The sequence below is a fragment of the Somniosus microcephalus genome, chromosome 3, assembly GCF_052327205.1.
Source record: "Somniosus microcephalus isolate GS21.2 chromosome 3, FLI_Smic_1.0, whole genome shotgun sequence".
NCBI lineage: Eukaryota > Metazoa > Chordata > Chondrichthyes > Squaliformes > Somniosidae > Somniosus > Somniosus microcephalus.
The window spans coordinates 79502740-79574828 of record NC_140989.1 but is presented as its reverse complement, the minus strand read 5'-3'; the positions used below and the strand labels follow the sequence as shown (position 1 = coordinate 79574828).

The 72089-nt window shown below is 43.7% G+C and overlaps 1 protein-coding gene across 2 annotated transcripts; it reads right to left on the bottom strand.

Annotated features, from left to right (window-relative positions):
* Window positions 1-22150: 22150 nt before the first annotated feature.
* pacc1 (proton activated chloride channel 1) lies at window positions 22151-64305 on the bottom strand. 2 transcript variants are annotated; one of them, XM_085981263.1, is made up of 8 exons: window positions 63966-64305; window positions 49826-49922; window positions 45125-45331; window positions 33296-33450; window positions 27406-27548; window positions 25611-25755; window positions 23479-23586; window positions 22151-22992 (listed from the first exon to the last, which is right to left on the bottom strand). In XM_085981263.1, the coding sequence occupies exons 1-8, from the start codon at window positions 64011-64013 to the stop codon at window positions 22831-22833; spliced, it is 1065 nt and encodes a 354-aa protein (XP_085837389.1). In that variant the 5' UTR covers window positions 64014-64305; the 3' UTR covers window positions 22151-22830. The 2 variants fall into 2 exon arrangements, with proteins under 2 accessions (XP_085837389.1, XP_085837390.1); XM_085981264.1 differs by lacking the exon at window positions 45125-45331.
* Window positions 64306-72089: the final 7784 nt, after the last annotated feature.

Sequence of the window (72089 nt, the reverse complement as noted above, 5' to 3'; positions counted from 1 at the left end):
TTTTTTTACAAACCTGCCAAGGCTTGTTTATGTTTTAGTTCTGATGACTGATCTAATCTGCCGTTTCTCTTTGTAGATGCTGATAGACTTGTGGTTTTTTTCAGCATTTTCTATCTTTAATTTCAGATTTCCATTTTTTTCTTAGGTGCACTATCATCTCTCTTCCAGTAAAACCAGCCTTGAAATCCTCTTTGTCATGATTTTCTTGTCTCTTTCTTCCTGTTCATCATTGTTAAGCCTTTCGCTTCTTGTTTGTGACTGTTTGTTTATTTGCCAAGACCTACTTTCACAGCTGTCTCTCTTTCCTCAGCACCTGCTTCCACCGCCAACTCATTCTGCAAGGATTCCAGCTGAGGGTCTCGTCTTTTTTCCGATCCACCACTCTTCCAACTACTGTTCTGTGTTTCATGCAATCCACCCTCTCTATGCACCACCACATACATAGGCTCTCTTCAGCAATATCGGCTCAATCTATATTGTAGCTGTCCCAGTCCTCAATTCCACATCATATTTCATCTCATCTGTCACTTGAACAAAGTTCCTTTCAGGTAACAAAGATGAAAAGCGCAAACTCTTGGATTCCAGCTAATACCCTAATCCATATTCCTTTCACTTTCTTTGCTCTGTCTATTTCTAACTCCTCTCCTTACTGGGTTTTCACAATTCCCTTTTGACCCTGAGCAATCTGTCCTCAGCAAGGACCTTAGCTTTACCCTATGCTCGCTCTTCAAATTTATAGTTCAATGTGGTGATCAGCTCTGTTTCCATATGGTGAGGAACCTTCCTCTCGTGAATCTCATGCCTCTTGTCTCCAACCTTCTTAATCCTTTGGGACTCCATCCTCTGGCCTCTTTTATCCTTTTTCAATCTTTTCATTGAGAATTACCCCCATGGTATCAGTTCAGTGTCTACTCCCTATACTCGCTATAATTTATCTTCTTTTGAACTTGTAGTTCTCTGTTCTCTCACTTCCAACCTCATCATCATCATTAGACTTGTTGACAAAGGTGGTGCTGTTGTCATGGCAGAAAAATCTCTACTTGACTGAAGTGGAATGCTAACTTTCTGACTCCTGATCCTATCTCCCTGTGGACCACGAACCTAATATGGAACACTAAACCATGATATCCAAGACTGAGACCGATATCTCTTACGGAGATCCTTTCCCTCTTCACCCCCTCCCCCAATGCCTTCCCAAAGTCCCCGGCCTATTTCTACCTTCTCCCCAAGATACACAGCAGGACAGCCCCAGTAGACTGAGTGTTTCACCTGTTCCTGTTTCATCAAACAAGTTTCCTCTTGATTCACTTCTTCCTTGTCCACTCTCTATTCATCTACATCTGTGATATTTTCATGATTTTAGATTCTGTAGCCCCAATCGTTTCCATTTCACCATGGAAATACAGTCACTGTACACCACCATCCTTCACCAGAACCGTCTCTGGTTCCCCTGCTTCTTCCTTGAAAAGTAGCCCAACCAGTTCCCATCCACCATCTCCCTCTGCCTGGCTGAACTTGTACTCACCTGGAACAACTCTTAAAGCTCTACCCACTTTTTCCAGGTAAGCGGTGTCACTATGGAACCCGCATGCCTGTCTTTTTGTCAGCTATGTGGAACTCTCTTGTTCTAGTCCTATTCAGGCCTCCTCCCTTACCATGCCTTCTGTTGCATTGACAGCTGTCTGGCTGTTGCTTCCTGCTCTTACTCTGATCTTGAGAATTTCAACAATTATACATTCAATTAATACCAATCTCACCTTTTATGTGGCATATCTCAGAATCTTCTTTCCCTTCTTGAACATCTTTCTCTGCATCTCTGGCAATAGGCTTTTCATACACTTGTATTTCAAGCCCACAACTACCTGGTTTATGCTTCTCCTAACTCTGTTTCCTGTTTTTAAAAAAAAAACTATCCCTCTCCTGCTTGTATCTATCATAGCTGCTCTGCAACTCCATTTTCTGAAATGTTGTTTTCCTCAACCGAGGTTTCACCTCCACAGTAGTTGCAGAATAGGATTCTTGACTGTGTCTGTCCCATTTCTTGTGTCTCTGCTCTTACCTCTTCCTCTTACTACAAATGCAGCAGCTTCCTCACATTCCATCTCACCAGCCTCCACATTTGCCAGATCACCTTCTAGCATCTGTAATATGATCCCACACCAAGTAAATTTCAGTTTCCTCTCCCTGCTCTGCTGTCCAGAGGACTAGTTACCTTTGTTCAAATTTCCCCCACTCCAACTTCCAGCTGCCCTTTCCCTAGTACTTTGCTGTGCAATTGCAGCAGATACATTCATCCCCTACCATATGGGCCCCAAACTCCTTCCAAAAAATGCAGCAATTCACATGTACTTTCTACAATCTAGTATACTGTGCCAATTCGTGTGGTCCGCTCTACATTGGGGAGACCAAACCCACTTTGCCGAAGTCCTACATTCTGTTTGCAAGTGTCACCCCTCCCATTCCAATGCTGACCTCTCCATTTTTGGCCTGCAGTGCTCCAACACAGGCTTTAGGAACAGTAACTCTTATTTCTCCTGGGCACTCTGGAGCCCTTTGATCGGAACATTAATTTGGGTAACATCAGACCGTAGCTACATCCTGTATTTTGTTTATAGATTTTCAGCATTTGCAGTGTTTTCCTTTTTTATTCGTTCATGGGATGTGGGCGTCGCTGGCAATGTCAGTATTCCCCATTCCTAGTTGCCCTTGAGAAGGTGGTGGTGAGCCACTGCCTTGAACCGCTACAGTCCATGTGGTGAAGATACTCCGACAGTGCTGTTTGGGAGGGAGTTCCAGGATTTTGACTCGGCGACGATGAAGGAACAGCGATATACTTCCAAGTCAGGATAGTGTGTGACATGGAGGGGAGCTTGAAGATGGTGATGTTCCCATGTGCCTGCTGCCCTTGTCCTTCTAGGTGGCAGAGGTCGCGGGTTTGGGAGGTGCTGCCAAAGAAGCCTTGGCGAGTTGCTGCAGTGCATCTTGTAGATGGTACACAATACAACCATGGTACGCCGGTGGTGGAGGGAGTGAATGTTTAAGGTGGTGAATGGGGTGCCAATCAAGCCGACTGCTTTGTCTTGGATGGTGTCAAGCTTTTTGGGTGTTGTTGGAGCTGCACTCATCCAGGCAAGTGGAGAGTATTCCATCACGCTCCTGACTTGTGCTTTGTAGATGGTGGAAAGGCTTTGGGGAGCCAGGAGGTGAGACACTCGCTGCAGAATACCCAGCCTCTGACCTGCTCTTGTTGCCACAGTATTTATGTGGCTGGTCCAGTTAAGTTTCTGGTCAATGGTGACCCCCCAGGATATTGATGGTGGGGGATTCGGCGATGGTAATGCCATTGAATGTCAAGGGGCAGTGGTTAGACGCTCGCTTGTTGGAGATACTCATTGGCAGATAACATTCACACCATACAAGAACCAGGCACTTATCAGCCCAAGCCTGAATGTTGTCCAGGACTTACATGCGGGCATGGACTGCTTCATTTTCTGACGAGTTGCAAATTGGGACTGAACACTGCAGCCATCCCCACTTCTGACCTTATGATGGAGGGAAGGTCATTGATGAAGCAGCTGAAGATGGTTGGGCCTAGGGCACAGCCCTATGAAACTCCTGCGGCGATGTCCTGGGGCTGTGATGATTGACCTCCAACCACAACAACCATCTTCCTTTGTGCTAGGTATGACTCCAGCCAGTGGAGAGTTCCCCCCCCCCCCTGATTCCCAGTGACTTCAGTTTTACTAGGGCTCCTTGATGCCACACTCTTGTCAAATAATGCCTTGATGTCAAGGGCAGTCACCTCACCTCTGGAATTCAGCTCTTTTGTCCATGTTTGGACCAAGGCTGTAATGAGGTCTGGAGCCGAGTGGTCCTGACTGAACCCAAACTAGGCATCAGTGAGCAGGTTATTGGTAGGTAAGTGCTGCTTGATAGCACTGTCGACGACACCTTCCATCACTTTGCTGATGATTGAGAGTAGTGATGGGGCAGTAATTGGCCGGATTGGATTTGTCCTGCTTTTTGTGGACAGAACATACCTGGGCAATTTTCTACATTTTCAGATAAATGCCAGTGTTATAGCTGTACTGGAACAGCTTGGCTAGAGGCACGGCTAGTTCTGGAGCACAAGTCTTCAGCACAACAGCCGGGATGTTGTTGAGGCCCATAGACTTTGCTGTATCTTATGCACTCAGCCGTTTCTTGCCATCACATGGAGTAAATCGAATTGGCTGATGACTGGCTCCTGTGATGGTGGGGACCTCAGGAGGAGGCCGATATGGATCATCCACCCGGCACATTTGGCTGAAGGTGGTTGCAAACACTTCTTTGTCTTTTGCACTCACGTGCTGGGCGACACCATTATTGAGGATGGGGATATTCATGGGGCCTCCTCCTCCTGTTAGTTGTTTAGTGGTCCACCACCATTCACGATTGGATGTGGCAGGACTGCAGAGCTTTGATCTGATTCATTGATTGTGGGATCGCTTAGCTCTGTCTATAGCATGCTGCTTCTGCTTTTTAACATGCATGTAGTCCTGTGCTGCAGCTTCCTCAGGTTGGTACCTCATTTTTAGGTACGCCTGGTGCTGCTCCTGGCATGCTCTTCTACACTCCTTATTGAACCAGGATTGGTCCCCTGGTAGTGAGGGATATGCCGTGCCATGAGGTTACAGATTGTGGTGGAATACAATTCTGCTGCTGCACCTCGTGGATGCCCAGTTTTGAGCTGCTAGATCTGTTCTGAATCTATCCCATTTAGCACAGTGGTAGTGCTACACAACACGATGGAGGGTGTCCTCAGTGTGAAGACGGGACTTCGTCTCCACAGTGACTGTGCGGTGGTCACTGCTACCAATGCTGTTATGGACTGATGCATCAGCGACAGGCAGATTGGCGAGGACGAGGTCAAGTAGGTTTTTCCCTCGTGTTGGTTTTCTCGCCACTTGTTGCAGGCCCAGATTGGCAGCTATGTCTTTCAGGACTCTGCCAGCTCGGTCAGTAGTGTTGTCTTGGTGATGGACATTGAAGTCCCCCACCCAGAGTACATTCTGTGCCCTTGCTACTCTCAGTGCTTCTTCCAAGTGGTGTTCAACATGGAGGAGTACTGATTCATCAGCTGAGGGAGGGTGGTGGGCGGTAATCAGCAGGAGGTTTCCTTGCCCATGCCTGGCTTGAAGCCATGAGACTTCATGGGGTCCAGAGTCAATGTTGAGGACTCCCAGGGCCACTCCTTCCCAACTGTATAACACTGTGCTGCCACCCCTTTTGGGTCTGACCTGCCTTTTTATTAATGATGCACAATATGTTATAGAATAACGCATAGGGTGGAGTGTATTTACATATATAGTGGTTCAGATGACGTTGTTCAAGCTGTCTATGAAATGAAGCCCTGAGATACATCAGTCATGTAACACAATCCAGCTTGTGTACTTTTTTATATTAAAAATAGGTAGAGTTAGTAGGTACACTGGGACAAATTTTTGTTTGCTGTCAGTGGGATGAACAGCCTCTTGTTATTGGGTAATGATTTTTAATTGCAGTAATATTTTATTTCCTTATATTAAACAGAATAGTTCATCCTTTATTGCACCCTTTGCTCAGATACTGTACCTCTCCCTTTCAAAACCACCTCTTCAGAAACACCACTCTCGACCCATCCGTCTTCTCCAACTACCACCCCATTTCTCTAATTTCTTTCGTCTGAGTCCCTTGAATGTGTCATCACCTCCCAATTATATTCTCATCTTTCCTAAATTTCCTTATTTGAAGCCCTTCAGTCTAGCTTCTAATCTGCTCACTGCACTGAAACTGCCCTGGCCGAAATCACAAATGATAGCGTCTGTGACTAATTCTGGTATATTATCCCTACTCAACCTCTTTGTGGAATCTGATACGGTGGACCACACCATGCTTCTCCATTGTCTAACTAAATGGGATTGCTCTTACAGGTTTCAATTTCTGCATGTCTGACCCCAGTCAGAACATCTTCAGCAATGTTTTTTCCCCCTGTCCCTGCACAGTCACTTCTGGATTCCTTGAAGGCTCTATCCTTGGCCCTCTCCTCTTTCATGCTGTCCCTTGGTGGCATCATCTGCAGGCATGGTGCACAATTCTACCTCCGCACTTTTTCTCCTGACCCATGATAACTTCTATGATGTCGGACATTAAGTGACAGATGCGTCAAAGTTTTTTCCGTCACAAAGATTAAGGCCATCATTTTCAATAGCCGCCATGAACTCTTATTTTTCCCACTAACTCCATCTCCCTTCCTGGTTACTAGCTCAGGCTAAACCAGACTGTGCAAAACCCAGAACTGAGCTTCAAACCCCAGATTCTATCTACCACCCAGACAACTATCTTCCACCTTCGCAACTTCACCCACTTCCATCCCTACTTCTTCCCCATCACCGGTGAAACCCTTATTCATGCTTTTGTCATCTCTAGACTTGGAGTATAAATTTATCAGCGCTGCACAGACGACATGCACCCACCCATGATTTGAACTCTGAATTCTTCACTATTTCATGTTAGTTTATTGAAGCTAGTTAACATTTCTGGCTTGTACGCAAACTTAAATTTATATAATTTATATTATGTAAAAATGTTGATAATCAATTAGCTGTATGCAAACAAAGGTATTTTTGATGGTTGAAAGCACAACAAATCTTTTGAATTGTGAAATGAATAAAGCAAACACAGCTCAGTGATGTGCTTTAATCTAGAGAGGTTGTAATCAGTTAAGCTCCATGAAGGCAAGGCTTTAATTATTGTCAAAATAGGGTGACTGATTCAAACACACGGGGCTGAATTTTTACCTTAGAGTCACGATATGTGCGGGGGGGAGGGGGGGTCGTGGACCACATCGGGAACCTGGAAGTTGGAGAGGCACACTTTGCAGTGGCTTGAATCAGTCTTCCGGGTTTCCCGACCAATTAACTCAACTTCAGCAGAGCTATTTAAAGACAAAATGCACAGATGTCACTTGAAGGCTGGTGGAGGTGGAAGCCAGATTGTGACAGAGGAGAATTGTTTGCGCTATAATAATTTGACAATACTAAATCCTTAATTATGCAGAGTCAAAGGCTGAAAGCAGCTCCCAGATTTAGTGATGCCTCCTTAGAGATATTACTCCAAGGATTCAGGGCCTGCAGGAAAGTCCTCTATCCTGCTGATGGGAGGAAGAGGCCAGTGGCACTGACAAAAAAACGTTTTAACGACCTCATGAGATCAGGAAAGGTGAGTGCAATGCCACATTGCCCTACATCCTGATGTGTGTATCATCCCAACCCACTCACTCTGCCTTTCCAATCCTACTGCACATCACTCCTCACACCAGCCTACCTGGCAGGTGCACCCATCCCTCACTGTCTATACACTTACATCCCCAACTGACCATCTACTACTGACACCCTCATCTTAATGTTATGTTACACCTCTCCCTCATAGTCACTCTTAACAGATGTTGCCTATCCATCCTTTACACTCATTCCATCACTCTCACTCAAAGGTCTCTTGTTTCCATCCTTGCAGCAGAAGAGAGTGCAGAACACCCGGGAGAGGCAGTGAACTGGTAGTGGCCCTCCAATCACCACACCGCTGAGGAGGCGGGTGGCCCTGGAAATGAGCCATGTTGTGGAGCTGCTGGTGGTGGAAGATGGAAAGAGGGGAACCTCCCAGCTACCTGGTGATAGAATTAAATATTATGCAGCCACATGGCACACAACAGTCACTCATGTTGACTTAATGTCAGCAGCCAGTGAAATATGATCATGTGCATAATTGTAACTTAAAACATTCTTAACGTAATAATTCTAATTCATGTCTTTACTCTCCCATAGGTCCATCAAGTGTCCACCCCTCTTTCTCCTTCCCCCCCCCCCCCCCCAAACTATCCAGCTAGATGAGGAAGACAACTCCTCAGAGGAGGTCGCGGACTCGAGGGTGCACCATCACACGACCCATGCACACCCAGCACCAGTGCAGATACGTACACGTCGCTGGGTCTAGTGTGAGAGAAAGTAATGTTGTCACCTGGTGACTCACAGATCATGTGACAAGAGCAGATGGTGGAGACAGAGACAGCAGTGGAGAGTCCTCATCAGAGGGCGCAGGATGCTTCCAGCATACTCAGCTGGACGCAGATGCTGAACCTCGGGGGGCCGTCGACAAAGAGGATGATTCTTGAGCAACAAAAAATGCGGGAGGCTCTGGCAGTTTTTCCAGCTGCAATGTGCTCAATTGTAGGGAGAATGGAGGAGTCCATCTCCAGAAATACGAGAAAACCAAGGGTGTGGCGAGAATGAGGAACTTAAAGAAATTACTATTAGTGAAAAAACAGTACTTGCAAAATTAATGGGACTAAAAGTCAATAAATCCCAAGGACCGGATGACCTACATCCTAGGGTTTTGAAAGAGATGGCCATTGGAATAGTGGACGCATTGGTTGTCATCTTCCAAGATTTTATAGATTCTGGAACGGTTCCTGCAGATTGGAGGATAGCAAATGTAACCCCACTATTTAAGAAAGGAGGGAGAGAGAAAATGGGGAACTACAGACCTGTTAGCCTCACATCAGTAGTTGGGGAAATGCTGGAATCTATTATAAAGGATGCAATAACTGGGCACTTAGAAACTAATAGTAAGATTGGGCAGAGTCAACATGGATTTATGAAAGGGAAATCCTGTTTGACAAACCTATTGGAGTTCTTTGAGGATGCAACTAGTGGAGTAGACAAAAGGGGAACCGGTAGATGTGGCGTATCTGGATTTTCAGAAGGCCTTTGATAAGGTCCCACACAAGAGGTTGGTGAACAAAGTTAGGGTACATGGAATTGGGGGTAATATACTAGCATGTATTGAGAATTGGTTAACAGACAGAAAACAAAGAGTAGGGATAAATGATTCTTTTTCAGGATGGCAGGCTGTGACTAGTGGGGTACCACAAGTATCGGTGCTTAGGCCCCAGCTATTCACAATCTATAGTAATGATTTGGATGAGGGGACTAAATGTAACATTTCCAAATTTACTGATGATACAAAGCTAGGTGGCAGTGACAGTTGTGAAGAGGATGTGAAGAGGCTTCAAGGGGATCTCGACAGGCTCAGTGAGTGGGCGAGAACATGGCAGCTGGAATATAATGTGGATAAATGTGAAGTTATCCACTTTGGTAGAAAAAACAAAGGCAGAGTATTTCCTAAATGGTGAAAGATTGGGGAATGCAGATGCTCAAAGGGACCTGGGTGTCCTTGTACATGAGTCACTGAAAGTGAATGTGCAGGTGCAGCAAGCCATGAGGAAGGCAAATGGTATGCTGGCCTTCATTACAAGAGGATTTGAGTACAGGAGTAAAGAAGTCTTACTCCAATTATATAGGGCCTTGGTGAGACCACATCTGGAGTACTGAGTACAATTTTGGTCTCCTTACCTAAGGAAGGATATACTTGCCATAGAGGGAGTGCAATGAAGGTTCACGAGATTGATTCCTGGGATGGCGGGACTGTCGTATGAGAAGAGATTGAGTAAACTAGGCCTGTATTCTCTTGAATTCAGAAGAATGAAAGGGGTCCTCATTGAAGCATACAAAATTATTACAGGGCTTGATAGGGTGGATGCTGGGAAAATGTTTCCCTTGGCTGGGGTGTCTAGAACCAGGGGCCACAGCCTCAGGATAAAAGGTAGACCATTCAGGACTGATATGAGAAGAAATTTCTTCACAGAGGGTGGTGAATCTTTGGAATTCTCTATCTCAGAGGGCGGTGGAGGCTCAGTCATTGGGTATATTCAAAACAGAAGTTGATAGATTTCTGACTAGTAAGAGCATCAAGGGATATGGCGATAGGGCCGGTGAATAGAGTTGAGGCAGAAGATCAGCCATGATCTCATTGAATGGTGGAGCAGGCTCAAAGGGCCAAATGGCCTACTCCTGCTTCTATTTCTTATGTCGCAAGCCATGGCTATGATGTGTTCGTCCGTGGAAAGGGTGGCCACCTGCATGGAGCATCAAATGCGCCAGTCAAATGAGTGTATGCTTGCTGTGAACAACAGCTTGCAGACTCTGATTGCAGCCATATCCAGGATGGATAGAAACCTAGAATTGGCCATTAATCGCCTCACTGATGTGCAGCAAAGTGCGCACCAGCTCCTTGCTATCAGGGAAGTGCAGGTGGGCCATGAGAGGGATGATGGTGAGGGGACATAGAAATGGGAACTCTGCTCAAAGCGCTCCCACTTCTCCCCCATTGCCCCCACCCATCAGTCAGAGCCCCACATGCTGCCTTGTATCCCAATGGCAGAGTCTGCCCCTGCACAGGTGCAGGAGGAGCAGTCTTTGGCGGAGCCCTCACAGGCTCCAAAACCCAGAGGATGTCCGCCAAGAGTGTCTAAGCAGTCAGAGCAGGGAAGTGAGCAGCCTGCCTCTACCTCTGCCGAAGCCACAGGGGTTGCACAGCGTAGGTGTTATAGAAAGAGAAAGAAGACACAATTGTATATGCACATGGGTGTGTTATAAAATGTTAGATGGTTAAGGTTCTGTTGAAGTTATGAGCCACATAAAATTATTTATTTGTACCACTTTCCTGTCTTGTCCATTTTTGCCTGCTGCCTGGCAGGTGTTCCTGTCAGAATGAATGGTAAGACATTACTTAACCTCGAGCAATGGGTGTGTGCCACAGGAATGGTTTGGCCATTTTAGGACTGCTTTCTTGTGGTGGGGGGGGCGTGGGCAGAAGTAGGTTCAGTATCTGGGTGTCATATGGGGTACACTTGTGAAACTTAACTAAATTGTGCCATTATGAGGCAATCTTGGGCCTCCCATGCAACAATGTGCGCCACTGCTGGTGCCATGTCCACTTCAGGTTCCTCCTCCTTCACCGAAGAGGCCCTACGCCTTGCTCCTCTTGCAGCTCCAATCCTCGCTGCTGCGCTGTGTTGTGCAAAGTGCAGCATACCAGGATCATTCTGGAGACCCTGGCTAGTACGTATTGAAGGGCTCCTCCAGATCTGTCCAGACATCTGACACGCATCTTCAGCATCCTGATTGCTTGCTCTGTTACACATTTCATTGTCATCTGGCTTTGATTGTAGCTCTCTTCGGCCTCATTGCTTGGCCTTCTCTAGAATGTCATCAACTATGTCTCCAAGCAGCCAGCTGTTAAGTCTGGTCGGAGATGCGAAGAACTGAGGGAGGGTGGACTGGCACAGGATGAATGAATCATGACAGCTCCCTGGGAATCTGGCACACACATCCATGATGATCTTTTTGTGGTTGTAGATGAGCTGCGCATTCATGGAGTGGAAGCCCTTCCGGTTCACAAACACTCCTGGGTGATCTGGGAGTGCCTTGATGGGTACATGTCAATGATGCCCTGCACCTATGGGAAGCCAGTCAGAGCCACAAAGCCGAGTGCCCGCTCAGTAACACTGGCATCATCAGTGGCAAAGTGTACATAAGTGCCTGACTTGTCAAACATGGCATCGATCACCTGCGTGATGCACTTGTGGGCGGCCGACTGCGAGATCCTGCAAATATCCCCTGCAGATCCTTGGAAGGAGCCTGAGGAGAGGAAGGTGGTGACTTTGACTGGTAACACTTGTCCACTAGGTCTTCTTCCAGCAAGCTACAAATGTCTACCACGACCTGACACGATAGCCTGAGCCTCCTGAGGCACTGTTGTTTAGTCATGTCCAGGAAGCTGATCTTCTGCCTGTATACCCTGTGTTGGGGGTATCGCCTCCTGCGAGGTGTACCCCTGTGCTCATCCCATCCTGTGGAGCAGTAGGTCACAGTGAGGAGAAGGCTGCTGCTGCTCCTGCTAGTATTGTTGCTGCTGAGGCTCAGCTTGGTCCAAATCTGAGGTCCAAGGTGAAGCAGCATAAGCAGCACCCATGCTGATCTGATATACGCCAGGTAGAGATCAGAGGTTCAAAACTCCAATGTAATGAGTGACTTCCGAAGTTGTAGAAATCACCTGCAAACTCCTGAAAACTAACTCTCAGCACAAATGGTGTCAGCAAGAGCCTTTCCCTTAGGCAAGAAAGCAGGTGTGGTGTGAGTATTTGTGATTTTTTATTTTAACTGTCAATTGTTCTACTCCCAAAATGGCCACTCTGCTCTCGCCTTGCTTTCATTGGCAAGGTTCAGCTAGCCTGGAAATCCCGTGGACAGCCAGTAAAAGCTGCAACATCAGGTAAAAAAGGCTGTCAATAACCTCTTAACGAGCTCTAAACTGCTTTAATTAGGTCACCTGCCTCTCCCGAGTTGGTCTCTGGCGCACTGACTAACCCGCCCGAGTTAAAGGCGGAAGCTGGCAGGTTGAAGCTGGTTTCCCAACGCACTGTCAATTTCAGCGCTTTTAACCTGCATTCTCTTCAATGTAAAAATTCAGCCCATGGGGAGTTATGAATAGAGTCCTGTCTAATTGCTCGGTTTGACTGACCAGCCTGCTCCCAATTGCCATTTAGATTTCTAAAGCTGTTCGTAAAAACTCTTGATGGGCAATTATTCCCGTGAGTTTTTTGGTTTTTTAAATATTTTCAGAAGCTTTAATTGGAAAATTGTAAAATCATTTTGAACAAGCAGTAGGCATCATATTTATTTAATTATTAGCCAAACATAATATATTTTTACCTTTTCTTAATCGGATGAATTGATCTTCACCATAAACCCCAGACCTTTGTCTGTGATTGTTTCATGGCACAACTGAATCTCATTAAAGAGAACTGGGAGCTTTGACAATCATCTCCCTTCTATTGAAGTGATAAATTATCTACATCAGAGATTCAATATGTTGATTTTTTTTTCTCAACATGCAATGCTAATAGTGCAATGTATTAGATGAAAACCTTTCATGTGAAATGAGGTCTTTGTAAATAGCTGAATAAGTTAGGGCAGTTATAAGAAACCTTATTATTTATCTTCTTCAGAAGCCCATGTCACATCTTACAGTAATTTAGATGTTTGTTAGTTTGTACTTGGAGTCATAGAATCTTACAGCACAGGAGGATGCCATTCGGCCCATCATGTCTGTGCCGGCTCTTTGAAACAGCTATCCAATTAGTCCCACTCCCCTGCTCCTTCCCCATACCCTTGCAAATTTCTTCTTTTCAAGTATTTATCCAAATCCCTTTTGAAAGTTACTATTTAATCTGGTTCCACCACCCTTTCAGGTAGTGCAATACAGATCGTAACAACTTGCTGCATAAAAAAATTCTCCTAATTCCCCTGTTGGATTTTTTTTAGCAATTATCTTAAATCTATGTCCTTTGGCTACTGATTCTCCTGTCAGTGGAATCAGTTTCTCTCAATCTACAGTATCAACAGCCCTCATAATTTTCAACACCTCTGTTAAATCTCCCCTTAACTTTATTTGCTGTAAGGAGAACAATCCCAGCTTCTCTAGTCTCTCCACATAACTGAAATCCTTTAGGTTTTGACCTTTGCTTTGGAAAGATCAGAGATGTACCATTCTCGTAAATCTTCTCTGCACCCTCTCCAAGGCCTTTACATCCTTCCTAGAGTGTGGTGCCTACAATTGAACTCAATATTCTAGCTGAGGCCTAACCAGTGATTTATAAAGGTGTACCATAAATTCCTTGCTTTTGTACTCTGCCTCCATTATAAAGCCAAGGATCCCGTCTGCTTTTTTTAACAGCTTTATCAACATGTCCTGCTACCTTCAAAGATTTGTGCATGTGAACCCCCAGGTCTCTGTTCCTGCACCCCCTTTAAAATTGTACCATTTAATTTATATTGCCTCTTGTCATTTTTCCTTCTAAAATTGAATCACTCATATGTATCTGCATTAAATTTCATCTGCCATGTCTCTGCCCATTTCACTAGTCTGTCTATATCCTCCTGAAGTCTGGGTTTATCCTCCTCACTGTTTATTACATTTCCAAGTTTTGTGTCCTCTGCAAACTTTGAAATTATGCTTTGTATACCCAAGTCTAGGTTATTAATATACATCAAAAAGAGCAGGGGTCCTAATACCGATCCCTGGGAGACACCACTGTATACTTTCCTCTGGTTATTAAAACAAATGTTCACCACTACTCCCTGCTTTCTGTCTCTTAGCCAATTTTGTAGTTATGCTGCCACTGCCCCTTTTATCCCATGGGCTTCAATTTTGCTAACAAGCCTTTAAGTAGCATTTTATCAAACATCTTCTAAAAGTCCATATACACAACATTAACTACATTATCTTAATCAACCCTCTCTGTTATTTAATTGAAGAACTCAATCAAGTTTGTCAGACAGGATTTACTTTTAACAGATCCATGTTGGCTGTCATTCTTGTTCTGCCAAGTGACAATTTATTTTGTCCCAGATTATGGTCTGTAGAAGTTTCTACACCACCGACATTAGCCTGACTGGTTATTATAACTTTTAACCAGTAGCAAGAACTTGCATTTATAGGCAGTAAATATATGTTTTATTTTTGGAAAAAATGCTTTTTATTGCATTAGTATTGAAAATATTTGTCCTCTCAATGTGGGCAACACTGCTAAGGCCACAATTATTGCCATCTCTAGTTGCCGAGAAGGTGGGGGTAGGCTGCCTTGAAATGCTGTAGTCCTTGTGATCATGGTAATCCCACACGGATGTCCTTCTCACTGGTAGAGGTCCCAGAGAAAGGAGATGCTGTCAAATTAATATAAATTGTAATGTTGTTACAAAAATTACTGTATTTTATGAATACTTAGCTGCAGTGCATTATTGGACATACTTTTACACTTAAAGTTGGAATTAGATGTTTTTAACCAAGCAATGCAAATCTTTCACCCAGGATTCAGCTACAGCTTGACCAAAGCCAAGGTATAATTTTAATTTTCATTGAAGTCCTGACATGAAATTTCATTTGGAAGCTTAAAAGATCTAAATACTTTAGGGTAAAAATCATCGGCAGTACAAAGGAAGTTACTCCTCAGTCTTAAGTTTCACCAGTTTGAGCTTAGGTTTCCAGACCTCAGATCTAGTACAATGCTAGGTTCTTGGAAGTCCTCAGATAAAGAGAATAGCACTCTTGAAATCCTTTAGGTTTTGACCTTTGCTTTGGAAGGATCAGCAGAGATGTAATTATTAGCATTTGATGGCTCACATACATACATCTGATTCAGTCTGCTTAGAGATCACGGGTCTCAGTGACAATTAACCTTTTAGGCTTACTCGTTCAGCAAGGAAAAGGAGAGTAGGCCTATAATCAACATTACTTAATGAGGCTATAGTCACACTAATCTCACCAATTTTCAACTGTCAAATATCATTAGATATATTGGTCTTGAATTTCAGTTATGGTAAATTGGGTTTAACTCCTGCAGAATTTACAGGCCATTATCTGCTATCTCTGAAGTTTCAGACCAGTTAGAATTACCTTGTGACAATATAGGGAAATTCTGTCTTTAGTTTGTGCAGTTTCTAAGTAGCTAGAGTTGACGAAAGGTCATCGACCTGAAAGGTTAACACTGTTTCTCTCTTCACAGATGCTGCCTGACCTGCTGAGTGTCTCCAGCATTTTCTGTTTTTATTAGCTAGAGTTGAAATGGAAGCTGCCTTCCCTTAGCAAATTTCAAAAAAGAGAGGAAATGAATTGTCCATTACAGGTAGCACCAGGCCAGGCTGATTGACCTTCAAATTAATCAGAATACAGGCTTTCTAGGTGGAAATTGAATTGTCCATGGTCAAGGCATCAAGGGTTACTTGGAGTTCAGACAACACATGAGCACCTGCTTATTAGCACTGTATGCAATAATTCCTCCTATTGTGTCTCTATTTTTGGATGATTGACAGTGGAGGTCTGTCCATGGAATAAGTACTGGAGCATTCTCCCATAACCTTTAGTTCTGGCAGGAGCTCTGAGTGAATGAAGATGTTGATTATGAATGTATATAATTTACATCTGAAAGGGGTAAATTGGTTTCATCCAAAAATAGTCCCTTATCAGACACTAAGAAAAACATTCTAAAAATTAGTATTTTAACCCCTTAAGGAAGTGATTCTAATGTCATTGTTTTCAATAATTGTGCTGATTGTGTTATGCTGCATCAGTTAACTTCTGTATATTAATCTGTAAAGAGATCTGAGTTTTAGGCGGTATGCATTGATCGCATGGTGTAGCATTTTCCTCCTATCGTAAATGATAGGAGAATGTGGTGGGTATCTTGTGTTCTTCAGTGGACAATATACTATACGTGCAGGTACAGCAAGCAATTAAGAAGGCAAATGGTATGTTAGCCTTTTATTGCAAGGGGGTTGGAGTATAAGAATAAGGAAGTTTTGCTTCAATTATATAGGGCTTTGGTGAGACCACTGTAGTACTGTGTACAATTTTGGTCTCCTTACCCAAGGAAGGAAGGATATACTTGCCTTAGAGGCGGTGCAATGAAGGTTCACTAGATTGATTCCTGGGATGAGAGGGCTGCCCTAGGAGGAGAGATTGAGTAGAATGTACCTATATTCTCTGGAGTTTAGAAGAATGAGAGGTGATCTCATTGAAATGTATAACATTCTTAAAGGGCTTGACAGGGTAGATACTGAGAGGCTGTTTCCCCTGCCTGGAGAGTCTAGAACGGTGGGTCATAGTCTCAAAATGAGTCGGCCATTTAGGACTGGAGTGGGGTTGATTTAGAAGTTCAGCTGTGATCTTACTGAGTGGTGGAGTAGGCTCAATGGGTCATATGGCCCACTCCTGCTCCTATTTATGTTCTTGAGTTAATCAAATTAGAGCAAGATAACCCATGCACAGCCTGTACAGGGGGACAAGTTTCAATGCACAAGATATTTTCTGCTTTTAGAAACTATTTTCATGTGAACACAAATGCATTAGGGGAAAAGCCCAAACTATAACATACCTATCCTTACAGCATTACTGGATTTCCCCTTCCACTGCTTCTATAATCTTCAGTTCAGTTTGTTTAAAAAATTCATTCAAAGGATGTGGATTTATTGCCCATCCCCAATTGCCCTCGAGGTGGTGGTGGTGAGCCGCCCTCTTGAGTACAACTGAGTGGCTAGGCCATTTCAGAGGGCAGTTAAGAGTCAACCACATTGCTGTGGGGCTGGAGTCACATAGGCCAGGACAGCAGATTTCCTTCCCTGAAGGTCATTAGTGAACCAGATGGATTTTTACAATAATCTGGTAGTTTCATGGTTACCATTTCTGATTCTAGCTTTTTATTCCAGATTTATATTAATTGAATTTAAATTCCCCAGCTGCCATGGTGGGATTTGACTCCTGATTCCAGATCATTAGTCCAGGCCTCCGGATTACTAGTCCAGTAACAACCACTGCAAGGGTAAACCGGGAGAGCTTCTTCTCCCCGCGATAGACCCTCTGATATAAAGGGTCGACATCCGCCTTGTTCCCAATCAATCACTCGGAGGCCGAAGGTTCGTTCAGTAATGCAACTTTATTTACAAGCCGACAGGGGAGACACATGCTGGAATGAATGCTCTCCCATCGCCAAGATCCTCTGCCTTATATACAGTTTTTTTGTTCTAAGTCGTGGCTTACATCATGCAGTTGATTTCGGGTGCAAATTCTTGCGACCTGTGTGCACATTTTGACCGTTATAGTCCTGTGACCCCATGTTATCTTTACCACATTCCTCAATTGGTAGCTAATAGTTTGGGCACATTATTTAGGTAGCAGCTGACAGTTTGACCATTTGGCCACATTCCACCATACGTCCCTATGGGACATGTACATTGGATATATGCTCGGTTCCTAAATTCCCCCATTTTAGCCCTTTTAACTCTTTCAACCACTCTGTAACGTACCCGTCTGTTTGGAAGAACCAGAGTTAAATTTTCTCAAGCTAAAGTATACACATTTTAGAGATCAAATGGATTTCTTAGTGATAAAATCATGTAGAAATCACATATGGGAAAACACCGTATAAAACACGAATCCTGGACCACTTGAGTCCAAGAAAAGTATAGTTCCAAGGCACTCTACAAATAAAGATGGCTAACCAGCAGACACGGTGGATACTAGTCATCTACCTGTAAATTCCATTTGGTGGGCAAAATCCATAAAAGAATTGACATTTCTACTGCTGAATAAATAATATTCACACTATGAAACTACTTAGAGATGCTGGTAAGGTGCAAGTACAGTTTATTTTCCCATTTTGTAGGCACACCTGATTAAGCTTCTTGAGCAGATGAATCTTGTGAGTTCTTTTGAATGGGGAAAAAATTGTAATTGTCAGAAATGCCTCAAGGGCCAGTCACCTTATTAACAGGTCATAAACCTTAAAAGGCAAAATACATTTTCTTTTGATTTAGCTTCTTGGATGCCCAAGTTGTCTAGAACAAGAATTTTTAGTATTGGAACTTAATTCAGAGCTTTATCACTCATGTCCCTGTTTCTTCTCTAGTTACCAGTATAATTGTAAAGTCAACACGCTGAAGACCAACTAAACTTGTTGCAGTCTTCGTAACTACCTTCCAGCTGGAGAAGAAGGAAAATTCTTCTATTATTCCCCCACCCCTTTCTATTCATTGCAGCTTCTGTGGTCTGCAACTGGAGTTGTAATCTGCTGAGTGGCAGGTTAATTTCACAGATGTTCATGTCCCAAAGCCCAAATAACTGTCCATCTCTTCAGCAAAATAGCTGGAAATTCTCATTGAGATTTGCCAGACGGTCTCAGCCAAGAGTGCCCAAACTATTAGAGCTTGGTAATGCTACAAGCTGCAAAGACAGTATCCATTGTTATAGTCACCACTAATTTGCAATTTGGGAGGTATAAATAAGGCACCAAATGACTCTGAGGCATTTCTGTAGATCACAATGAGCAGCCTTGGGCTATGGGTGATGCATGGTGCACTTGCAGATCAGTCAACTGGAAAGCCATGCACATAACATTCCTGTTATTGTAAAGCCCCAACAACATAGTTAAGTGCCTTGACCATTCACTGTACCAACATCTTTACTTTGATGCATCTTTTGCTACAGCATCGCTTACTCACCAAATTTCCTTTAGTAATGGAAAACATTGGTAATTTCCCATCCAGCAAGAACATGGATCCTGAAGTCATCAGTAATACTGGATATAAGTAATACTGAAACTGAGGACAGTTAAAAAGGAAACAATCTTCCATCCTATTACAATACTGACAGTCTTCAGTTTTAATACAAAATTTACCACAGCAAAAATAACTTAGCACTTTAAAAAATATATTTGTGTCAAATAAACATGTTGTAAGCATCAGCTCCTTTACTAATTTGCAAACTTGGTTTTACATTTAAGCTGTGCAAAAATAATTTAGGAACATTTCACAAAAGGTTATTGTCTCATTAAACAAGTTTTATATAAACTATTATACTTTAATAATTAATGTCAGAACACTAACATTATTTCAAACTTAATCTAGCGATCTGAAACAAATCCGAAAAGGGAGGAATTGGTTCGGACACATTCAACCTACATGATCACCCAGCTTAGGAAGCCAGCAAACTGATGATGCAGTAAATCTGATATCACTGTTTAGCCTGTTTCAAGACAAACAAGCTACAATCTATAGGCAACTTTCGCTCAATAACAGAAAGCAATCCTTAAATCTAAGTTTTATTTCTTGTAGCCCTCAAGTATTGTAAAAGAAATGTTGTTTTAGTTTCATAAAAATTGGGTTTATCTTCAATCCATCTTACATGATGTTGCAGTTCCACTATAAAGACAAATGTAAGAAATCACACAACACCAGGTTATAGTCCAACAGCTTTATTTGAAATCACAAGCTTCTGGAGCGCTGCTCCTTCGTCAGGTGAAGTGGAGAGATGCATAAAAACACAGCTTATACAGTCATAGAATAATGTCCAACACCAGCATCTCCACACCATGACTATAAAGACAGGCAGATCTCTGCATTTTATCAGGATTCCTTTTATTCAAAAATAGGTTTCAATGAATGGATAATTGTTTGTTGAGACTTAGACCTCCCCTGTGTCCTTTTGAAAGTCAATGTATTATAGTAAGACGATACTACAGTATTTACCAGAAACCAGATTTAAGCTGTCCTGGCTTTATATCCTGAATGCATATACTACACAAAGTTAGGATCAAACCTTTATAGTGGATGTAAAGCTCTACCAGGATTCTAAACTTTTAAAAAAAGAAAAAACAAACAAACAGTGACATTGAGTGTTCTGATGCACTCCCACTTCAGGGCTAAAGTTTGATGGAAGGCCCAGAAATTGGGCCATAAAACAGGATACATTGGGTCCTGGTCTTCTCGGCTAGGTTCCACAGGGCCTTATTTGAGACAGAAGTTCCATCCGTCCAAATAAATTCCACTCACGTCAGTGGGGGAGGGGAACTTCCCAGCTGGAAGTTTCTTAATTCCCGGCTTGACAGAACAGCAGCGGCCAGTATGCCGTGTGAAAGGAGGTATAACGGCTGTTTCAGGGGCACAAGTGTGGCCCACGAAGGACCAGGCCAGGGTTCGGACGTGAATCCCCAAAAACAAAAATTCTGACCAGTGATCTTTCTTGACTCCTTTCTAAAGGGGGCCGATCAGTCCCAATGAGCCATCATCTGGGGCGGGGTGGAGGGGGTGCCCCCACCTCTCTCTACCAGAGTAGGCAGTCATTGCTGCATTCTGCAGCATTCCCAAACTGGCAGGTGCCAGAGATGCACTTAGTGCTGCAGGTGCCCACCTGGATTGTTTAAATGTGGGATCCTCCCCCACTCAAAGTCTGATGGGGTCATTGGTGGAGGTTCCTAGCGCTTCTGCCGAAGTCAAAGACCTACGGATTGTCAAGCCCCTTATTTTTAACAACTGTTAAAGAGCCATTTAACTTATTTTTAAGGGATGGAGATGCAATTCCGCATAAAGCAAGTTTTAAATTTTTTTTAAATTTCAAATGAGGAAAATTGTTAATCACTATACTGAAAAATACTGGAAGCTTTAACATTTATTTTTGTAATTTATTGGCCCAGAATGTGTGGTTAGCAGCGAACGAATGGCACCAGTCATTCATTACACTTACCCACAGACTCTCTTATGGGCTCTTGCACTGGGAGTTGCAGTAATTAGAAATCCATTTCAGCGTGGCCCCCTCTACAGGAGATCTGGAACCCGTGTGAACAGGGCAACTGTGCATCTCCTTAACCAATCAGTTTGAAGAATCCTTACTGTGCGGTTGCCAGAAATTGCTGTTTGATTTACACTTTAAATAACGGTGAGCGTTGATAGCCTCACCATTATTTTTACCACAAAATCCAGGTCATTCATCTTTTCTCCTGTAGTTTTCCCAATGGCACACACCATTCTCAGCTAAGAGTTATTTTTGAAGACCTGTTCCCAGGCCTCTGCTAATGTCATTCTTTAGTCAGACACCGTCACATGCATGAGTGAGCGACACAAGATGGCTGGCCCTTCAAATAATGTCTGACCTTTGGTCACTCCCTCCCTCCTGTTAGTGCAGTTATAGATACTGTACATCACTCTTAGAACTAATTATCCTGATACTTTTGATGTTCTACCTATACATATCATTGAAGAACCTCTGTCCCATATATTAGAAAAGGTTTGACCTTAACAGTACATCTTTTGTAATATTTATGTCACTAACCAACTGACATGCAGTACTTTCAAGTTCAGATTCCAGTAATGGTGACTTCAGTGCATAAGAGATCCAAAATGCAAGCCCTCTGCATTACCCATAGCACACCTTTTGACATCCAAGCTAACATATCCTAGCCAGAGTGTGTTTTAGAATTAGAGAGAAAGTCACTTGTGTGAAATAACAGTGCATTAAATGTCTATAAAATCTGCATAAATATACAATGCATGGCTGTGAAGAATACAACATAAATCTCATGTAGCATTCATCACATTTTACTTCAATCATATGAAGGTGGGCTCATTACATGTGGAAATCTTTCTTATAACCTTAGATCCAACAGTAACCAAGTTCAACTGCTCGAGTGCTGCTTACATTCACAATACATTTCTTTAAAAAGCACCCAACCCTCTTACAACTGTTTAAAACAGCCATCCCGATTCCTAAAGCAAGCAGATCCAGTCCTCCAGCAGTCGTTTTTTTAAATCAAATAAATTGGCTCATTAAAATTAGAGCTTCTATTTACTTGAAGTTGGCAGTGATGTGGATGTAACAGCTTACTGTGCATTAAGAAGTCATGGAGGATAATTCAAAAACTCATTTATTACAAACTACAGTAAACACAGTGATCACTAGCAGCATTTAAACATTAATTTTGCACTTGGGCCCCATGTTTTATATCTTTACTGGGACCACTACACATCCATGTACTTTGCAGTGCCCTAAAGCTGCCTTACCACCAAAAACCTGTGAATGTCGATCACTGGTCAAGCAACAATAAATAGGACAACAGAAGCACAAATTTCACCTACTGAACTGATCAATAAATTATGAAACCCTTTTCTCAATCACGTAGAGTGTGAAATATGTGCCTTAAATCACACCATAGTGAACCACAATCCTAAAAAGACCGACAGAATTAGAAAGTAACTATGCTGTTGGAGATGGTATGCTACTTTGTTAAATACCTTTCCAATAGCTCAATAAACAAATTGAGAATTTAAAAAAAATCAAAGAACTTTCAAACTGCCTGAGACTGAAGTATCCTAATCCATCAGCAATGTTTCATTTTAATACTGGCAGCTGTTACCATGTAACATTCCTTTTAAAATGCCGACATCCTGCCATAAAACGAATAAGGATGGCCTGGTCTTCATGATCGAGCACACAGCTCCACACCAATGTACAAATGAAGTGCTGAGTGGGAGGGAGATCAAGGATCAGAACTGCATCCCCTTTAGGGGCTCAAATTAAGTCCTCGGTTTAACTCATCTGGTTCAGTTCCTGGGCCTTGTGCTTTTGTTGTCTCTTTTTAATTTTGATCATCCACATAACACTCATCTTTGCAAACTCTGCTGCCTTGAACAAAGCCAAGAAGACACCACACAGGATGGCAATAGTGTTCCACTGATTGGCTGTGATTATCTGCAAACATTCAAAATCAAACAATTAATCCAGACAGTTTGGGACTTCTATGCAGCATGTAACAGTTTACACTAGATGCATGTAATAATTTATTTTCTAGAGTACTGGTAAATATACTAGTTGTATTTCATGAACGTGGAAGATATGTACCTTAAGTACCACAAGCACAAGTCACAATGGTGATTTGCACCAACTAGTTACCCCATGAAAAATTTAATAATTGAATTACCATGGAACAAACAAAATACACAATTATATTTTACTTAATTGTCCCATAATTTCTAGAAGTTATATTTTCCTCTTCACATTAATTTTACAAAAACAGAGCCAAGTATAAAGCAGGAAACACTGCCTGTGCCACTTGGAGGTGTAGCAGAATGGTCCATGGCAGCTTTCCCTCAAATATTCCCTGCTTCCTGGAAAACTCAGTCACTCAGCCGATTAAAATATAAAGACAAACAAACAGTGAAAGCTGAACACACTCACATCTCGGACTTCCTGAATGAAAGGATCCTTCCACTCAAATACAACAAAGAATAACTGGTCAGTTTGTTCAGAATCAGGCCGGTGGTCATTATATCTCACAAGAGTAGACTGTGTGAACAGTGAGAGAGTAGTTTAGAATAAAAGCAAACATCAAATGAATGTTCGTTCCCACAGTCATTTCAAAATTTATTCAGATTGGGACAGTATAGGACTAAATGGATTTATTGGAATTCAATCTGGATGTCAGATGCCCATTCCAGGTAACAAACAAAGTTCCAAGTGAATCTGGAGTTATAAATTATGCAATCCTCCATAAAATGTGTCAGCTTGGCTCAGTTGGTAGCGCTCTTACTTCATTGTGGTTTCAAGCCCACTCCAAAATAAGCATATAGTCTGGGCTAATACTGCAGTACAATACTGAAAGAATGCATCATTGTCAGGGATGTCATACTCTTAATGAGAAATTAAACCAAGGTCCTGTCTGCCTGCTCCAGTGGATATTAAATATCCCATGGCTCTATTTGATGAGAAACGGGGCATTTTCCCTGTGTCCTCATCAGCAATCCTTCCTCAGGTAACACTCCTCCCTCATTTGCTGCTTGTGGAGCCTTGCAGTGTGCACATTAGCTGCCACATTTGCTGACATAACAGTATAGCACTTCTAAAGTAATTATGCTTTGGGACATTTTTTAAGTGATGTGATAAAATGCTTTAATAATACAAGTTCTTTTTTTGAAAGGGTGATAGAGGTAACCATGGTTCACTGGTGTGTTGGCACAGAGCCAAATCTAGTAAGTCAAATCACTAATAGAAAGTAGATGTTTAGTCCACTCTATATCTGGCACATGTATGAGTGCTTAAAAGGAGCTTGTAACCAAAGGCTGACTGAGTCAGAGCATTTTAAAATATGAATGTTAAAGATCAAAACCATGATGGCCAAACAGAGCCAAGACCAGAATCATATGATCATCGATCCCCTCCTTTTTCTTGTTAACATTCGTTCCTTCAGTTATAACCTGTTGACAGGTTATCTGTTTTCATATGGATGCTGACGACATAAAGCACTCTCTCTTAACCACTGCCCTAGATTCCACCATGTTGTCTAACTGCCAATTTGACATCAAGTCATGGGTAAGTCAGGAGAACATCAAGAAAACTAAAGGCATCTTATTTGCCTCCCACCAAAAATGCTGTACTTTTGCTTCCAACTCCATCTCTCTCTCTCCCTCTCCCTCCCTGGTGATCATGTTAAATCGGATAGTGTGCAACCTCAGTGTGCCGTTCAATCGGAAGTGAGAGTCAAACTCCATACCCTATCAAACACCAAGACAGCATATTTCAGTTCTGCAACATTGCTCCTCTTTGTCCCCACCTCACCCCCTCTGCCACAAACCTTTATTCACACTTTTGTTACCAAAGACCGAGCTTCCCAAATGCTCTTGCCAGCTTCAAGCTGTTGTTTACAAATCCCTTCTACAGTACTTCTTCCAACCCTGTGCCTCAATCCATGCCCTACTCTCCTCAGATTCTGCTTTCCTATGCATTCTCTCTACCTATGCCCATGTTCTTCACTTGGCTGCAGACTAGGTCTTATTCTGGAACACCTTCCCTAAGCTGCTTTGCCTTATTAGCTCCCCGCCTCCCTTTGAAAGCCATCTCGACATCTACTGCCTATAATTTCTATCACCTCTACTAATTCTCCCACAACTGCTCAATCTATTCTCTTATCAGTTAAGTGTCTTGGGATATTTTATTGAAGTAAAAAAGTGTTATACAAATGCAAATTGTTTGATTTAGTTTCAAAGTATTTTCCTATCATCATCCTTCCTTTCCCTGCAGTGTTTGAAGCAAAGACTCAATATACCAATGAGTTATCAATTACAACTCTCCTAACTGTTTGTTTGGTTCATAATAAAGTAGAAAGGGGTCAGAGACTGCAATCGGGGGTCAGAGACTGCACTAAGATTGCAATGAAAGGAGGTTAGCTCCAAATATATTTTACTAACTTAGAGCCAAGAAGTCAATCCTGCATTTGTTTGATGTAGCAAAACTTTGAACACAAAAAGATAACATTCTGTGACATTCCTGCATTAGCAGATCTATCCAGGCCATAATCTCAGTGCTCTCACTACCTCTTGTCTGAATTCCACCGATTCACTTCCATCTTCCTCTGTAGTTTTCACTAGAGACATTTTGACCAAAGTTCGAAAACCCCCAGAAAAGGTCCAGATAGAATAAGAACGTTCACAGTCTTGCAGGAATTGTGCTTTCTCAGAACTGAAAGACAAATGCCAACACAATATTCACTGCTCAGTTTGAGACTGCTCTGCTATCTTAAACAATACAGAACAGCAGAATTCATCTTTGCTCATCAGTGTCACAGTGTAACAAGAGTTTAACTTGGTCACATTTAAAATGTGACATTAACATGGCAAAATTAAAAAGATACCATGTTACTGCCAAATATGTGGTAGAGAAATAAGGTCACCAGCTAGCTGGCCTCAGCACTGCCCACAATATAAAACAGAAAATCAGTTGACATGTTGATACTTCTCCCAATGCACTCCAATAGACAGCAATTCCCTATTGTCATCATTATAGGCAGTAGGAAAACTGGAGTTTCCTAAAAACAGATAATAGGTAAGTGGAAGCTAGATAAATACATGAGGGAGAAAGGAATAGAAGGTTCTGCTGATAAGGCTAGATGAAGTAGGGTGGGTGGAGCATAAACACCAGCATAGACCAGTTTGGCTGAATGGCCTGTTGCTGTGCTGTGCATTCTATGTGGCCTGTTGCTGTGCTGTGCATTCTATGTAACTCTCTCTAACCTGTTAGTATCCCTATCCTAGACTGCTGCGAGAGAAATCATCTTTTATATATTCATTCACAGGATGTGGGCGTCGCTGGCAAGGCCAGCATTTATTGCCCATCCCTAATTGCCCTCGAGAAGGTGGCAGTGAGCCGCCCTCTTGAACTGCTGCACTCCATGTGGTGAAGGTACTCCCATAGTGCTGTTAGGGAGTTCCAGGATTTTGACCCAGCGATGATGAAAGAATGGCAATATATTTCCAAGTCAGGATGGTGTGTGACTTGGCGGTGATGTGTTCCCATGCGTCTGGGAGTGAATGTTTAAGGTGGTGGATGGGGTGCCAATCAAGCAGGCTGCTTTATTCTGAATGGTGTCTAGCTTCTAGTGTTGTTGGAGCTGCACTCATCCAGGCAAGTGGAGAGTCTTCCATCACACTCCTGACTTGTGCCTTGTCGATGGTGGAAAGGCTTTCAGGAGTCAGGTGGTGAGTCACTCGCCACAGAATACCCAGCCTCTGACCTGCTCTTGTAGCCACAGTATTTATGTGGCTGGTCCAGTTAAGTTTCTGGTCAATGGTGACCCCCAGAATGTTGATGGTGGGGGATTTGGCGATGGTAATGCCGTTGAATGTCAAAGAGAAGTGGTTAGACTCTTGCTTGTTGGAGATAGTCATTGCCTGGCACTTGTGTGGCACGAATGTTAACTGCCACTTATCATCCCAAGCCTGAATGTTGTTCAGGCCTTGCTGCATCCGGGCATGGACTGCTTCATTATCTGAGGATAATCAATTACTAAAATCCAGGCTATGGGATGGATTAGCTACAATTTTTTAAAATATAAAACTTAACATGGAGCTATTTAAATTTACATATCATAAAATTCAGGATCAGCAGATGACATTCTGGTAACAAGCAATGTTATGCAAATCAGGTTGAATAAATACATTTAAAATGTGTCCGATTGATCTTCCACTGCAAGCAGATGCCATGATTTGATGCACAGGTACATCAGCCATTTGAAAAGTGGCTCTTAACAATAACAGCCTCCAAAGTAGTATCAATTCTTCCCACCCCCCACAGAAGGAATGACTCGGTGTGCTCCCTATACTAGTTTCTCACCTTTCTTGAAACTCCTTGAATGATGAGAATAAGAGATAGCTGATTGCACTAAAATCTTCTTTGGTTTCATTCAGATGGAACTGCAAGAACACCAGCTCCTTCTTTCTCACATCTTGTGGTCCACGGATAATCAGGGCAGATTTCTACAGTCAAAGAGCAACACAACTAATTAAATTTAAAATGGTCTAGTACATTTTCTAAACATCATAAGTGGATGTGAGGGGGGGGGAAAAAGAGGAGAGGTCGGGGGAGGGAAGAAGTGTTTAGCCCCGATGGTCCGGCCATCATGGTGTGGGCTAGTGTTGATGGATCATCTGGTCTTTTCCTGCCCATTAATTTTGTACATTGGAAGTTTGGAATTTAATCTGCAGTAATTAAAAATACAGCGAGGAAAAACCAGGCATCATTATTGATTCCTACAGGCTGGTCTTCAGATTGTAAACCATCCTGTGCAGCAGAAAGATTTACTGTGAACATAACAGAAGACATTTGGCTTGCTAACAAATGTTACATTTTCTCATTTATTAGCAATATTTCTCACTGACCCAAGAGATGCATTTGTTGAAAATAAAGAATTGTATTGCTGCACTACAGTCAGTGGCAGGTGACAAAGGATAATCGTGAACTGCAAACTCTCACTGCTGAATCACCACTGCCAACCTGCTCTCCTCGGCCACTGCTTGCTGCTCCTGATCTGCTCTCCCAACTAGAAATGATGTGGAATATTCATAGAATCATACAGCACAGAAGGAGGACATTCGACCCATCGTGCCTGTGCCAGCTCTTTGAAACAGCAATCCAATTAGTCCCATTCCCGTGCTCTTTCCCCATAGCCCTGCATATTTTCCTTTTCATGTATATATCCAATTCCCTTTTGAAAATTACTATTGAATCTGCTTCCACCACGCTTTCAATGCATTCCAGATCATAACAACTTGCTATGTAAAAAAAAAAACTCCTCATCTCCCCCTTGGTTCTTTTGCCAGTTAGCTTAAATCTGTATCCTCTGGTTACTGACTCTCCAGTGAGTAGAAACAGTTTCTCCTTATTTATTCTATCAAAGCACCTTATAATTTTGAACACCTCTATTAAATCTCTGCTCTAAAGAACAATCCCAGTTTCTCTAGTCTCTCCACATAACTGAAGTCCCTCATATTACAGAACAAATTGATGCTATTTGCATGAAAGCATTTTGTGAGTAACACAGTTCACTGCCTATGCCTCAGCAAATCTGCTACTGAAACACTCTTCCATGCCTTCGTTACCTCCAGGCTCAACTATTCCAACGCACTTCTGGCCGGCCTCCCACCTTTCAACCTCCGCAAACTTGAACTCATCTAAAACTCTGCTGCGATCCGAACTCGTACCGAGTCTCATTCACCGATCACCCCGGACCTACATTGGCTCCTGGTCCAGCAACATCTCCATTTTAAATCCCCCCCCTTGGCCTTGCCTCTCCCTATCCCTGTAATCTTCTCCAGCCCTGCAACCCTCAGATCTCTGCTCTCCTCCAATTCTGGCCTCTTACACATCCCCAATTTTCATCACTCCATACCTTCAGCTGCCTAGGCCCTCCGCTCTGGAATTCCCTGCCTAGACCTCTGCTCTGGAATTCCCTGCCTAAACCTCTACATCTCTCTCCTCCTTTAAGACACTCCTTAAAACCTACCTCTTTGACCAAGCTTTTGGTCACCTGTCCTAATAACTCTGGCTCAGTCAAATTTTGTTTGATAACTCTCCTGTGAAGTGCCTTGGGATGATTTACTACGTTAAAGCCGCTTCATAAATGCAACTTGTTATTATTGATGTTCTAGTAACTTGAATGTCTAAATGCCTGAAATTTGTGACAAGATAGCACAGGATGCCTAAATTAGTTACTGATATTGTAAATTTTCTAGCCCCAATCTGATACATCAGAAAATTAGCCAGCAGACTAAAGAAAGGCACTTATAAATGCCAGTTCTTTCATGTCTTCAGGGCATTCCAAATTGTTGCAGTCAATGAAATACTTTATTGAAGTGAAGTCACTGTTGTAATGTAGGGAAATGTGGCAGTCAATTTGCACACAGCAAGCTCCCACAAACATAGGGTCTAATGAGAGGGAGGAATTGAATGAAGTCAGTATTTGTAGGGAAATGGTGTTAGGGGAAATTGACGGGATTGAAGGCCGATAAATCCCCAGGGCCTGAATCTACATCCTAGGGTACTTAAGGAAGTGGCCCTAGAAATAGTAGATGCATTGCTGGTCATCTTCCAAAATTCTATAGATTCTGGAACAGTTCCCATGGATTAGAGGGTAGCTAATGTAACCACACTATTTAAAAAAAGGTGCTGGAGAGAAAACAGGGAATGATAGATCAGTAAGCCTGACATCGGTAGTGGGGAAAATGCTAGAGTCCATTATAAAAGATGTAATAGCAGAGCACTTGGAAAACAGTGACAGGATCAGACAAAGTCAACATGGATTTACAAAAGGTAAATCATGCTCGACTAATCTACTGGAATTTTTTGAGGATGTAACTGGTAGAATAGATTAGGGAGAACCAGTGGATGTGGTGTATTTGGACTTTCAGAAGGCTTTCGATAAAGTCCCACATAAGAGATTGGCGTGCAAAGTTAAAGCACATGGGATTGGGGGTAAGGTACTGACTTGGAGAACTGGTTGGCAGACAGGAAGCAAAGAGTTGGAATAATCAGGCCTTTTTCCAAGTGGCAGACAGTGACTAGTGGGGTACTGCAGGGATCGGTGCTAGGACCCCAGCTATTCACAATATATATTAATGATCTAGACGAGGGAACCAGATGTAATATCTCCAAGTTTGCAGACGACAAAGCTGGGTGGGCATGTGTGCTGTGAGGAGGATGCAGAGAAACTCCAGTATGATTTGGACAGGTTGGGTGATTGGGCAGATGTATGGCAGATGCAGTATAATGTGGATAAATGCGAGGTTATCCACTTGGTGGCAAAAACCAGGAAGACAGATTATCTGAACAGCAATAGATTGGGAAAAGGGGAAGTGCAACGAGACCTGGGTGTCCTTGTGCACCAGTCACTGAAGGTAAGAATGCAAATGGTATGTTGGCCTTCATAGCAAGAGGATTTGAGTAAAGGAGCAAGGATATCTTGCTGCAGTTATACAGGGCCTTGGTGAGACCACATCTTGAGTATTGTGTGCAGTTTTGGTCACCTTATCTGAGGAAGGATGTTCTTGCCATGGAGGGAGTGCAGCGAAGATTCACCAGACTGATACCTGGGATGGCAGGAATGATGTATGAAGAGAGATTGAGTCGATTAGGCTTATATTCGCTAGAGTTTAGAAGAATGAGAGGGGATCTCATTGAAACTTATAAAATTCTAACAGGACTAGACAGACTAGATGCAGGCAGGATGTTCCCAATGGCGGGGGAGTCCAGAACCAGGGGTCACAGTCTAAGGATAAGGGGTAAGCCATTTAGGACAGAGATGAGGAGGAATTTCTTCACCCAGAGGAGAGTGGTGAACCTGTGGAATTCTCTACCACAGAAGGCAGTTGAGGCCAACTTATTAAATATATTCAAGGAGTTAGATATATTTCTTAAGGCTAAATGGATCAAGGGATATGGGGAGAAAGCAGGGACAGGGTACTGAATTTGGATGATCAGCCATGATCTCATTAAATGGCAAAACAGGCTTGAGGGGCTGAATGGCCTACTCCTGCTCCAATTTTCTATGTTTCTATGTAACAGTGAAATTAATGACCAGATAATCTGTTTGTGATGTTCGTCGAGTTCAGTAAGGCTTTTGACAAAGTCCCACATGGGAGACTGGTCAGGAAGGTAAGAGCCCATGAGATCCAGGGCAATTTGGCACATTGGATCCAAAATTGGCTTAGTGGCAGGAGGCAGAGGGTGATGGTTGAAGGTTGTTTGTGATTGGAAGCCTGTGTCCAGTGGTGTACCGCCAGGATCGGTGCTGGGTCCTTTGCTGTTTGTAGTATACATTAATGATTTAGATATAAATGTAGGAGGTATGCTCAGCAAGTTTGCAGATGACACGAAAATTGGTGGAGTGGTAAATAGCGAGGAGGGAAGCCTCAGGCTACAGGACAATACAGACAGGTTGGTTAGATGGGCAGAACAGTGGCAAATGGAATTTAACCCTGAAAAGTGTGAGGTGATGCATTTTGGGAGGACTAACAAGGCAAGGGAATACATAATGAGTGTTAGGACCCTAGGAAGGACAGAGGATCAGAGGGACCTTGGTGTGCATGTACATAGATCCCTGAAGGCAGCAGGACAGGTAGATAAGGTGTATGGGATACTAATATTCTATGCCTTGGCTAATGAAGGCAAGAGCAGGGAGGTTATGATGGAGCTCTACAAAACGCTAGTTAGGCCACAGCTGGAATACTGTGTGCAGTTCTGGTCGCCACACTATAGGAAGGACGTGATTGCATTGGAGGGGGTGCTGAGGAGATTCACCAGGATGCTACCTGGGCTGGAGCGCTTCAGCTATGGAGACTGGACAGACTGGGGTTGTTTTCCTTAGAGCAGAGAAGGCCGAGGGGGGGACCTGATTGAGGTGTACAACATGAGGGGCATAGATATAGAGTGGATAGAAAGGAACTTTTCCCCTTAGTAGAGGGGTCAATAACCAGGGAGCATAGTTTCAAGGTAAGGGGCAGAAGGTTTAAAGGGGATCTGAGGGAAAAACTTTTTCACCGAGGGTGGTTGGAATCTGGAACTCACTGCCTGAAAGGGTGGTAGAGTCAGGAACCCTCAACATTCAAGAAGCATTTAGATGAGCACTTGAAACACAATAGCATACAAGGCTATGGACCAAGTGCTGGAAAATGGGATTAGAATAGACAGGGCTTGATGGCCAGCGTGGACACAATGGGCCGAAGGGCCTCTTTCTGTGCTGTATAACTCTGACTCTAAATATTAGCCAGGACACCAGGAGAACTCTAATACAATAGCAAAATACTGCAGATGCTGGAAATCTGAAATACCAACAGAAAACACTGGAAAAACTCAGCAGGCCAGGCAGCATCCATGGAGAGAGAAACAGAGTTAATGTTTCAAGTCGAAGACCTTTCGTCAGAACTGGAAAAAAGCAGGAAAAAGGAACAGATCTTAAAGCAAGTTTAGGGGCTGGGAAATGGGGGAGGGGATGAAAGAACAAAAAAAGGGAAGGTCTGCGATAGGATGGAAGGCAGGAGAAGAGGCATTAAGAGGTATTCAAGGCAAGAGGAGGTGGTAATGGGACAGGTTAAGGAACAAAGGATGGCTCTAGATGAAGTGTGAATTGCACTGGCAGAATGAAAGACAGCTGCCATGTGGGAGCGAAGAATGCTCTTCTGCGAAGAGTGCCATGGGATCTTCTACATTCATCTGCATTCTACACTGAACGTCCCATCTGAAAGGTGGCACCTCAGACTTACTGCACTGAAGTGTCAACCCAGATTATGTGCTCAAGTCTCTGAAGTGGAGCTTGAACCTACAACTGAGGTGAGAGTTCCATCACAGACTGGTCAAAATGAAAAGCACAACATGCTTGAATACACAGGATGAGATGTGCCAATAGTATTTCAATTGTCGTAATTTCATGTTTTGTTTTCCACTGAATTAATTGTGGCTAAAGCAAGCTTTAGTTATTGGGCACATCAAGCATAGTCAATATCTGCTGACAATCTTAGTTGATAATAAGAAAGCTAAAACTTATTGACTGAAACTGCTCTAGTTGCTAAAAGAAGTCATATTTAAGCGACCACATGAAGAATCAGCAAGAACACAGTATAAAATGCATACAATGTGTCATCTGTAGTACAACAGATGAATATTGATCAAATGGGAACACACACTTAAACCCCTGACAAAGTTAAATCAACAGATACATGCTGTACTTTACCAGTGTTTTGTTTCTGTACGGGTCTGTGTAATAGACATGCTCCTTGGCGCAGTCTATTTCTCCTGGTTGGCTTGGATTCACCGTAAACTGAACATGATCATGATAATGATGCTTACAGCTCAGGAGCTCAGCCTTACCAAGATACAGTGCTATACCTGTGAAATGGATTGAGATACATTCATCAAGCTGGCCATTCCAGAATGATTCAAATTTTAGATATTTTCAGCCTTTTGCCAATTCCCTCTCTCCCTCCACCCATTCTGCTGTCTTACCTGCAACCAAGCCTCCACCAATCCCTCTCCGATCCAGCCACTAGAATGGCAGACAAGCAACGTTCCCCCTAATTATTTTGAGGCCGTGTGACCCCTTTAAACTTCCGCGCAGGCGCAGTTTATTGCATTGTGAAGCTGGCTCACCAGCTTCGCGGGACCTTGAGCTTAAAGGGAACGTTGCATACAAGTGCCCCAGGGTCAAGTCGCCCTAAACTTTTTCTTCTTTTCTACGAGAAGCACTTAATCTTTACTTGGAACATCCTTCCAGAAACAAGACTACAAGTTGGTACTTGACGGTACATCCCACCACAGCCATGACATTACACATCAATACGCCAAATGTCCCGTGTGTTTCAGCACCGCCCCCCACCACAAGCCATTTCTGTGCACCTTGCAGTAGACTGGGGAATATGAATGGCAAAGGGCTGGAGGCAAGTTGACTGTCCAACCTCTCAAAGAAATGGTAAGCAATGTAGAAAACCAGCAGGGAGGAGGGAAGATTACATTTTCTATTTTACCAAATTAATTGTAACATACATAAGAACATAAGAACATAAGAAATAGGAGCAAGAGTAGGCCATAAGGCCCCTGAAGCCTGCTCCATCATGCAATAAGATCATGGCTGATTTTCTACCTTCATGGAAATGGTAGCATAGTGGTTATGTCACTGGGCTATTAATCCAGAGACACGAGTTCAAATGCCACCATGGCAGCTGGGGATTTTAAATTCAGTTAATTAAATAAATCTGGAATAAAAAGCTAGCATCAGTAATGGTAACCATGCAAAAATCAGATTGCCATAAAAACCCATCTGGTTCACTTTAGGGAAGGAAATGTGGCCAAATGTGACTCCAGACCCACAGCAATGGTTGACTCCTAATTGCCCTCAGTTACACAATTGTAACAAACCGCTATGAAACACAATAGTAAACAAATGATGGACAGACCACCCGGCATCGACCTCTGCTTTGGACACGGCAACAGCACACCCAGCCCAACCCTGCAAAGTCCTCCTCACCAACATCTGGGGACTTGTGTCAAAATTGGGAGACCTGTCCCACAGACTAGTCAAGCAACAGCCTGGCATAGTCACACTCACAGAATCATACATTTCACCCAAACTCCTCCATCACCATCCCTGGGTATGTCCTGTCCCACAAGCAGGACAGGGGTGGCAGCACAGTAGTATACACTCAGGAAAGAGTGGCCCTGGGAGTCAACAAGTCAACATTGACTCTGGACCCCATGAAGTCTCAAGCATGGGCAAGGAAACCTCCTGCTGATTACCACCTACCACCCTCCCTCTGCTGATAGTCAGTACTCCTCCATGTTGAACACCTAAAAATGAGATGCCAATGTGGGGGAAATGCATGCTAAAAAGTTGGAAGTAGCATGCTATACAGACAGGGCTAAGCAATCCCACAATCAACAGATCAGATCAAAGCTCAGCAGTCCTGCCACATCCAGTCATGAATGGTGGTGGACCATTAAACAACTAACAGGAGGAGGCTCCAGGAATATCCCCATCTTCAATGACGGTGGAATCCAGCCTAAAAGACAAGGCTGAAACATTTGCAACCATCTTCAGCCAGAAGTGCCGATGTCCCCACCATCACAGAAGCCAGTCTTCAGCCAATTCGATTCACTCCATGTGATATCAAGAAACGGCTGAGCACACTGGATACAGCAAAGGCTATCGTGCTGAAGACTTGTGCTCCAGAACTAGCCACGCCTCTAGCCAAGCTGTTCCAGTACAGCTTCTTTTTCTACAACACTGGTATCTATCCGACAACGTGGAAAACTGTCCAGGTATGTCCTGGCCACAAAAGGCAGGACAAATCCAATCCGGCCAATTACCACCCTCAGTCTACTCAATCATCAGCAAAGTGATGGAAGGTGTCATTGACAGTGCTATTAAGCGGCACTTACTCAGCAATAACCTGCTCACTGATGCCCAGTTTGGGTTCCGCCAAGACCACTCGGCTCCCGACTGCATTACAGCCTTGGTCCAAACATGGACAAAGGAGCTGAATTCCAGAGGGGAGGTGAGAGTGACTGCCCTTGACATCAAGGCAGCATTTGACAGAGTGTGGCATCAAAGAGTCCTAGTAAATCTGAAGCCAATGGGAATCAGGGTGAAAACACTCCACTGGCTGGAGCCATACCTAGCAAAAAGGATGATTGTGGTGGTTGAAGGTCAATCATCACAGCCCCAGGACATCGCTGCAGGAGTTCCTCAGGGCAGTGTCCTAGGCCCAACCATCTTTAGCTGCTTCATCAATGACCTTCCCTCCAACATAAGGTCAGAAATGGGGATGTTTGCTGATGACTGCACAGTGTTCAGTGCCATTCACAACTCCTCAGTTAATGAAGCAGTCCATGCCTGCATGCAACAAGACCTGGACGACGTTCAGGCTTGGGCTGATAAGTGGCAGGTAACATTCGCGCCACAGAAGTGCCAGGCAATGACTATCTCCAACAAGCGAGTCTAACCACTGCCCCTTGACATTCAACAGCATTACCATTACTGAATCCCCCACCATCAACATCCTGGAGGTCACCATTGACCAGAAACTTAACAGGACCAGCCACATAAATACTGTGGCTACAAGAGCAGGTCAGAGGCTGGGTATTCTGCGGCAAGTGTCTCACCTCCCGACTCCCCAAAGCCTTTCCACCATCTACAAGGCGTGTGATGGAATACTCCACTTGCCTGGATGAGTGCAGCTCCAACAACACAAGAAGCTCGACACCATCCAGGACAAAGCAGTCTGTTTGATTGGCAGCCCATCCACCACCTTAAACATTCACTCCCTCCATCACTGGCATACCGTGGCTGTAGTGTGTACCATCTACAAGATGCACTGCAGCAACTTGCCAAGGCTTCTTCAGCAGCACCTCCCAAACCCACAACCTCTTCCACCTGGAAGGACAAGGGCAGCAGGCACACAGGAACACCACCAGCTCCAAGTTCCCCTCCAAGTCACACACCATCCTGACTTAGAAGTATATTGCCGATCCTTCATCGTCACTGGGTCAAAATTCCAGAACTCCCTCCCCAACAGCATTGTGGGAGTACCATCACCACATGGACTGCAGCGGTTCAAGGCTCACCACCACCTTAAAGGGCAACTAGGGATGGGCAATAAGTGCTGGCCTTGCCAGCGACGCCCACAGCCCATAAAGAATTAAAAAACTCAGTCTTTCAACATGGGAAATAAAGTTAATTTTTTTGCTAAATTTCATTACTAAATAATCACAAATAACAAAAACCACAGTACTCAGACTTTTTTCAATTCACAAATAAAATAAAGTCTAGAACCGGCATTTTGGGCAGATCGGGGGCGGGGCCGAACATCTTTAAGAAAGATCCGCTGCAGACACTGTAGAACATTTTGTGGCAAGTGCTGCAGGAGACACTAATTCCAGTTGGGAATATGAAGCCCCACTCCAGAGACTTGAGAATATAAATCGAGGCCGACACTTCAGTGCAGTACTGAAGGAGTGCGGCATTATCGGAGTTGCTGTCTTTCAGATGAGATGCTAAACCAAGGTGCCGTCTGCCCACCCAGGTGGACGTAAAAGATCCCTTGGCACTTTGAAGAAGGGCAGGGAGTTCTCCCCCTGTCTTGTCCAACATTATACCTCAACCAACATCACAAACAGATAATCTGGTCATTTATTTAATTTGCTAGTTGTGGGACCTTGCCGTACTTCCCTACATTACAACACTGTCTACACTTCATAAGTACTATATACATGCAAGATCGTTTGTTCTTTCACATCAGAATCTTGGACGGAAGGTTCGAACAAGGTCGTCATGCATTACTACTTTCTGCCATTCAGTGTCATGGGTGCACTTAATAAATTACTGAACAGTTCAGTCAGTCAATCACAATGGTCTGATTAACTAAGGGGCTGATTCCTACCGAGTGCACATAAGCCTCTTGCTACCAATAAAAATTAGCCAGGTTTTCCCCTTGGGCTCAATCTGTTTGCTGTGGGAAAGACAATACCAGCCAACAGCATTTTGGGGGCACAATCCTCATGATAACTTTTGCTAACAAATTAATAAGGATTTAGTCCCTTTCTCCTTAGTACCACTTCCGACAAGAGGAGGACTATGACTGACTACAACTTGCATGGAGGGATTTAAACATGATGAGAATGCCAAACTGGAGGTGTTGGGGGACTGGAATGTAGGTCAGCAAACACAAGGGTGCACAGGGGTGATGGGTGAATGGGACTTGGTGCGAGATCGAAAATTCTGTTGGCTGGATTCTATGAGCCGAGCTTAACTTTACGAAGGGTGGAAGATGTGAGACGGCCAGAAGAGCATTTGAATAGTCGGCTCTGGAGGTGACAAAGGCTTGGATGAGGATTTCAGCAGATGGACTGAGGTGGGGTGGAGATGGCCGATATTACAGAGGTGGAAGTAGCCAGTCTCTGATGGAGAAGTTATGAGGTCAGAAGCTCAGCTTGGGTTCGAATAGGATGCCAGGTTGCAAACAGTCTGGTTCAACCAGAGACAGTGGCTGGGAAAGGGGATGGAGTCAGTGGCAAGGGTACGAAGTTATGGTGGAGGCCGAACACAATAGCTTTAGTCTTCCCTATGGGCTGGATAGCAGACAAGTGTCCTGGTTGATCTGTTTAAAATGCAAATGTCATGTTTCTTTTAAGATTAAAAGTTGTAAAGTCCAAAAATCCTCAATATTATTCAGAAAGCATAATTTTTAATATAAAAAACATTTTCCCCCCAGGGGACCCAGTAGGAATGCACCATTAATTTTGTACCTTAAGTACTTGGATTTCCCCTTAAGGTTTTCATTACTAATGATTTTTTCCCCCCCGCAACTGAAGAAATGTTGTGTATACCTGCAACTTAAGATACAAAAAGTGTATATTACTGCTGGTTTTGACATGCCATAGGCCAATAATCAGGGCTGTTCTAGAGTTGCTGGTTTTTTGGGACTATGTTAACTTTTTTGGAGCTGTTGGCCAGCTTTTGCTCGGTTGGGGTGTATTGAGAATAGATTTAAATACTTCAAATTTACTACCGGACGACAGATACTTTACACAAAAAAAATTTAGGTTCCAGGCAGCCCAGGGTACGTTTCATTCGGTGATGCTCTGTTTGGCCTGTTGAAAACTCCCCCAAAAATTGGCAACTGAAGAACAGTCCTGATTCTAGGTCCATTTTTTGAGAAAATAAGCAGTTGCGTGGCTTTGTAATTTAAGCTGTAGATATAACTGAAATTCTTTCACTTTTATTGGAGGAAAAAAAAAAGCAAACACTCAAAAACTTACTTTTATAAAACAAAGTCCCAATTGTACTTCGGCGGCAGTGCGAGGCGAGGCCCGATCAGAGCATCGGACCTGTGAAGGGGCAGTGACCGGCGGCAGTTAAAAGCGGCGGCAGATTCAAATCGGCGGCAGTGCGAGGCGAGGCGCACCAAATCAACAGCAGAGGAGAGAGGTAAAAAGTAATCAGAGTGTGACGTCACCAGGGAGCAGGTAAGTGACTGGTTGGTGAGTATTTCTCTTTTTTAAACTTTAACTCTGTAGTTTATAGTTACTAGGGTCTTTTCTGGTGTAGCAGGGACTGTTGGTAGACTATACAAGCGCCTTAGAGATATTTTTAATTGGTGGTAGTAAATTAATTTAAATTAAGTAAAGGGAAGGTCATGCCAGGTGAGCCCAGCCCCGTGATATGCTCCTCTTGCTCTATGTGGGAATTCAGGGACCCCGGTGCCCCTGATGACCACGTGTGCCAGAGATGCATCCATCTGCAGCTACTAGCAGACCGCATTGAGGCGCTGGAGCTGCGGGTGGATGGGTTGTTGAGCATTCACGATGCTGAGGGGGTCGTGGATAGCACGTTTAGTGAGTTGGTCACACCGCAGGGAAGGGCTGCACAGGAAGACAGGAAATGGGTGACCACCAGGCGGAGCAATAGAAGCAGGCAGGTAGTGCAGGAGACCCCTGTGACCATTCCCCTCTCAAACAGGTATGCCGCTTTGGATACTGTTGGGGGGGATGACTCACCAGGGGAAGGCAGCAGCAGCCAACTTCCTGGCACTGGGGGTGCTCCTGCTGCCCAGGAAGGGGGGAAAAAGAGTGGGAGAGCAATAGTGGTAGGGGATTCTATAGTAAGGGGAACAGATAGGCGTTTCTGTGGCCGTAGACGTGAATCCAGGATGGTTTGTTGCCTCCCTGGTGCCAGGGTCAAGGATATCACTGAGCGGCTGCAGGGCATTCTGGAGGGGGAGGGTGAACAGCCAGAGGTCGTGGTCCACATTGGTACCAACGACATAGGTAAAAAGAGGGATGAGGTCCTGCAGCAAGAATTTAAGGAGCTAGGTGAAGGATTAAAGAGCAGGACCTCAAAGGTTGTAATCTCTGGATTACTCCCCGTGCCACGTGCTAGTGGGTATAGGAATAGGAAGATAGAACAGATGAATGCGTGGCTAAAGGGATGGTGCAGGGGGGAGGGCTTTAGTTTCCTGGATCACTGGGTCTGCTTCTGGGAAAGGTGGGACTTGTACAAGTCGGACGGTTTACACCTGAACCAGAGGGGAACCAATATCCTTGCGGGGAGGTTTGCTAGCACTGCTGGGGGGGGTTTAAACTAATTTGGCAGGGGGATGGGGTACAGAGTGGAGCTATAGTAGGGGGTGATTTACAGCCAAATACAGAGGAAAAAACAAGTCAGCTGGGAAGGCAGAGCAAATATGTGAAGGCAAAAGGGAATATGACAGGGCTGGAAGGCATATATTTTAATGCAAGGAGTCTTACAAATAAGGTGGATGAACTGAAGTTGTTGTTGAACACATGGGAGTACGATATTGTTGCTATCACGGAGACATGGTTGAGGGAGGGTCAGGACTGGCAGCTCAATATTCCGGGGTATAGAATCTTCAGGCGAGACAGAGGGGGGTGTAAAAGGGGAGGGGGTGTTGCAATATTAATTAAGGAGTCAATTACTGCTGTAAGGAGGGACGATATATTAGCGGGTTCCTCTAATGAGGCCATATGGGTAGAACTTAAAAACAAGGGGGCAAGCACTTTGCTGGGAGTGTACTATAGGCCCCCAAACAGTCAGGGGGAGATAGAGGAACAGATATGTAGGCAAATCTCAGAGAAGTGCGAAAATAATAGGGTAATAATAGTGGGGGATTTCAACTTCCCCAATATAAATTGGGATAGTCAGAGTGTGAAAGGCTTAGAGGGTGCAGAATTCATAAAGTGCATCCAGGAGAGCTTTTTGAGCCAACATGTAGAAAGTCCTACAAGAGAGGGGGCGGTACTGGACCTAATTCTGGGGAATGTAGCCGGGCAAGTGGTGGAAGTATCAGTAGGAGAGCATTTTGGCGACAGTGACCATAATTCGGTGAGATTTAAGGTGGTCATGGAAAAAGACAAAGACGGCCCGGAAATAAGGGTTCTAAATTGGGGGAAGGCCGATTTTAATATGATAAGGCAGGATCTGGCCAAAGTGGACTGGGAGCAGCTACTTATAGGAAAATCCACATCAAAACAGTGGGAGACTTTCAGAAGGGAAATAGAGAGAGTACAGCGCCAACATGTTCCTGTAAAGGTCAAGGGTGGGACCAACAAGCAAAGGGAACCTTGGATGACAAGGGATATACAAAAATGCATTAGAAATAAAAGGGGGGCTTTTGGCAGTTACAAAAGACTAAAGACGAAAGAAGCCCTAGAGGAGTATAAAAAGTGCAGGGGCATACTTAAAAAAGAAATTAGGAGGGCGAGGAGGGGCCATGAAATAACACTGGCGAGCAAAATAAAGGAAAATCCTAAGATGTTTTATAAGTATATTAAGGGCAAGAGGATAACCAGGGAAAGGGTAGGGCCCATTAGGGACCAAAGTGGCAATCTGTGTGTAGAGCCAGATGATGTAGGCGGGGTTTTAAATGAATTTTTTGCATCTGTGTTCACTATGGAGAAAGACGATGCAGACATAGAAATCGGGCAAGGGGACTGTGACATACTTGAACATATTAGCATCGAGGGGGAGGAGGTGCTAGCGGTTTTAGCAGGCCAAAAAGTGGATAAATCCCCAGGCCCGGACGAGATGTATCCCAGGCTGCTGTGGGAGGCAAAGGAGGAGATTGCAGGGGCTCTGACACAAATTTTCAGAACCTCTCTGGCCACAGGGGATGTACCAGAGGACTGGAGAACAGCTAATGTAGTACCATTATACAAGAAGGGTAGCAGGGATAAACCAGGGAATTACAGGCCAGTGAGCCTAACATCTGTGGTAGGGAAATTATTGGAAAAAATTCTGAGGGACAAAATTAGTCTCCACTTGGCAAGGCAAGGATTAATCAGGGATAGTCAGCATGGCTTTGTCAAGGGTAAATCATGTCTGACAAATCTGATTGAATTTTGAGAGGGGGTGACTAGGGGGGTGGATGAGGGAAATGCTGTGGATGTGGTTTACATGGACTTCAGTAAAGCTTTTGACAAAGTCCCGCATAGGAGACTGGTCAAGAAGGTAAGAGCCCATGGGATCCAGGGTGCCTTGGCGCGTTGGATCCTAAACTGGCTGAGTGGCAGGAGGCAGAGGGTGATGGTCGAAGGTTGCTTTTGTGACTGGAAGCCTGTGTCCAGTGGGGTACCTCAGGGATCGGTGCTGGGTCCCTTGTTGTTTGTGATCTACATAAATGATTTGGATGAGAATGTAAAAGGTATGATCAGCAAGTTCGCAGATGACACGAAAATTGGTGGGGTGGTCAATTGCGAGGAGGAAAGCCTCAGGCTACAGGACGATATAAATGGGTTGGTCAGATGGGCGGAAAAATGGCAAATGGAATTTAACCCTGAAAAGTGCGAGGTGATGCATTTTGGACGGACAAATAAGGCAAGGGAATACACAATGAGTGGTAGGACCCTAGGAAGTACAGAGGGTCAGAGGGACCTTGGTGTACATGTACATAGATCCCTGAAGGCAGCGGAACAGGTAGATAAGGTGGTTAAAAAGGCATATGGGATACTTGCCTTCATTAGCCGAGGCATAGAATATAAGAGCAGGGAGGTTATGATGGAGCTGTACAAAACGCTGGTGAGGCCACAGCTGGAGTACTGTGTGCAGTTCTGGTCGCCTCACTATAGGAAGGATGTGATTGCTTTGGAGAGGGTGCAGAGAAGATTCACCAGGATGTTACCTGGGATGGAGCGCCTCAGCTATGAAGAAAGACTAAACAGGCTGGGGTTGTTTTCCTTGGAGCAAAGAAGGCTGAGGGGGGACCTGATTGAGGTATACAAAATGATGAGGGGCATAGATAGGGTAGACAAAGAGGAACTTTTCCCCTTAGTAGGGGGGTCAATAACAAGGGGGCATAGATTCAGGGTAAGGGGCAGGAGATTTAGAGGGGATTTGAGGAGGAACTTTTTCACCCAGAGGGTGGTTGGAATGTGGAACTCAATGCCCAAAAGGGTGGTAGAGGCAGGAACCCTCACAACATTCAAGAAGCATTTGGATGAGCACTTGGAATGCCATTGCATACAAGGCTATGGACCAAATGCTGGAAAATGGGATTAGACTGGACAGGGATGGATGGGCGGCGCAGACACGATGGGCCGAAGGGCCTCTTTCTGTGCTGTAAAACTCTATGACTATGACTCTATTGTAGGAAAAGGCACAACAGCAATTCCACCTCACAGCCCCCAAGACTCCTGCCATTTTGAACTGTGTTAAGGGTTATTTCTAATTTGACTGAACACCATTTAAAAACTAAAAGCAGAAATTGTGGCAGATTTGAGAATTAAACATCACAGGCACTAAGCAGAATCCAACAGGTGCTTTACCACTTGATGCTAGTGGGTCAGTAAGCACACTGTTTACCTAAAAATGGGCCTCCTGATCGCTACAGAAATAACAGATGGGCAGTATGGCTGGGTCAGATTATAGACAACAATAAAGCATCTTAATAGAGTAAAAGTTTGCAGAGACAATATTTAGGCCTTAGACTGAATTATTTTGATGTATGAAATAGTGCATAGAAAGGTTACTTTCTCTCACAGTGACAATATGCAAGATTTGACAGGGCTGGGTGAGCTTGAATAGAAACTGCATAACTGCAATTAAGACACGACTGTGATTAAATCAGAATGAAGATATCAAAACTGATGACACATCTCATATGTTAACAATTTTGGAATGCTAATGCAATCTTACCATTACCGATGGGATATTACTCATGATGCCCAGGGGCCAGATTTGCACTTATGGTACAATGTTGGGAAAGCACAGAAGGAGCATTACTCATCTAATTCATGCTATATCTTAAAAACACACTAATTTTCCAAAGATGAAAAAAACATTAAAAAGGTAACTATTTGAAACCTACAATCACAGGTAAGGTCAGAGAATAAGGTATTAAATACAATATTTCACACAATGGTAATCTCAGCTGGGTTAGGGGAGAGGTTGTGGAAAGATAAAGAACTTGCATTTAAATAGCACCTGTCACATCCTCAGGATGTTACAAAGCACATCACAGCCAATGATTTTTTTTTGGAAGTACAGTCGCTGTTATTCAGGTAAGCATGGCAACCAAACTGCACAAAGCAAGACCCAAAAATCAGGCCAGTTAATTTGATTTGGTGGTGTTAACCGAGATGAATGGTTGTTGGGACATCAGGAGAATCCCCTGCTCTTCCTCAAAACAAAACATCTGAATAAGTAAACAGAACCTTAGTTTAATATCTCATCTGAAAGACAGCATCTCTGATAATGCGGCAGTCCATGGGTACTGCACTGAAATGTAAGCCCAGACTATGTATGAGGAGACATCTACTGTGCACAATTGACTAGTGAAGTTTCAGTCAAGTAGTTGTGGGAGACGTCAATGGCTTGGTGATAGCCAAAGTGGAGTTACTTAGAAATAGGCACGGTCCATGAAGACCATCTCCCTGAACGGTTAGAAAATGGAGAAGGTATACCCCCAGAAAACTGATGTCTTTCTACTCCCCAAATTATAAAGCAAGTAACTTGTCGACTATGCTTGGGGGGGGGGGGGGGGGGGGGGGGGGAAGATTTTCCCCGTGTGTTATGTGAAGCAAAATCAGAAAAATTGACTTTTTTTTTTAAGATCGTCTTTATGATTTCGCTACATGCAGTGCACAGAGGAAATCATCCCTGTTCCCTTTTCCACTCCCAAGTTCTGAGCTGCCGACACATTCTCTAGGCATCGCTTTATCTCTACTTATATTGTTAGGAAAAAAAAAAAACATTAATTTGAGACCCGAGACATGGTTATAGGTCAGAGGGCATATACTAATAACAGTCCAGCAAACTAACTTTGAATAAAAGTAGTATATAGTTGTCAGTAACTCAAAATGTATCTGTGAAACACCCCTAATTCAAATCACTTTAATTATATAGAGTGAGCCTGTTGAAACATGCCTAATTAAGTGTACTAATCAGTTTGCTTCCAGCATCAGTAATTCAGGCAATAAATAGCCAGAGTTTTCTTGAAAAGCCAAGAACAACTTTATGTCAGCAATTTTATAAGAAAAAAAATTGTAGTCTCACCAGGAGCATCATATTTCAGAACTTCCTGGAAGGAGACAGACATGACAGGATGTTTGAGCTTCTCTCTGAAGTCTGTGATGGTCTGATAGGCCAGGAACACTGCCACGGACATCAGGAGCAGGTAGATGAAGATAAGAATCACAGCAAAAGTGTTCTTCAGACAGGCTTTTCCAAAGATGGAAGAAAGACTTGTGGAGCTAACTTCATCTAGAACAGGAAATAGTAATTTAACTGCTAATTCCTTCCCTCATTTAATGGCGTACAGCAAGCACTTTATTAACACAACAAAGTAACAATTCATTCACATCACAGTGGTTACTGTAGGATTCAGTGCCAGCTCTTATGCATGAACACATTAAGTCATACACTCACTGTAGATGAGAACTTCATATTCAAGGGACAGATGGAGGAGCGAGTTTTTCTTTCTACTGCTTCAGCTGAACATGGCGGTTGTGTATATAGTTTCTACACAAACTGGTACAACTGCCAAATAACAATCTGCATTTACACAGGGCCTTTAATGCAGTAAAATGTCCCAAGGTGCTCCAGAGGCAAGATCACATGCTGAGCTGCAGTAGGAAATGACTGAAAACATTGTTGAAACAATAGGTTTTGCCGAGTCTTTTGTAGGAAGAAAGGGAGGTAAGCAAGGCAGAGGTGTTTTGGGAGAGGATTTCACAGAAACCCCACAGTACAGATAGAGGCCATTTCGGCCCATCGAGCCTGCACCGACACATATCCCACCCGATCCCCGTAACCCCAACACCAACACATATCCCACCCTATCCCCGTAACCCCACGTATTTAATCCCCCTAACACTAAGGGTCAATTTATCATAGCCAATCAACCTAACCCGCACATCTTTGGACTGTGGGAGGAAACCGGAGAACCCGGAGGAAACCCACGCAAACACGGGGAGAATGTGCAAACTCCACACAGACAGTCACCCGAGGCCGGATTCGAACCCGGGTCCCTGGCGCTGTGAGGCAACAGTGCTAACCACTATGCCAAGATACAGTTGAAGGTTCTGCCACAAAAAGGAGTGGAGGGCGGGGAGAATACAAAGGCGGCCACAGTCAGGAGAAAAACAGAGGGCATGCTGTAGCACAGAGATGGAGCTGACTGAAAGGTTAGCAAGCATCAACATTGTGAAGGGATTTGTAAATGAGAACAATGATTTTGAATTCAATACGATGGGGAGCTCAATGGAGGTTGGTGAAGATGGGGATGAAAGGGAGGTGGAGTGTGATAGGATGCAGAGTTTTGGGTGACTTGGAGGTTATGTATGTTGGGAGTTTGGGAGACTGGTGGAGAATGTTGGATCAGCTGAGGTCAGAAAGGTGTTGGAGAGAGTGTTTCAGCGCTGGTGGGATGAAGTAAGTACAGAGCTGGGCATTGTTGTGATGGGGGGAAATAGTCTTGGCAATGGATAGGATATGGAGTTTGAAACTCAGCTCAGGATCAAAGAGAACACAAACTGCAGATGATCAGGTTCAGCTGAAGCGAACAACCAGCTAAGGGGATAGAATTGGAGGCTAAGGGTGTATAGCTTTTGACAAGAGCCAACCAGAATATTGGGAGAAACTTCTAGTTCATCCAGATCTTTATGTCAGACAGCACAACAGTGGTGTGGAGTTGAAGGTGGTGAGGAAGAGTTAGAGCTGGATGTCATCAATACACAAATGGAAGTTGACTCCATGCCAACAGATGCTGTTGCTGAGGCAACATGTGGACAAAGAACAGAAGGTGCTAAGGATGGAATCTCAGGGCACTCAAGATGAGCATGGAGGAGTGGGGTTGAGTACACCAAATGTTGCAGAAGGTTGAGGAACACGAAGAGAGAGGAAGCCTCTAGGATTATACTCAAAGGATATTTTACTATGCATTTGGGTTCTGTGGAAGAAAACCAGACTGAGGAGATTCAAACAGGTGGCGATGAGAGAAATGAGCATAGAGCTAGGTAGTGATGACGCATTAAAAGAATCTTAGAGAGAAAAAAGGTTAGAGAGAGAATGGGGCTTTAGTTGGAAAGGGCAGAGAATGAGGCTGTTGACTGCGATTATGAAAGTTGAATAACAGAACCTAAGGAAAGGGAGTTATTGATGTCAGGGAACATTGGGCCAAGGAGAGAGAGTTATGTCACTATGTGGTCAGGAAATTTATCAGGAGGTTGAAGGCACAAGGTGGGTTTCATGGAGATGAACTTGATGAGTGTGGGAAAATGAAAACAAGAGGGAGAGAAGCTAGATCAATGAGGTGTCAGGACTGAGAGAAGAGGGAAGAAAGTAAGGAAGTCTTTAAAAACAAAGTTTTATGAGCTCCTCACACTTGACAGAGGTGTAGATGAAGGGAGCATAGGAAGGGTTTACCATCTAGAAGTCTGGGATTTCCCTTACCCTCCGAGGAGTAGTTGGGGTATTTAGCAATGGAGGGGGAGATATGCTATTGCTTAATGTAGTCTAGGCAGATCTGGCTGCACCAGGTGCATGCAGACTTAATGTTCTCAGATGTAAAGGTGCAGTGGTAGGAATGGTAATAAGAGAATGGCAGGAGTGGTGGCAATATTGGGGACAAGGACATCAAAGGAAGAACCAAGGGAACTGCTGAGCAGATCAACAGCAGTGATGTCATGGCAGGTGAAGGGCTAGATGGGAAAGAGTTGGGAATGAGAGAGAATGTTAGAAAGGGTTCTTGGGATTGCTTTTTTCCTAGGGACAGAGGGAGAGGTTAGTAGGGCTGGAGTCAGCCAGGGAGATGTGGGTGTTGAGTGACGTTGGCCTTATCAGTGATTGAAACCTCAGAGGCAGTGAGGTTGAGGAATGGCAGGATGAGGTTGGTTGATGATAGGAGTACAGTGAAATCAGAAGGGGGTGGGAGGAAAAAAAGGGAGATTTAGCTCATCGAGGATCAGGAGTTATTCAATGCAGAGGTTAATTGAGGAAAGGAGGGACGAGGTTTAGTGCAGGAAGTTATATGGAGACTTGGGAGAGCAATAGACAATGGCCTGGAATTTGCAATTGTTATGAAGGTAAAACTGTCAGCGCTCGCCGTCATTACTGTGTAAAACGGACAGCAACTTCTGGCATCTGCACAGTTAAACAGGAAAATCCAGTGATATCCTGCTCCTCTACAGGGCGTGCTGTTGCAGTCTTCACAGATGCAATCAGCACTGAATCAGTGTATTGACATGAAGTTCAATTTTTTTTTTTTTTTTTTTAAATAAACGCACTATTCTCGCTGTAAAATCCACTGAAAACATTGTTGAATGAGGAGTAAATAAGATTTTAACGGTGTACTAAGTCATAATTATTGCTGAACAACCTCTCTGGCCCTGAAAACGTATCAATCCTTACATTCCAGAGATTTTTTTGTTGTTGAAGTTTATGATTTTTCAAGCTGCTACCTTAATCCCAGGTGTATGTCCCAATCTTTATTTCGCACTCTGTAAAATGATTAAAAGTGAATGATAATCAGTGCTTTTTACATCCTGGTTTGCTGTCTGAGAATTCTGCAATCCAATTGGCTGCTCAGCCTGCTTGATGACTTCACTGTTCCTGGATGCCAGAGATCCCCTATAGATGGCACCTGAATGAAATTGACATCTTAATAGGGGAAATCGACACCACAGAGCCTGCTAAATCTTTGTGGGCAGCTTTCTTCGAGGTCACCGCTGACCGCAAAATCCGGGCCAATAAAGACTTTGAAGAGGAGGCAGGGAGGGTGATAAAGAGTGAGATGCTCAAAATAGCAGAAAATGCCAGAAGAGTAAGGGAATAGGTCAGGTGGGATAATAAGCAGATAATTAATTACTTTTTTTTCCCCTCAATACACATATTTTATGGTAGCGCTGTCCTAAAAGCACCTTTCATGGCGTATAAATTCACTTTCATCTGCTGGAGGCTTGTTTTTAGTTTGATAAGTAAATGTTTTCACATTGCACTAAGTTACAAGGTAACAAATTCCTCTGAACTGTGATATTGTGCCCTGAATATAAAAGTTTATCTGAAGGACACAAAAAAGGCAAAATAAAGATATGATGGCACTGGAAGCATGAGCCCATTTTTTCTTTAAAAAAAAAAAACATGCTCATTACCAAATAGTCAAACAAACCCTGCCATTCAAACACATAGGTGCTGAGTAATATTACTGTAAACCAGATAACATTCACACATGCAAACCGCCTCACCACCATTGCAGAGATTTAAAATGGAACCAGAAAATACCGACAGCCAAGAAACATCACCGCAACAACCCGAGACAGAAAGCAGCTTCAGAACTGGCTCAAGACGACTCAGTTTACTCAAACAATTTTGCTGACCATTTCCGTTAACCAACAAAAACCAGAGACAACGCAGCGATTATACTGGCCTTATATTAATTAGGATTCCAGACACCAGCTGCTGCAAATTGGCTCTCAACATTTGCACAACTAAATCCAGCTGCTGTATCCCAGTGGCAGACTCGTAGACCCTGGACTCTCAGGATAAGGGAACCAGCTTTAGCTGCGTAATTGCTAGGAGCTGGTTCAAGGAGGATATTTTTCTGGACTCCAAATTGAAACAAATACAAAAGCAGTTTAAAAGTTACCGCATTCCTGACTGCACAACTATGGAAAAGTATATTGAGACCCAGACCAGCTGTTTTCCTGCAGGGAGAGGTGGAATACTGAGGAGAGTGTCTTTCTCAATGCTTGTTTATACCTCGTATTACTGCGTCATTTATATCCTTTTGCTCTGCATCAGTCTCATCCCCGAGTTCAGAATTGTAAGTTCTTTCCTCTGTTCCATCATCTGCAAACTGCAGAGAAAAGTAAAAATGTATAATTTATATTAGTAAACTGATCACATGAGAGGCTGGAATATCCAGCGATCAGAGAACTTGAGGCCTGCAGACATTTGGATACTTTAGCACAGCATCAAAGACCCAAAGTCTGTACCAGTTGAAATCATCTAGAGTTAGTTCAGGATTTTGGAATTACTGTAATTGTTCTGCACAGGGATCGAATAAGAATAGATCCACTTCAGGGTATGGGGAGCCTGACATAATCCATCCTCAACAGCATTTTGCAAAGCTCATTGTGCATGCCAGTGAGAAGTGGGAAGAGAAATAGCAGCAAATACATGTCTATTTGAAGTAGGCAGGAGATGAAGACAGAAAAGGGGGCAGAACCCAATTCTGACAGTCTACATCCTGTCTTTTCAGATGCTGACAGGCCTGCTGTGTATTTCCAGCAATACTCCAGCGGAGGCCTAACTAGTGATTTGTAAGGTTTAGCATGACTTTCTTGTTTTTGTATTCAATGCCCCATTTACAAAGCTAAGTATCCCATACACTTTCTTAACTGCCTTATCAACTTGCCCTGCCACCTTCCAATATACACATCTTGATATGCTTATTTTCATTTTTAAATGTGCATGTATAGAACAGTGGTTGTGGATTGTGGGCGGGCAACATTTAGTTGGTAAATCACACCCATCACCTTCATATTTACAGTAAGAGTCACAACCTGAAAATACTTCTAGAATAGCTGTGCCAATAGGTTATGAGCAACATCTGTGATACTCCACCTTTGCCAGGACTCTATTCTCAACACAAAATTACCAAACGACAGCCATAAGCTATTACAGCAGTGAGTGTTCAAACATTCATGTCTGGAATCTCCAGACAGTTCTGTGTATAAAAAAAAATTACAAGGACATCAACTAATTCTGATTGGATTTTCCCACTTTTAATCAGCCTAATCCCAAAACAGTACTGGTCCGGGTTCAGAATAACACCTCCCCAGGCCTTTAATGCAAATTCAAACTGAATTAAACAAATTTGAAATCCGTAACCCAGTAGCACTCACCTCGGACTCCATCCTTGCTCTCTGACTAAGATGAAAAAGATGAAGACTAATTGCATTAGAGTCTAATTTGACCTTTTCAGCTGCTGAGTAATTGGAATAATTTAACTGTGAACATCCTTAAAAAGTGAGTGTTTACTTTTGGCCTGTGGTTCAACTTAATGCCTATAAATCTAAATATTTTTTCTATTATATTTTGTATTACTACTTTTAAAATAGTAATACCCCTCTGGGAAATGTGGTACATTGAAGTCCCTGCCACAAAATGGTCAAACTTCAGTTCACCACTGTACCCTCCTTAGTTCAAACATGCTGCTGGACAGAATGTCAAGCAGAGGCCAAGCATTTCTTCATTGGCAAGGCCAGGAAAGGAAAAAAACTCCAGGACAATTCACTTAGGCCAGTGTCAGCACCTCCTAGCCTTGGAGTGTACAGTTGGCACTAATGAACAGGTGTCCACCTCTTGGCCAGAGATGGTGCCCAAAACAGAGGCATGCAACTAGGTGGGGGAGGAAGCAGGGGTGCTGGAAGCAAAATGACAATTGTAGCAGACTATCCAAATGGGATATTTTAGATTCATCTATTTTTCTTCACCCCCTCGCACGACTCCAATGATTGCTCCACAGTCCCTCTGGGTAACAGCACATGCAACTCTAAATCTGCAAGTCCCTTGGATATTGGAAGGGATTGGACACCCATGCCTCAGAAGGGGTGATCCAATCTCCAACAAACTTTTTTTTTTTTTTTTAGGTTCCTTGGTGCCACATACTATTCTCCTAGATGGACATGGATAAGCAACCTGCTCTGAGGCAGACTGTCCTTAGGCTGCCCTGCCCCTTTAAGGCAAAAAAGTTTAACTGCTGAAAATCCTGAGGTCAAATCAGTGAAAGTGAAGGAAGTTCTGCAGTTACTTGTAATAAACTTCCAGCTCCAAATCATAAATATTGATGATATGACACATTTATTTCTTTGAATCTACTTTTGACACTTTGGTGTATGCTAAATGTAAGACTTTATACATAGAGATGATTTCATACATAGCTTGACAGAAGAATCAATTTTAGTTTAAGGGCCCACTTATACAATGGAATGGTAAAGGAAAACAATTAACTTATATAGAGTTACTTGCATTGATAGTGCTTTTCATACTCTTAGTATGTTCCAAAGCACTTCACAGCAAATGTTCACTGCTGTAATGTAGGGAACACGGCAACCAATTTAAATATTCATTGATTCAGGTGAACAAACTGAGAAAGTAATAAATATAAGTTGTGTTTGATGCTAGATTCAAGCACTGAGCTGAGGCTTCAGCATGCAGATGGCATAAAATAACTATGCTCCTATATTTACTTTTTGTGTTATAAAATAAGAAACCAAGTATTTCTCATGGTCTAAAGAGTCACTTCAGGTAAAGTGCTTGGAAATAGAAAATTCATGTGTGAATACTAAAAAGGATTTTCAGCATTAGAAACACCCTAAACTGGAACAGAATTTGTTGTAAGGTGTTAACAAATCACTTGCTTTGAGTGCAAGTGACCATAACTCTCAACCTCCAAGTCATCCATCAGGACACAGTCCATAAATATCAAAAATAACCACCTTGAGTCTGACTTGAATCCAATTGACATATTTCTGTGTACTGATTTCCCAGTTATCTCAGAATGGTTCAAATTATTGTGTTTTTTGGGAGGTGGTGGTGGTGGTGGTGGGGGAGAGCGTGTTTAATGGAAAGGAAGCCAGATGGGGATAAGTGTCCATTGTGGTAGTCATACCATATATTTACATTATGATTGAGAATTATATGAAAGGGCATTCAAATATGTAGGTTAAAAATAGTCTCATGGTCACTATATTTCTCCATGATAATTCTTTGTCTTCCTGAACGGGTGCAGAACATTTTGCAGGGGGAAAGGGAACAGTCAGAAGTCGTGGTCCATGTTGGAACCAATGACATAGGTACGAAAGGGGTTGCGGTCCTACAGACATAGTTTCAGGAGTTAGGGAGGAAGTTACAGGAGCAGGACCTCAAAAGGAGTAATCTCTGGATTATTCCCAGTCCCACAAGTTAGTGAGTATAGGAGCACTAAAATAAGGCAGGTTAATGCAGGAGGGTGGTCTTCAGATTCCTGGGGCATAGGAGCCAGTTCTGGGGCAGGAAGGACCTGTACAAGATGGATGGGTTGCACCTCAACAGGGCAGCACCCAATGTCATCGCAGGAAGGTTAACACTAATTTGGCAGGGGGAGGGGCAACAGGATGAAGCATTAGAGGAGATACAAGGCAGACAAAGGACTGGGAGAGACAAACAGCATTAGAATAAAGAGTAATTCAGAAATAGGGGAGTTCAGACAGTGGGCAGACCAAGATGGGTTTAAGTGTGTGCATATATGCCTGGAGCATGGTAAATAAGGGAATGGTAGCATACTGGTTATCTTATTGGACTAGTAATCCAGAGGCTAATAATCTGGAGACACGAGTTCAAATCTCACCACGGCAGCTGTGGAATTTAAATTAATTTAATTACATTAAAAAAAAAATCTGGAATAAAAAGCTAGCATCAGTAATGGTGACCATGAAACTATCGGATTGGCGTAAAATCCCATCTGGTTCACTAATGTCCTTTAGGGAAGGAAATCTGCTGTCCTTACCTGGTCTGTCCTATATGTGACTCCAGACCCACAGCAATGTGGTTGACTCTTAACTGCCCTCTGAAATGGCCTAGCAAGCCATTCAGGTTGTAACAAACCACTACAAGGAACAATAATAAGAATGAAACCGGACGGACCACCTGGCATCGACCTCAGCACCGGCTTCGGACACGACAACGGCACACCCAGCCCAGTCAACCCTGCAAGTCCTCCTCATTAACATCTGGGGACTTGTGTCAAAATTGGGAGAGCTGTCCCACAGACTAGTCAAGCAACAGCCTGACATTGTCATAATTACCAAATCATACCTTACAACCAATGTCCCAGACATCACCATCCCTGGGTATGCCCTGTCGCACCGGAAGGACAAACCCATTAGAGGTGGCGGCACAATGGTGCACAGTCGGGAGGGAGTGGCCCTGGGAGTCCTCAACATTGATTCCAGAGCCCATGAAGTCTCATGGCATCAAGTCAAACATGGGCAAGGAAACCTCCTGCTGATTACCACCTACCACCCTCCCTCAGCTGATGAATCAGTATTCCTCCATGTTGAACACCACTTGGAAGAAGCACTGAGGGTAGCAAGGGCACAGAATGTACACTGGGTGGGGGGACTTCAATGCCCATCACCAAGAGTAGCTCAGTAGCACCACTACTGGCCGAGTCCTGAAGGACTTACCTGCCAATCTGGGCTGCGGCAGGTGATGAGAACCAACACGAAGGGAAAAACCTACTTGACCTTGTCCTCGCCAATCTACCTGTCACAGATGCATCTGTCCATGACAGTATTGGTAGCAGTGACCACTGCACAGTCCTTGTGGAGACGAAGTCCCGTCTTCACACAGAGGACACCCTCCATCGTGTTGTGTGGCACTACCACCGTGCTAAATGGGATAGATTTAGAACAGATCTAGCAGCTCAAAACTGGGCATCCATGAAGTGCTGTGGGCCATCAGCAGCAGCAGAATTGCATTCCACCACAAACTGTAACCGCATGGCCTGGCATATCCCTCACTCTACCATTAACATCAATCCTAGGTGACCAACCCTGGTTCAATGAGTATAGAAGAGCATGCCAGGCGCAGCATCAGGCATACCTAAAAATGAGGTGCCAACTTGGGGAAGCTGCAACACAAAACTACATGCATACTAAACAATGCAAGCAGCATGCTATAGACAGAGCTAAGCGATCCCACAACCAACAGATCAGATCAAAGCTCTGCAGTCCTGCCACATCCAGTCGTGAATGGCGGTGGACCATTAAACAACTGACAGGAGGAGGAGGCTCCATGAACATCCCCATCAGCAATGATGGCGGAGCCCAGCATTCAAGTGCAAAAGACAAGGCTCAAGCGTTTGCAACCATCTTCACCCAGAAGTGCAGAGTGGATGATCAATCTCAGCCTTGCAGTGGGGAAAGAGTTAAACTGACATCACTAGCAGTTTCACTGAATGGTGTAATAAAGACCATCTTTTTCCAAGTTGCTGAATTGGCAGTGGAGATAACATAGCCGGACATGGAACCATAAGAGGCCTAAGAGGATGCAAGTTCTGTTCTGGCAGGAAAGTAAAACAATCAGTTGGAAGTAAGAGAGGCCTAGAGAGGCAGGAAAGGAGGACAATGAGTCAGAAGTACAACATTGATGAGATCCCATTTGGCATAAACAGAGGTCATAGGTGCAAACAGCTTGACATATACTTTTCAGATAATAAAGGTGGTACTTTAATGTAACATGGCATAGGCAACCAACCAGTGAAGATGCATGCGGGCCAAGGTCCAATCAGGTGGCAGGAATGAATTTTGACATGTGTGTTGTAATGTATAAAAATGTAGTGTTTGCTGTACCAATTTGGAAAAGTCTGGCTAAGACAGAGCAGACTGTTTCCCCACTGGTGCAATAAAGACAACTTGACTATCGATCTAAAACCTTGTGTCGAGTGTTGGTTTAAAATACTCCACAACAATTGGAGTCACGAACAGGAGCCACACGGACGGGAGGCACGGGCGAGTGAAGCGGAGCCAAAAACGTGAGTACTTTTAAATAACACATACAATTAGGACAAGGCAACACCATCTCCTGTCCACCGCCCCCTTTGGAATCAAAGAACTAAAAGGTTTGAATTGATAAGTCAAGCGGTCTTGGGGTTAGGATGAAATGCGCAGAAGTACAGGCATGGTATGAGTTGCAAGTAGTGCGTTAACTTGAGAAAAAGTCTAAAGCATACCTCTGACAATTCGAGTTGCAAGTAATGCAGAAAGTTTAAGCATACCTCTGACAATGAGTTGCAAGTAGTGCTAAGCATACATCGGACAACAATTCGCCAGAACAAATTGTTGCAAGTACCGTCTCACTCTGCGAGAGTAAAGTAAGGGATGTACCGCTGACAACTGGGGTTACAAGTATCGTCTCACTCTGCGAGAGTAAAGTAAGGGACGTACCGCTGACAACTGGGGTTACAAGTATCGTCTCACTCTGCGAGAGTAAAGTAAGGGACGTACCGCTGACAACAATTAACCATGGGAAGTGAAAAACTCGAGTGGGGACCGGTGGGGTCTCTGACACGCTATTTAGCGAACAAAAATAAAAGATTAATTGACAATGGTTAAAACGATTGGCAACCGAACAACCCATCGGCAAAACAAAGAGAATGGTGGGCCAAAGAAACAAAATTCAAGGAAGAAAAGGCCATCATTTTAGTGGCTCGCGCATATTATGAGTTGAGTAGATGTACTCTAATTTGGACCAAAAACAGGTGCCAAAATTGTACCCGAGTACCAGTAATTTAAGAAAGGGAATAAAGGAAAAATTAAAGTTTTATCAACACAGATGCTATCAGTTTCTGTCCAAAACAAGTAAAATACAGAATTTGCTGAATGAAAGGAATCTTAAAAAGAATGCTGGAATCTCAGTTTGTGAGAAAGTGTGTTAAAAGTGTGGAAGTATTCTGTCTTTGAAAGTAAATGTCTGCTGTGTTGTTTTAGCTTCACCCACTCTTTTGTACAGAGAGCTAAAAGCTGTTTAACCCTTTGAAGACTTGTCTTGAATGATGGACAAGTGCGTGTTGTTTTAAGTTTGTTAATTGTTTTACAAAAGAGAAGCTTCAGCCTTGAAGTCACAGTTGCCAATGTGCCTGGAAGAAAGTGAAGCTATGGTTTCTTTCTTTTTCAAAGTGATACTGGTTAGTTAAAAAAAATTGATCTGGTTTGGATTAGAGTTACGAGGTTAATTAACCTATTAAAACCAGACTTTTATTGTGGCCACGGTGAAATTCTGGTTGGTGTAAATTCATGTAGACTGCATTGAATAAAATATTTAATAGTGTGAAACCAGACTTTAAGCTATTTAGTCTTGGATATAGCGAACGGGTTCTGGTCCATACCATTGGCAGAAGAATCACAAGGGAAATTCGCCTCTACTGTCGGGGATAGACAGTATACATGGACCAGGATCCCACAGGGATTCCACAATAGTCCAAATATATTCCACCGTGTACTGAGTCAAGCCTTAGACAAGTTAGACCTATCAAAGTACCAGAGCGCCCTACTCCAATATGACGATGACATAATGATTGCATCAGAGGATGCCAAAGGATACATGGGAGCATTACTAGCCACCCTCCAGACACTTAAGAAAGCTGGCTTTAAATTGAACCCCAAAAAGGCACAGGTTGGACTGTCCAAAGTAAAGTATCTAGGGCACAAAATTAGTCAGGGGTATAAGACACTCCCAGAGGAACGAAAGGCAGCCATAAAAGACATGCCAAAGCCAGTGACCATCCGGGGAGTAAGGAAAGTGTTGGGACTTTTAAACTGCTGCAGGAATTTTATATCAGACTTTGCAGGGAAAGCAGGGCCGATTCAACATTAGTTAAGGGGGGGGGGGGGGGGGGGGGGGAGACCCGCCACGGATAAGATAGAACAGGAATCGGAGCAGGACGAGGCTTATGCAAAATTAAAAGCAGCCCTGACGTCCGCACCCCCACTAGGATTGCCAAATATAGTCAAACCATTCCATATACATTATAGTATAGACGGGACCTTCTATAATGCTGTAGTCACCCAAGAGTACGGGGGAGATATGAGGCCAATTGCCTATTACTCCACCCAACAAACCCCCGTGGCTAAAGGAATGGCGAGATGCGTGGCGGCCCTCGACTGCGCTGCATGGGCGGTGCGGATATGCGAGCCCGTCACTATGTCAGGACAGCAGATATTACACACGCAACACAGTGGTGGACCTGCTAAACACAGGCAAAATGAAGGCTGTATCAGACAGAAGGAGGGCAGCTTGGGAAGCAGTATTGATACCCAAGGACAGATCAGCCCAGATTATAAGGGAACATAGCACTCCCTCTGTGGGGTTGACTCTATCAGAGGGTGAGGCACACGAGTGTCAGTTAGTAATCGAAGAAGTGGTCAGAGGAACTGTATCAGAATCGCCCCTTGAAAATCCCCAAAACTCCTTTTATGTCGACGGATCTCGCTGATACATAAATGGGGAACCACACACTGGTTGGGCAGTAGTATCCGAGAATGGAGAAACAGTCGCAAAGGGAGGGCTTGAAGGAGGATCCTCAGCACAGGTAGCAGAACTAGTGGTTCTCACGGAAGCATTGAAATTGGCAAAAGGAAAATGAGTAAATATATACACATGTATCATGATGAGGCGGAGAGCCACCCCAAACAGGGTGACCGGACTGACACCATATGAACTCATGACTGGGCGAGCAATGTGTCTGTCGGAAGGAGTAGCATCTGGTAACGAGGGACTAGGACCCTTAAAAGATAAAATTAGGAAATACGTACAAACATTGGATAATCAATTGAAAGAGCTCAAACAAGAAGTTAAAGAACAACAAGACATGAGATAAAAATACACAAAAGCAGGGGGCCTCAGAGCCCCTACCCAAGGTGGGCGAGCAGGTATTTGTTAAAATATTGCCAGAGATCGGGATTCTCACCTAGACGGACTGGACCATTTGAGGTTATCATGACCAGCGATACATGCGCATGTATAGATATGAGGGGAAAGGGTAGATGGAAATATTGGACTCAATTAAAACGATAAAGCAATAACCCATCTGATCTTAAATCCCACAGGAACAATGGAATAAACACCGGAGATAAACTAACCTCTAGTGACGACCAGGCTTCTGCTTAATTTACAGGGAAACTTCACCATGAAGATGGGATTACTGCTGGGTCACGAAATAAGCGAAGGGACATCCCACATTACACGACAAGTACATGATGAAGAAGCACCATGTTTTAATGGAACAATCACATTTGGAGTCTCATCCACGGCTCCCAATACACAGAAAGAAGAGACAAGCGAACAAAGGATGCCACACTGTCCAGATATAAAACCTGGACCCATGAATGGACTTAGTATTATTTACCGAGGGAGAACAATTATATGATAATGTGCGAGACCGGTACTAAATGAACTTAACCATGTTACAATGGCCAGGATATTGTGAAAGGTTTACTAAAACTAGAGAATTGTATGCATATATGATAAAGGATGTAATTAACCAAGCTACTGATGCGACAGGGGCTACTAGTTTTGGGGGACATGCTGCATTCCACCAAAGGATTGAGAGGAGCTTAGGAACCGATATACTCACGGGAGTAAACACAGGGACATCATTCATTAATGCCCTAGATATACAAGGAGTCCAAAGTAGTGTGAAACGACTACAAAAAAGGTAATACAACAGATTTTAGAGAAGGAAACTGGTTTGGTTCAACAAGGGTCAGAGTTGGGAGGACATATGATAAGGAAATTACTCAAGGGAATCAAGGTTAGAGGACCATGCTAGCGTTATCAACAAACTAAACTATAGAGATGAGGAACAGGCAAAAGACAGGGTAGGGAGAGGCTTGTGTCATGCCTATGGCCAATGGATCACTGGACAGTTGAAACATAATCTGGCACAGATACAGTGAGGTGAGGTACCAGACTGGATTAACAGCACACAGCTCTATGGCCTGAGCCACAATCCAGGCCCTCGAGTGCTTGTACCCTCAAAAAGGGATGACCAGAGTATATCCAGTGATACAAAAATGTAAAGCAGAAGTGACAGCAATGATAGGCATGGTGCTCCTGATACCAGTGGTAGGACTAGACATGACTCCATACCCACAGTACCAGGTAACAAACATAGGCATAGTGAGGGGTGAGACATACCTCCGATACTATACCTATGCCATCAGGAAGAATGGTACTATACCTATGCCATCAGGAAGAATGGTACTATGAGAGGAGTCTCCCTAAACGGATGCCACGGGAAAGGCACGCTTATGATATGCCCACATCCAGTAGGAGAAGGCCCCAAGGATGAGTACGGCTATAATAAGACAGAGGGGTGTGTGTTGGAATTATCACATGTTGATCACCATCACACCTGCTCGGGATATAGAGGCGAAGGGGAGTATTGTATAGCCACCACAGAGACTGAGTACCAATATAGTAACCTTGTATGTGCAATCACAATGCCTAACTTCTGCTTTACGCCAAAGATCCCTGTGACAATTGGACACACCAGATTGGTGTATGTACATTCAAGGGAGGAGATAAAACTAAATGTGCCAGATAGGCTAAAGGACGAGTTGCTTAATTATGAAGATCCGGTAGGGGCCCCAAAACCCCTGCAAGAAATGAAAGAGGATTTAAGTAAGATGGTGAAACAATACAGTGTTGCAAAGGAATCTTGGGGAATTAGAAAGGGACATAGAGGTAGAGCTACAGGAAGTCCCGTGGTATGAGAAGCTGTGGGATTGGGGAATTAATGTCAACGTACACCCATGGATCCGCATCATTTCTCATATATTAGTGATAGTACAGTTAGTCATGGCTATAGGATGGGGAATAGCAGCATGCACCGCTTGTAAAAAGAAACAGACCAAAGAGCTAAACCGAGTCGGAAACAGTTGGAAAACACAAGTTGGCTCTAAACATGATGGGTATGCAGGGCTTCCCGAACCAGCGCCTGACCACCACATGGGGCAGGAGGCACAGCGATGCTTATACATGTGGTTTAACTTGGGCAAGGGCCAAGTACCAAAGGGGGGATTGCAGTGGGGAAGAGAGTTAAACTGACATCGCTGGCAGTTTCACTGAATGGTGTAATAAAGGCCATATTTTTCTAAGTTGCTGAATTGGCAGTGGAGATAACATTGCCGGACATGGAACCATATGAGGCCTAAGAGGATGTAAGTTCTGTTCTGGCAGGAAAACAATGAGTTGGAAGTAAGAGCAGCAGAGAGGGGCAGGAAAAGAGGACAATGAACCAGAAGTACAATGTTGATGAGACCCCCATTTGGCATAAACAGAGGTCATAGGTGCAACAACAGCTTGACATATACTTTTCAGATAATAAAGGCGGTACTTTAATGTAACACGGCATAGGCAACCAACCAGTGAAGATGCATGCGGGCCAAGGTCCAATCAGGTGGCAGGAATGAATTTTGACATGTGTTGTAATGTATAAAAATGTAGTGTTTGCTGTACCAATTTGGAAAAGTCTGGCTATGACTGTTTCCCCACCGGTGCAATAAAGACAACTTGACTATCGATCTAAAACCTTGTGTAGAGTGTTGGTTTAAAATACTCCACAATAGCCTCCTCCCGAGGTCCCCACCATCACAGAAGCCAGTCTTCAGCCAATTCGATTCACTCCACATGATAAAGAAACGGCTGAGCGCACTGGATAGAGCAAAGGCTGTAGGCCCCAACAATATCCCAGCTGTCGTGCTGATGACTTGTGCTCCAGAACTAGCCACGCCTCTTGCCAAGCTGTTCCAGTACAGCTACAACACTGGCATCTAACCGACAATGTGGAAACTGGCCAGGTAGGTCCTGTCCACAAAAAGCAGGACAAATCCAATCTGGCCATCAACTCCACTTGCCTGGATGAGTACAGCTCCAACAACACTGAAAAAGCTCAACACCATCCAGGACAAAGCAGCCCGCTTGATTGACAACCCATCCACCACCTTAAACATTCACTCCCTCCACCACTGGCGTACTGTGGCTGCAGTGTACCATCTACAAGATGCACTGCAGCAACTTGTCAAGGCTTCTTCAACAGCACCTCCCAAACCCACGACCTCTACCACCTAGAAGGACAAGGGCAGTAGCTGCATGGGAACATCCAAGTTCCCCTCCAAGTCACACCATCCTGACTTGGAAATATATTGCTGTTCCTTCAGCGTTACTGGGTCAAAATCCTGGAACTCCCTCCCTAACAGCACTATAGAAGTGCCTTCACCACACGGACTGCAGCAGTTCAAGAAGGCAGCTCACCACCACCTTCTCAAGGGCAACTAGGTATGGGCAATAAATGCTGGCCTTGCTAGCAACACCCACATCCCAGGAACAAAGAAGAAGAAAAAATAAAGTTGATGAACTGTAGGCACAAGTAGCCATGTGGGATTATATGATATAATGGCAATAACAAAGGCCTGGCTCAAACAAGGGCAGGAATTGGCACTTAATATTCCTGGCTACAATGTATTCAGGGAAGAGAAAAAAAGCAGGGAGTGGGGACCACATTGATCTGAAGTAAGATATTAAAAATTGGATTTAATAAGGTAAAACAAACCAGGATTCATCTGTAACACCAATATACAAAATGGAGGGAATAGGTTAATTCGTGCTCTGAGTTGAACAATAGAAGTCTGTAAAAATTGTATAAACCCAGATAAGGTTTAAACAGGACTAAGGGTTAACTGCTGAGAGATTAAAACTGTCAAAACAACCCCTTAGAAAAAGAGGGAGATATATATGGGTTCGGCCACGCGAGTCGACACCTATGCACTTAAGGGTCTGTTAGTGTGAAGCTCAACAGGGTTCTATTCTTTAAACTAACTAAAGTGTTTTTGCTCTGTAGAAATAACTCGAGAGAGACAGAAAGTCTGCGGATTGCCTGCTTTGGAAAGATCTACTATCTTAGAGAGATACTTAAAAAGACCAAGCCATCTGACAACAGCAAATGGACGATTGTAAAGTAATAAAGTTGAGGCCCAGGGTCATGAGAAAGTAACGGGACCAACTGATAACGAAATGTGAGATTTGTAACGAAATGAGAGATTTGTAAGCGACTGGAAGAATGGAATGTCATGGTTTTATAATTACAATTTAACTATAACTCTGTATATGCTAATAAGCTTATCCCCGCCTCTAGGGCAGGGCCTTAATTTTTGTATAACTGTGAACCTCAAGAGATTCGGTGGAGTCGGAGCCTTGTGTTGGGACACAAGAGCCACAGCTCCCCAGGCCTGAATAAACCGTTTTTACTTCAATTATTGGGTCTGTCTTTCTTACAACAAGCCAGTGTTGTTGACTTTGTATATCACTTAGTCCACACTTTGGGGGCTTACATCAGATCAAAGATACTATTACAGCACTAGAAAGGGATCATGTACTCAAGGGTTCAATGACAGAATCTATTTGGTTAGAATTAAGGGACAAGAGAGAGAAGCTATTACACTGCTGGGTGTATACTATAGGCCACCAAATAGTGGTAAGGAGATGGAGGAACAACCCACAGAAGGTGAAACAACCCACAGGTGGTGAATTTACCTTTTCTCTTGACAGATGGTGACCACCTGATATGCCCCATCCCTTTTTTAATGTCCTTATTTTAATGCACTGGCGCTACACTGTTTTTGACCTTCCGCGACCGGTGGGCACCGCGGGGACTGGAGTGCGTCATCAATTCGGATAACACAATTTTAATTTGATTTGTTAAGGTTCATTTAAAATTTGATTAATTTACAGACAATTTGTTTTTGGTCCAATCAGAAGAGTACACTGTTTTGACCAGGCTGAGAAGTGTACTTGGCCTTGTGCAACTTAAAGACGATGTGAAGCGGCTGTTGCTGGAAGTTACAGCCGATCTTTCACACGGTCCCATCTTTGGACCCTGCTCCGGGATCCCTTAGTGGCCGGTGCTGCGGGCCGTCACTGCGGCCACATGGGCGGAGCGCTCGGCAGCGCAGCAAGTTTCCAGGATTACACCTTCTACAGTGCGGCGGCGGAACCAGCCGTTTCTCCCCATTTAAAGATAAAGATTACATGAAAATGTACCAAAAAAAAACAAAAGTTTTTTTTTTAAACTGTATTACTAATAGAGAAAATATGCCATGCACACAGTAAATAAAACGGGTAGTCTTACAAACTGTTGTTTCAAACTGATTTAAGATCCTCCCCCCCTCAAAAAAAAAACTTCAAGAAACTAATTTAAGCTGAATGAAAGCCCGAAGCTTCCACCCGCAAAGGCTGGTTTCGGTAAACAGCCTGTGCGGGGATCGCTGTCCGCCCGCCCCGGTCAAGCCTTTACCTCTCGGTAAGAGCAGGCGATCTCCCTCCTTATCATCGCCGAAGCCATGGGGGGCGCTTACAGCCGACAGTCGGAGCAGCCCAGTCTCATACCCAGGGGGAGACGGGTGGATACCAACATCCTACAGAACTGCCGGCGACGAATGAAATGCCGAATAACAAGCGATGAGGTAGGAGTTAACCCGAAGCGAAAGGTGAAGCGCCCGGGGCGGAGCTCGGATCACTGCTCTCAGCCACCGCTCATCTGTCAATGCACGCTTGATCACTCCCCAGCGCCGCAGATTCCCCGGGGAGCCCCACAGCACTCAATGGGCGATCAATTCTAACCAATCTATGCTCAAATGTACTTTGAAGTGTATGGTAACCTCCCTCTTTAACCACTCGTGTTTTCTCTTGCACGCACGGGATAATTAACATAGACATTCCTCCTTAATGATGTGCATCAATATAAGGTAGGTATTTAATATCATTACATTTTCTTTAACCAAAAAGCCCCCCCCAAATATTCTTGACTGTTGTATAAATAAACTGAACAGGCTGGGGCTTTTTACTCTGAAAAAGAGAAGGCTGAGAGGTGACCTGATAGAGGTCTTTAAAATTTTGAAGAGGTTTGATAGTAGAGAAGATGTTTCCACTTGTGGGAGATTCCAAAACTAGGGCCCATGAATATAAGATAGTCACTAATAAATTCATTGAGGAATTCAGGAGTGGTTAGAATGTGGAACTTGCTACCACAAGGAGTAGTTAAAGCGAGTAGCACAGATGCACTTACGGGGAAGCTAGATAAGCATATGAGGGAGAGAAAAAAAGTGGGAGGATGCTGGTGTGAAGTATAAAAACATCAGCATTGCCCAGTTAGGCCGAATGGTCTGTTTCTGTGCTGCAAATTCTATATAATTTTATGTAAGTAGGGGTACCAATAAACTACTGCATATAAACAGCTGGTGAATCCAACCAGGCAATGCACTCAAGATTTTGTTACTTGTTCTTTAAATGTGATATCACATGGAGGTCTCTGTTGTGTTCTTTATCTAAATAGCTTTTGGACAATTTGGACTATTCTCCTCTTCAGTTAGAGTCTATAAACACTGAATTCTTCAGTTCCCTGTGTTTTGTTGTGTCAATGCAAAACTGCCTTTGCTCTCTCAATAATGTTTTATCCCCCTGATAGCAAATAACTTGGTATGACGATATTGTGAGTAACTGCAGGGTAATTGTTCCGCACTTGGCAGTACGACTACAAACAAATGCATTAATGTATGCAGAGTGGGGACCACCTTGAGTGTCATATATATTTTAAATATATTATGCATTGATTCCTCACATTAATAACATCTGGTATGAGTAATAACCCTGGGTTCATGCATGCATATGCACCCAAAATATTATCATGTAATTTAAATAATAATCATCCCATCCTCTGGTCAGATAATTACAGTACACACAGAATTACAGCTATGTATTCTCTACTAATTCTGTGCTTATTTTTGCAATTATGGGGTGGCTGGGAAGGGTGGGGTTCTGTAAAATTGAATTGTGGCTAGTCATCAGAAATGAAAATTGTAATGTTCTAGAGATAATGAAATGTTTTACAGTGTAATGTGTATCTTGTTAAAAATCTTAAGCCTGTACACACTTCCTGTTTACAAAACCTTACCTCCTGTTGTTACTTTATCACACTTTTGTGTCAACTTTTCTATTATAAATTCCTACATCCATATTTACAATGGAAATTGCCTACGTAATCTTGGATTTGCACAGTCTGGCTATCGGGTGGTGTTGTATTATTTTTTTCCCCACAAATTGCTCAAAATGCTTTCTGGAAAATTTTCAATTGTCATTTTTTTTCTTAGTAACTGAAAATTTCTAATGTTCAATTTTCAACAGTTGACTGAAGTAAACTAAATATCTCAGCTATGTTTTGTTGACAGAAAAGATAAATATCCTAATTGCTAACACCTGAGAGAGCGAGAGAGAGAGACTGGCACGCACAGGCAAGAAGACTGCTTTCCCTCTTTAATTTGATTTAAAGAAAAACAAGCAATTTGAAAGCAAGCAAAACTCTTTGAGGGAAACGGATTAGAAGGCAAGGTAGGAGGGAAGCAATGTTGAAGGCAAGTAGACCTCTATCCCTGCCACCCACTCTTGGTGGGAAGGGGGTGTGGCTGGAGGGTTCAGGGTGAGAGAGTAGCTGCCAAAGGAGGAGGGGAGGACACAGGAGTTGAGTCGATAATTCAAAGGGGGGGAGGTAGAGGTCATTATGGGCATGAGGGGATAGTGGGAAGATGAAGGGGTGCAATGGGAACAAAGGGCTGGGCAAAACACGTGACTGGGAAGGGGCCCACTGAGGGCCATATCTTTGCTCCAACCCCAAATACAGCATGCAGTCATCGGCAGCTTCTTTCCTCACTCCCCTACACCACGATCTCCACTACCTCCTACCTGGAGGAATTGAAGAAAAAGACACAGGAAAAAGCAGAACTATGACAATGGAGACATGTAACAGAGAGAACATATTCTACAATGTACCATGTGCAACATCATAGGAGATTGGCTCGTGTATATATAGTATAAATGCATTTAAATTTGAATTTGACAATTGAATTCTATGACAAAGTTTCCACACTTGTTTCCCACTAACTACCTTCATTTACAGACTTTCATAATTTTTAGGTTAACACCTTGTAGTTATAATACTATTCTTCGTAAAATAAAACATCTCAAAGCACTTAAGGTGGAAAAAGGAGTTCTCTGCACAGCAAAAGGGGGATTTTTCTTGAGAGGTAGCAAAGTTATAGTTAAAGGGTTTGGTTTTTAGGAGGCCCTCAGGTTTGGCCTTGCAACTGAATTTCCAATCTCCATTCAGTTGGTTAATGCCTCCCGTTAGCACCTCGGGGGAACTAATGGGGTGCTAGGAACTTAGCGCTTGAGCGCGGCGATTTTTGCGCCCACAGATCGTGACGTCGGTCAAGCGTGCAACGCCCCGGTAGCACCCCAGACCGGATATTGAGTTGCGCCCCCTGCCTTAGTGCCTGCCGCTAGGATCGACAGGTAGAGGGGAACGTTTTCGAGTCAGGAAGGGGCTGGGTTGCGCTATTTCAAGGCGGGCGCTTCCTGCCTTTTCTTGTCTGCAAAATATTTGGTTTTAACGCTGTCCTAAGGAGCTTTGGCCCTCAGCACCACTTTTGAGGTTCCTAAGCGCCGAGCTCTTTCCCTGGGCCTATCCATTAGTGCTTCCAACACAATTGCTTTTGAGGTCTCTACAGGCCGAGATTCAAGACAGCAATGATCAGAGAGTGGCTGGCCAGCAAGATGGCGTTTCCCCTTTAAGAACTGGATGGTGCCAGTCTCTCTGGCTTCCATGGTAATTGGCATCACCTGAGCTTTGGTAGCATTCTGAGGTAGCGCCTCACTCCCTTACATTTGCGCCTTAAGAGAGGTGTGTAGCGCCTGATTTAGCATTCAAATCACCTCCAGGGGCGATAGAGGTGAATTTTACAGTCGGAAGCGATAATTAGCGCCAGGCGCTAAACTTTGCGCCCGGCCGATATTAGCTCCCCAAAATGGACAATACTGAATTTTTCCCCCTAATTCTCTAAAGTTGCCTCTACCATTTCCCATGTACCCTTTCTGAGTTAATTCAATTGAGAGGCGTAACTTGAGCTTACCCCATCTGTCACTGTACCCTGTGTTATCTGGAAAGCCAGGCCAAACTGCACTTGGGCAGCAATGTTCACAATAGTGATTTTGGCAGGCTAGCAGGAGTACTGCTCTGCTTGTAATTATTAATAATAGCAGAGGATGAATGTGTGCATTATAGCACCAACACTGTGTCAAAGATCCACAACCCTTCACATAATCAGCTACTAATCTCAGTCGTATCACTTTAAAGAGTCACTGTGAAAAGGCTGGCCACTTCCCTAGAGAGAAAAAGGGAACATTGGAGAGCAAATCATCCTGGAAAAGTCTTGTGCACCTTCTACTTGCCATATTTATTGGCATTGATTGATGGAGCCAGGGCACAGTTACCTGCTCACTCTCCTGACATGAATGGGGGATGGTGCAGGAGGAAGAAAAGATGGAGAAAAGAAACTTAAAAAGATAGATTTTTAAAATATCACAGCATCTGTGATTTTACCACAAATAATGCCAGTTAAGGGACACTGCTTGTTTAATTAAAGCAGGCACATAGAATAAGTGTAATTGTTTTTGATTTCTGTTTCCTTTCCAATTCTTTTCATTCCAAGTTTAGAAGGTACAAATTACCACTGCAGTGATACGAGTAGGTGGTCACTTCTCTAAGATTACAACTGGAACTGCATTAATTAAGTCAGCCTTTTACGTTTCCGCCGAGTAACTCAATCAACTGCTGCACCCTATATCTCAACATTCTGAATCGATCCAAAAAGTGCCTACAGAATGCAAGTGATAATGTTTCACAGGCTGTTTCTTCTCTTGTGGAACTCACTCCCAAACGATGTTATCAAGGAAACCTGTCCTTTGTATGTCGAAATTTAAATGCAGAGTTAACCATCACTTACTAAATTAGAGTTGTTGATTTTTGCTGTGGTTTCAGCAATGTCTACCTGGCTGAAGCTGAACACCAATTCTCTGATGACGCCTCTTATCTCCTACCTGGGCCATGATCTCATGACATAATTTCCCAGACTGTTACTGATCACTTCTGGAGATCTCCCCCTCTCTTTCTGCCTCCAATCACATTCCCCAAGTCCGTATAGCCCTTTCCCAAGGTACACAAAGAGGACTATCTTATAAACTAATTGTTCAACCTGCTCCATTTGAATCTGTTCTTTCTCCACCAAACAAATTTCCTCTTAACCGTCCCCACTGACCCACCCCCCACCCATTTAAATCATTGGTTCTTCTGACCTCATCTGTCACTTTGACAATTTTAGGTTCGCTCGACCCACTCATCTTTTCACCATGGACACAGACGCTCGCTAGACCTTCATCCATCTTTGGGACTTCCACTTGTTCCTGAACAGTGGCTGAACCAGACCCCATTCAGCACCACCACCTTCCACCTGGCTGAACCTGCTCTCACCTTGAACAGCTTCTCTTTTAACTTCACTCACTTCCTCCACATAAAAGATGCTGCTATGGGAAGCCACGTGGATCCCAGCTATGCCTGTCTTTTTGTAAGATAGTTGCAACACTCTTTGTTCCAGTCCTATGCAAGCCCCCTCCCTGGCCTCTTCCTCCATTACACTGACAACTGTGTTGGTGTTTTTTTGTTTTCACACTAATCTTTATTAACTACGTTTCGAATTTCAATCCATGCTACACCTTTACATTGTCTATCTCAGACACTTCCCTTTCTGGGCTTCTTTCTCTCCATATCTAACAACAGGCTGACATGTTTTACGAGCCTACATACTCCAACAGCTACCTGAGTTATGCTAATTTCCAAATTAATTTCTTCCAGGACACCCACCTCCTGCTCCCTTGATTCCCTCCCCAATCAACAGCAGCCCATTCAACTACCCCTTCAGTCTCACATGCTAGCTGACATTAATAGATCCCTTTTCTTAGGCATCATCCCTTTCCTTTCAAAACTGCTGTCATCCCCCCAATAAAAACTTTTCCGCACCTGTCCTTTCCAACTCCCAACCAATTTCTAACCTCCCTTTCCTCTTTAAAGTCCTCAAACATAACTCCCATCTCAATGTCCATCTGCCCCAAAACTCAGTCTTCAAATTCCTCCTGTCTAGGTTCTGTCCTGTCCGTAGCACTGATACTGCCCTGGCCAAAGGCATAAATGTGATTTTGACTGGGCACGTTATCCCTTCTTGCCCTCGTCAAACACTGCAGAGATGTTGAAAAGGTTGACCATGCCAATTGCATCTCCTGCATTGTCCAGCTCTGTGTGACTACCCTTGCATGGTCCCACTTCTACCAGGCTAAATGTAGCCAGCACATTTCCAGCAATGGCTTCTCTTCCAGCCCCTGCACCATGTAAGTGTGAGATTTTCAAATGAAATGTTAGAAACAGGACGTCTACTTTGTATTATATACAGGCCTCCATAAGATAAAGGTTATTAGTTTCTGAATTAACTGTAAACCAGTGAACTTTTGAATTGAAGCTGGCCCTAACAGCACCAACAGTTTAATAACCCTTTTTGGTGTTAACAATTCCCTAGAACCTGAGTGCATGTGAGACTGTGTGGCTACTCGCCAGCTCATCCACCTTCCCAGCTTCACAGGGATAGAGGGGACATGTGACATCTTGATGATAGCTAGGTGCCAACATGTGTCGATACAGTGACAAACTGTCATTCCCTTCACAGGAAGAAATGTTTTGTGTATATACGTAAATATTGCTTGTCTAATTAATTGAGAAACCATATGGTTTAGCTATTCATTTAAGTTTATAGTTCAATTCGTTCCTCAGCACAGCATTTAATCATTGGAAGCGAGGACTGTTAGTTTCAAAACAAGCCTACAAGGCCGACATCTTTGGAAGGAATGTGCTAGTTGATAAGAGAACAGCACGAGAATCCACTCCTTCAATTAGATTAAAAGGCCTCTGTTAGCTCATTAATTTTACCTTGTGGGATAGTTTGTTGTTTAACTTTTCCTTGGTATAATAATGTCAGATGTGTCAAGTCACGTAGGCTGTAGTTTGAGGCTTTAAATAAAGGGGCAGTCCTGGGACAAGAAAGCCAACAGCGACAGCCAAGGTTGAACATCTACCGGTGCTTCCCAGATTTGGTAATTATCAATCTGTTCAGTTTGCAGATATGGCTTGTTAAATAAAGAACTTTACTACATGTATTGTCTCATTATATGAATATGACTAATTTTGTAGAATCTCTTGTATAGTAAATGATTTGTGCTTGTTTTACCATATGAATTATATTACTGTGGAATCTACATTTTAAAATTAAAGCCTGTCCTCTGGGATTAATGTGTGGAGTGTGTCATTGAAAGTTTCAAACCAAGAACCAAAACTATAAGTAGATCTTTGAACAGCCATCACCCCAGGTCCCCCAAGGATCTAACTGTGGCTCCCTCCTCTTCCTCATCCAATATTGCACTTCCAGTGACATAATCTGCAGGCATAGGGATAACTTCCATCTGTATGAAGAACACAGCTGTTCCCTTGACCCCATGACCACCTCTGTGCTGTCAGACTGTCTGCCTGACATCAAATCATGGATGAGTCACAAATGACCTGTTTCCATGTTGTAATTTCTATGTAAACCCTCCACCTTTCCACACTCCATCTTTAAAAATGCACCTTTTTAAACAAGCTTTTGGTCATCTCTCTTAATAGAATGTAATAGTACAGCACAGAAGGAGGCCCATCGAGTCTGCACCGGCTCTTTCGAAGAGCAATCCAGTTAGTCCCACTCCCTCTTTCCCGATATCCCTGCAATTTTTTTCTTCTTCAAGTATTTATCCAATTCCCTTTTGAAAGCAAACCCGGGAGAGTCCAAAAGCAGCGGGAGCAGAGCGAGAGCGCCAAAACCCAGGAGAGTCCAAAAGCAGTGGGAGCAGAGCGAGAGCGCCAAAACCCGGGAGAGTTCAAAAGCAGCGGGAGCAGAGCGAGAGCGCCAAAACACGGGAGAGTTCAAAAGCAGCGGGAGCAGAGCGAGAGCGCCAAAACCCGGGAGAGTTCAAAAGCAGCGAGAGCAGAGCGAGAGCGCCAAAACACGGGAGAGTTCAAAAGCAGCAGGTGCAGAGCGAGAGCGCCAAAACCCGGGAGAGTTCAAAAGCAGCGGGAGCAGAGCGAGAGCGCCAAAACACGGGATAGTTCAAAAGCAGCAGGTGCAGAGTGAGAGCGCCAAAACCCAGGAGAGTTCAAAAGCAGCGAGAGCAGAGCGAGAGCGCCAAAACACGGGAGAGTTCAAAAGCAGCAGGTGCAGAGCGAGAGCGCCAAAACCCAGGAGAGTTCAAAAGCAGCGAGAGCAGAGCGAGAGCGCCAAAACATGGGAGAGTTCAAAAGCAGCGGGAGCAGAGCGAGAGCGCCAAAATCCGGGAGAGTTTGGGAGCAGCGGGAGCAGAGCGAGAGTGCCAAAACCCGGGAGAGTTCAAAAGCAGCGAGAGCAGAGCGAGAGCGCCAAAACACGGGAGAGTTCAAAAGCAGCGAGAGCAGAGCGAG

Bases quoted from the DNA above. Each gene is read 5' to 3' on its own strand.
- pacc1 (XM_085981263.1), bottom strand. From the start codon at position 64,013: ATGGCTTCGGCGATGATAAGGAGGGAGATCGCCTGCTCTTACCGAGAG. The intron at 49,923-63,965 runs GTAAAGGCTTGA...TTTTCTCTGCAG, and splicing joins TCGCCTGCTCTTACCGAGAG to TTTGCAGATGATGGAACAGA. The intron at 33,451-45,124 runs GTGAGACTACAA...TCCATTTCACAG, and splicing joins TCTGAAATATGATGCTCCTG to GTATAGCACTGTATCTTGGT.